The 72,089-nt window shown below is 37.2% G+C and overlaps 1 protein-coding gene across 1 annotated transcript; it reads right to left on the bottom strand.

Annotated features, from left to right (window-relative positions):
- Positions 1-47,126: 47,126 nt before the first annotated feature.
- On the bottom strand, positions 47,127-64,337 carry LOC136048387 (speedy protein A-like). The gene is given in 8 exon segments (XM_065736037.1): positions 47,127-47,211; positions 47,988-48,037; positions 48,040-48,285; positions 48,974-49,145; positions 50,394-50,479; positions 50,729-50,787; positions 50,990-51,178; positions 64,208-64,337. Coding segments are annotated over 8 exon segments (1,017 nt in total).
- Between the last annotated feature and the right edge of the window lie 7,752 nt (positions 64,338-72,089).

The raw sequence follows: 72,089 nt of genomic DNA, 5'->3' as shown, positions 1-72,089 counted from the left end.
TTCAAACTGATGCCTCCAAAGTGGGCTGTTTGTCTCAGTGCACTGTGCTAAAATACAGCATTTCTCTGTGCTGTAGAAGACTAACTTTCAAGAGCATTTTCTAAGCTTACTATATTGATACTGAATATACAAATCTCAGTAATGACTAATGAGTTGTCCCTCACTTAGTATCTAGGAATATCTTCTTTACATGTGGGAGAGACTGAAACCTGGCTGCTTAGCTCCTGTATCACATGTTGATTCTTAATAAGGACTATAGAAAAAATAAAAGCATCCACATCTTTTAGAGTGAGATTTCAGTAGCTTTTAGGAATATGAAAAATGTTGTGAAGCGACATCTTTAGTAATAGGAAGTTTTATACACACACACACATACATGTATATACACACATGAATTGGGTAAGATGAGATCAAAAGTGACAACAGAATCAGAGTGCAACATTCTGGAACAGATGAAAATAAAGAAAAGTGTTCTGGGAAAGAATAAAGAGATTGAAAAACATGCTGTCAGCTGAGTACTTCTATCACTGATTTCTTCATTAAAGCTAGATCTGTTGCCATCTCTGATTAGAGGGGGATTTTCAGCTCCTAGTTCCATAAATTTTCTGCTGATTTCAGTGGCACTGCTGATATATATAACACTGTAGCTCTGCATTAGAAAACATAAGCATGGACTTATGCTTTTGCATTTCTATTATTCAAAACTAATTAAAGTTTCATCTTTAAGAAAGAGGAAAAAATACCCTTCTAGGCATAGACTAACAGAAAAATTAAATGTTGTGTGTCCAAAGAATTCAATAATTATTTACTGTAGATAGAAGAACACTTTGTTCGTTTTTAAATGGAAACATTTACTTACACAGGAAATGGAAATATTTAATTATATACTTAACATAAATGTTTTTGTTTCTTCCTGTATTCCGTTTAATCTGTTTCTGTGTCTTTTTTTGTTATGCTTTACATACATTAACAGCAGCCTTGGAAGAGTTGGAAATCAAAAGCTTTATGTCCAGTAATAAAATTCCCATTTCTAAATTATTGTTGTTAATACCATACCATCAAAAGGCATTACAGAGGTTTCTCTGCTACTTCTCCTTAATATTACTGTAAATAACAGCATGTATATATTAGTTTAGGGTGAAGTTTAAATCTCTTCCTTAGTCAGTGGCAAAAACAGATAACATTTCTTGAGACACTGATTAACATTAAAATTTTCACCTATTTTTACTTTAAAAAATGGGCACTCTTTAAAAAAGTATGATAAAATGAGTGTTATTTTGGCATACAGTGTAGAATATTAACCCACAGAAGAGCAGGTAATATTTAAAATGCAGTATCTGCAGAATGTACATTTACATTATATTTACATATTCATATAGCTTTTAGCAAAAAGCTAAAATTTTTAGCTTATAGCAAAAAGAATTGTTATGTCTCATAAGCCTGTCAGTATGAAAAAATGTGAAGACAGATACAGTAGCAGGATATATTCAGTAGCACTAATTGCAGTTAAGGCTGAAAATATTTCAGTGATAATCCCATTTACCACGCTAATAACTTCCTAAATATATCTCATAAAGATTTTCCATGCATGTTTTCTGCCTCAAGAACTGTGTTATTAATTACTATTATGGAGTTTGAAACGAAAAAAAAAAAAAAAAAAGGACTTGAGGTTAAGAGTGAAGAAAGATGGCCTCCATCCCTCAAAAGAAAATATTAATTACATCTTCAAAACAAATTTAGAGTTCAGAATTGAGGTAAGCATAATTTTATTTGAAGTTAGGAACCAGAAATAGGTCATCTAGATCATCATAATGTTTTCAGATGCACATATATGCTGGCATAGTATAATCCTACATTTTTGAAGCCTGATCAAGAAGTATTCAACCAGCAATCATCTCAGCATTAAGGGATACTGCCCTTTTGAGAAGGGAACCCTAACTCTAACCCTTGCCACCTTCATACAGAAAGCTGTATGTGTCACATAAGGAATTTACTTCTCTCATGTTGTTCCCCTTAAATTCAATGGGACAGTGACAGTGACAATGGGACAGTGAGAGTCATCACGATATATCTATATCCAGGCACTTGATTTATGCCTTCAGAAACTGATTGAGTTTTTCTAAAGTTGCATCATACTGTTTTTAATTTGTTGACTGACCAATCTCTCGTAACAGGTAGTGGGAACATTGAGGACTGAGTGGGTTTCCCTTCTCAGTGACTCTCTTCTTGAATGAGCAAGAACAATGTCATGTTTTGCTGGAAGTCCAGTGGTTTCCTACACCAGAACAAGGTTCATGCATGCTGATCTGATGGGAGTAAATAAAATAGATTGATCAGCTTTCCGGGACTGAAAAGCCTGCAGTAAAGTCACAAAAATACCACAAGCTGATTTTATTTTTAACTGTGCTTCTATTTTTTTGTTTGTTTGTTTTTGATGCTGCCATGCATAAAGTTCTTGACAGCGCATCAGTGCAGTGAGAAGCCTTCCTGTCTAGGTTTTGATCTTCTGAATGTAGTATCTTGTTGGTCCAGCACAAGGGAAATCAACACCAGAAGATGATTACTGCAGGTGAGGGAGCAAATTCCTATCATCAGAAATAGTAAACTGTTCAAACTCAAGGCAAAGAAGTCATTGGATAGGACAGAGGGTACTTGCTGTCCCTGATTTGCAGGATGCATTAAAACAAACAAACAAACAAACAAACAAAAAAACCCAAATAATACATCACAATACCTCTTTATAATTTGGGTTCTCATTTTTTACTTTTTTTGTTGTTTTAGTTCAGCTGTTACATACACCTCTTGAAAAGACAGATGCATGGAAGCTATTTAACAAGGAGAATCTATGCTTATTAATACTTCTATAAGTTTTCTTCAATAATGCCAATGTTCTTCTATATCACACAACTGCTTTAAGTATTTAGAGTAGACCTCACACTTTCAAAAATAATCTGTCTCTCAGAGATTCTGACAGTGCACATAATGTAAAAATACGTCTCACTGAGAACTTAGAATGGGCCCCCACAATGAGGCAGATGATTCTGCCTTGCAGATTTCCCTATAAGAGGAGCCTGTCTCTCTTGGTATATGACACAGGCATGGAAATTTCAGTCCCTCCTACCTGTTATGGGAGTGACAGATGTGGGTTTTAATCTCAAGATGATAAAACTAAGAGAAAAACACAGCTACGTGCATAACCTCATTTACAGATCCCACCTTGTAAAAAGAGATGTGAAGAGGAGTCAAAGCTGTATCAACAGTACTTTAACTGGTAGGCCACATTATCAGAGCTGGCAAAAAGCAAAAGAGAAATAACTATGCTCTTAGACATCTTCTGGGCTTTCCTATTGGTATGGTGAATATCATTCCAGAGACTCAGAAGGCCCAGTCAGAGCACTGAAGCCCAATGCACCTCAATACAAAGGACATAAACACATCTTCTCATGCTATTTGTAGTAACAGCTGGGAAAAAAAAGCAGACATGATTTTTTCACTAGTCCATCTGGCTTGTAGAGAAATATATTCAATTTGACATCCAATTTTGATAACATTCAGAAATTTTAAACAAATGCTGAAAAGTTAAATAAAAGTATCAGGATTTATTTTCAGGCTTTCAGTTTGCTGTATTGTGTGTCATCACACATTATATTTTATTATACACACAAGTCTCTTTAGAACATTGTCTCTGTATTTCTTGTAAGTGGGAGACAGGTGCTTCCAAGTTATTATTTTATTGATATAGCTCTGTAAGTGTATGTAGCAAATGTCAATAAAGTTTTGAGTAGATCTTTTTACTGTTTTTTCCTGTGCATTTTTCTCAAGTCATGCTTACCTAATCATATTTTCTCTGATCATGCACCTTATATAATTGGGACACTTAGAACCTTCTCTCTTTTGTATTTGAAAAATACCACTTTCAAGATGCTTTTCAAAATGATCAGTGCTCATTCTTTTACTGTGCTGCTGTTTATCAGGACCTCACTCGCTGAATTTGAGCAGGTTTCTGCACAGCCTTTACAAGAAACCCAACGAAGACCTTTTTTTATCCTCTAGGATAGAAGAGTTGCTTTTGGCAGAATCAGAATCATTGGTACTTTTCAATATTTTATGATGGAAAATAAACAAGCTCATAAATAGGACAATTTGTTTTCCCATTTCTGCAGTAACAAGGCTTATGATACTGTCAATACATTTTTGTTCATGTGTATGTATATATTATCTCATAATTTGATAATAAAGGTTAAAGTAATAAAGATAATTAAGCTCCTATAAAATTCAAGGAAACAGCCCACAAAACAGAAGTTTGATAAGTTCCCCAACAAAGGTTTCATCTTCTGTTTGCATTTTATTAACCATGTGAGATCTCTATAGGGCAGAGCACATATAAGTAAATCAACTACAGAAAAATTTCAACTAGAGATCACAAAGCTTGAGACACCAAAGCCAACCAACGAGTGACAAACAAGGGGGAAATCAGAATTCATAGTCCTTCACAAAACTACTGTTTTAGCCTATTCCCTCTATGACATTTATGATCTTCACGGTTTTACGATTTTTTTGGTATTCCACATAACATACGACATCATGTAGTGCACTGGGAAAAGAGTTAACGCTTCAGTTCCATGGATTGTTGATAGTTCAAGGTATACCTGTCTCAGAAGAGAAGAGGAACTACGTACCTCACAGGACTTTTAGAGTTTTTCCATTTTCCACTCAGAGGGAAAGATAAAACTGTTGTCAAGTCACAAGATCTCTCTCTTCTTTCCCGTTTGGCTCATCCCAGGAGCATGTGGACTCCCTAGCCATATCACCTTCAGCATTAGAGTAAGGCCTTCAGTTTTCAGACACTCTTTCCGTCATTTTGATTCCTCAGTATGGAAGAGATATAGCTCTGTTGAAGTGCATCCAGAGTAGGGCCATAAAAGTGATCCAAGGGAAGGAAAACCTCTCCTGTGAGGACAGACTGAGAGAGCTGGAATTGTTCAGTTTGGAGAAAAGAAGGCTGCAAGGTGAACTGATAGTAGCTTTTCAATATGTAAAGGGGAGTTACAAAGGAGTCACTCTTTAGCAGTCTGAGGTGATAAGACAAGGGGAAATAGTTTCAAACTTGAACAGGGTGGATTTAGGTTAGATGTAAGGAAAAAGTCTTTTACAGTGAGGGAGGTGAGGCACTGGAACAGTTTATTCAGAGGGGTGGATGCCCCATCCCTGGTGACTTTCAAGGTGAGCCTGGATCAGTCTGTGGGCAAGCCTGATGTGGTGTTCCTGTTTAGTGCAGGGGAGTTGGACTAGATGACCGTTAGGGTCCCATCCAACACTGAGAAAGTTCAGTTCTACAGGATTTTACTTTCCTAGAGAAAAAGCTAGCAGTCTCCATTCAACTGATAACTTAGAGGCTTCCTTCACAGTCAACTCAAAGAAAAACAAAACAAAAGAACAACAAAAACCTAGACTCTGATACTGGGTTCTCCAAAGACAACATCTATTAAGATTAGTGGAATGGCAGCTGCTACAGAAGGATCTCTCTGTAACTGTTGCTATACTCCTTTTCATTATTGATTATCCTCTTTCTAATGCATTCCTTGGGTCAGCATTTTTATTAAAGCCTTTGTGAGAAAATGAGACTAGCTTGAGACAAAGAGTAATTTGGAAACAAAGAAACTCAAAACATGGTTCAAATTTTACATGGTGTCTATGATAACCATCTAAATGTATGGGGCTGTACAAGTGTAACAGAAAATGGCATCACATTTCAATTACAGTGAGAAGCTGGAACTCAAATACTGTTTTTCTCAAAATAATGTTGCATTTTGTTTTGTTTCAACTCAATGCTTTTATTGTTGATCATACTTTGTGCAGCACGTGGAGAAGACAGCTACTATATTCCTCATGTAAGAAGGAGACAGGTCATATACAATTAGAACATAAATTTACATCTACAACTTCAATCTAAGCTGAAAAGGATGAACAGAACTCATCCATAGTTTAAATAAATACATGCCCTGTTTTCATTAGTGGTGTTTTCTAGCTACCACAGGGGAAGACACTAGAGAGTATCCCACGATACCCATAACAGCCAAAAGTAATAACAAAGGTAAACCATTAGAATGGATGCCTCCCAGTCACACGATGTTCTTTTGCTTTATTTCTCTGAAAGCAGATGATCTTCATACAGCAGGTTCTCTATCAGTTGGGGAAAGACGGATCAGGAACGGACCCAGTGGGTTCTTGGGAAAGTAATGCTGCAGCCAGCAGGCTGTTAGTGACTGAGACACCACCCATCTGATGTCCAAAGGAGTATACCAGTGTACTTCTTTCAAAATCAGCCCTGCCTATCCAGTTCTGAAATTAAAAGCTAAGGATGTGCCTTCTCACTCGTTTTCATCTCCTGGGATATACTCCTCAACAGAATTGTGAGAAAAAAAAAAAACACCAAAAAACAAACAAAAAACCAACAACAACACAGAGATTTATTTGATACAGTGGCAGATTAAGCTACTGTGACTCTTGTATAGTATTTGTAGTGTTCGACTAAGTTAAATGCTTGCAATCTAGGAGCAACATAATGAGGATTTTAATCAAACTTTCCAGATAAGGAGTCCCTATTATTTTATCCTCATCTACCTGAGAAATCAGCTACCTCATTGTGATACTTCCATGTATCTCAGTATAAGCAGCATACATTTCCCAAGACGTTCCAATACTATTGTGTTTTGTATTCAGCTCACAGTCTGCAAGTACTTATTCTGGGTTCTTTCTGGTTATTATTACCATTAAACTGCCTCTCTTTCTGCTGTGTTTTGGTGTGAATGGTAGAAAGGTATGGATGGACTACATAGATATTCAAAGAAAGGATGGGAACTCCAGGTGAGACAGAAGTCGAGATGAATGAAATTGTTTTAATCTATATCCTTTATTCTCCTGCTGTTAATCACCAGTAGCACTGAAGAATAATCTATCCAATGTCTCTCAATTGTTGAAGGTGGCTGCTGTGAATTCTCTCAGAAGGCTTACCATGTATTTCAAGGTGTGTTGTTTGCTTTTCCCACAACTCTTTACTTTAGTGCCTTATAACTAAATAATGTCACCAGGTATATGGACATAGCTCCCACTGGCTTCAAACGGAAATAAAGAAGGAAAATTTATTTCATCTATGTAAATGAGTCCTTATCATTCTATGCAATACTGCAGATACTAAGGAGGTTATGCTAGCAAAACTCTTTATAGAAGGCAATTCTGCTTAATGCAAAAAAGAAAAATGACAGAAATAGTGAGGAAGGGAATGGGAGTGCACGTTTACTCCTTTAAAAGGTAGCAGTGATAAAACCAATGCTTAATTCAAGAAGTTAGATACTAACTGCAATAAGCGGAATATTAAAATAAAGTTTGTTAGTAAAATGATGAACTTTAAGAGTGCAGCGAACCATGTGCCTTATGTACACATATTAAACCTAACTCCGTTCAGTTAAACTAATGCAAGTACAATTCACAGACAGAAAAGCATGAAAATGCCCAAGACAGACTAGAATTAACCATTTGGGCGTACTAATACACAGGCTTTATTACATAACCTATTGTTTCTAGACCAATTCTGTATCAAGAGCATAAGCTAAGGACTTTCAGAGGAAAATATCATGGCTGAGGAAAGAGACTTTCTATTAAAAACATTATAATATAAAGACACTTTCTATGAAATCTGTATTTTGAATTGCTTCTGTTTTTTAAGCTTCAAAATAGCATGCTCACATGAATATTCTGTTTTCAGACCATTTGCTGTCTGAACAGGTTGAAAATAGGATGTTTATTATAATCATCATGTTTACCAGAGAATAAAATCCTTCACGTTCTGTTAGTTTATCAAAAGACAAGAGATTACAATTACTGAATATTTACTTTTTTACTTTTTTTTCCCCCACTTAAGGCTTGTTTGTGAATCCTTTTGCTTGAAGCAACTTCTCCCTGCGGACACAGTACAGCACTCATTAGAGCATTCTGTTAGGGTCTTGTATTGCTCTAGATAACCTCATTCTCTCTCACTGCATCTACTGAGGCTCTCTTTCTCCCTTTCTTGTTCGTGTCCAAGCTTCTCAACTGGCACTTTTATTCATACTATCGATTCTCAACACAGAACTGCTGTTTTATCAGAGTGGGGTACCTCACCTGTGAGAGTGTCAGTGCCACATGAACAAAACAGTCTAGAAGTTACCATTTCCATGCTCATAGAATGTGAAGAAATTATTCAATATAATGTTTCATATACTCTTCCATAGGCACTTGCCTGCATTCTCCATCAGAGAAAGGCTAGCAGAGCCAGATGGCTCTTTACTTTTTACCAATTCGGTCTTTCATACATTGTTATGAGCATGTGAACACTGAATGAGGGCACTAATCCCACATACATACATTTCTTGATCTTACTGTACATTAAACCTTGCTTCTGGGAAGAAGCAGGAAGTGATAGTACTCAGATGTCTTAAGCAAAGTTTTCTCTTGTTCTCCCATCTTTCTTTCACAATAATGTTCTATTTCATTTAGAAAAACAATTAGGAATGTTATTCTCTGATGGACAGGAAACCTGCCATTGCCTCTTTAAGATGCTAAAAGACATTTATTCTTAGAGACACCTTTGTGTACAAGTATCCTTAACTGGTAGTTTTAATAGAATAATTTGTGGGTGTTCAGAAGCAGCGATGCATGTGGGTGAGCATTTGTCACAAAGATCACATCAAGTAATACACAAATATCTTCAACAGAAACGAACTGTCTGAAAGCATTCTACTATTAATTGCTTCTTCCTGATATTCATTGCACTTGTCTGAAAAGTTTTTAGATTAGATGCCTGCTAATTGAGCATTCAAGGCAAGTTTTAATGTGGCATCAAAATTACTGGCATGCTGGACAGTAATTTAAGCACCAGTAAACCTGGGAATAGCCAGCCTAAATACATGCCCAATTATACAGTGGTAAGAAGCAGTATGAAGTTTTAAAGTGTTTCCTTGTTATTCTATTGTTATTCCCTTATTTATTTTTTAATCTTCTGTGCATACAACAGGAACTACATAGCTTGGTTCTCCTCCAGTTTTCAAGAATCAGTCCTAGTATTTTTTAAGCCCTTTCCAGAGCTCTTAAAAATTGTTAAAACTATCTTATTCTTCACATTCCTTTGAGAAAAGAATATTTTTGGACGGGAAGGATAAGAAGACCTGTGTATAATTTTCAGTGTTGGATCTTTCCAATCATATGGGTAAGACTATCACACTTCCTAAATGTATGGCATATTTCTGTTCTTATGCCCCAATCTCTCCCATAGACCACATTGTACAATCTTTCTAATACTGAATTGTTGTTAAGGCATCACAACATATACTGTCATCAAAGAAAAAGTGTTACAGAGAAAAACAGCTTAGCTGGCAAAGCAGTCTCTCTGGAGAGAATGGCAGAACACACCTGAAACAGCATTCCCAAAGGAAGCTGCTGTAATACATAAAAATAGGCTATCTATGTCAAATCTAAAAATAAAAAATAAAAAAAAAATTAAAATCAACAGTTATAATTTACCTTCACTGCCAAGCTGCCTCTCATATAAGTAAACCATCTTTTACAATAAACTCTAGATGTCACCAGATAATAGGTTCCAAAGAAGTGATTGTTTTTCAGTGCAGACACTCCCAGATTTTATTGGGTCCTGACATTTTCAAGTATGCTTTAACTACAAATCTCATTATTTGTATCATGTCCCTATTAAAATGTTAACATTCATGGTTTTCCTTCATGTTTTTAGTTCCCTCCATCTAAACAATCGTTGATCCTCATAAACTGAGATGACAGGATCCTAAAACCAGCTCTAATTAGAGTAATGTAGTCCTCTTCCTAATTTGGAAGTCCAAACAGCAGTATATCATCTTATGCAAATTACATCCAGAATGGAAAAAAGTCCCTCAGAATTATCAGACTCTATTATTATTACATTTAAACTACCACAATCAAACAGTATTTTTTTTCAACCAGATAATTGCACAAAAGTTCCAGTATAAAATTTAAAGGGATAAACAAGTCCACAATATTCAGATTTGCAGTGCTTTAGCAGTCATCTATCTAGCCAATACCACATGCCAAACTATTAATGAAATGAAACCAAATTTAATAAAATATAGTTTAATTTGAAATGGCACCACAACCAAGCTGTACAAAGGAATAATCTCTTTTATCCCCGACTTTGATGAATCTGGCCTGTGATCTTCTGAGCTTCTAAAAATAATTAAATTGAGCAGAGGACCCCATGAATCCTCACATAGCCCTGTAAGTGATGTCCTTAATGAACACAGTATGAGATATTTAGACCATCTTGATGGCAACTGCTTCCATGCAGCCCCTAATACCTTCAAACAGCTCTTTAGTCAGGATGCACTTTGGTCAGCTATTGAAGCACTTGTCTAGTAACATCCCCTTCTATGAAACGCTGAATTTGCATATGCTGCCATATCTAAGACTATTGCTATCACTGGAAAGGGTTTAGTTTATAGTATTTTCCTATTTTTTTCTTAGTTTTATTTACTATTACTGCTGCTACGATAGCTTTACAGAAGAGAGCTAAGAGAGAAGAAACAACGCAATAATTGCCGAATGAATATAATAGTTTTAGTACTTCTGCCAGTATTTCTGCTATCAGCAGTAAAATTATGTGTTTCGCCTGAGCATTAATTTTTAACAGAACAAAATGAGTGCATTTAGCAGATTGAAGCATAACACAGGCAAGCTGAGAGGCCCTGGGCAACACACCCACTACTGTGAAGCATTCTCACCTTGCACAGCACACTGTAGGGCGCAGTAGGGTTTGAGCACGGTCTTCAGGGCTGAGCAGCTTTAGCTCCAATCACTGGCAGCACTAACGAGCTCTTGCAGAGCAGAAATCTACTGCCCGGTTGGGCTCTTTCTGCACATGCCCATTGCAATGCAGCTCCCCAAAGCCTCATGTGCTGCTCACCTGAACTACTTGCCCTACAGCAGGGGCTTGCAGCTGGGGTCACATGCCACATTCTAGGCCCATTATTGACTGCCCTGTGAAAGGCTTTGAGGTTCATTTGACACCATGATTCCACTTGTTTCATCATTCCTTTCTTGAGTTCTACTCTCTCCATTCAAAACCTGACTCATACCAAACCTGGGCTGATCTGAATCAAACAGGTATTCCCCAAAGACGAAATGTTACAACCTATGATTACACAGATGGCACTTCTCAAATTTCTGCAGTGAAAATAATGCTTTGACACGAATTTTGGTGTCAAGTGAAATGTAAAACTACAATTTCAGAAGCAGAGAACCATTAAAAGTTAAAAAAAAAAAAAAGAAAAAAATCTGTAGATAAAATTTCCTCTGAAGTAATCACAAAAGTTTTGTCTCAGTAATGCTCACACTTCAGCAGGGTACCATAATGATATGAAGATCCCTATTGTATCAGAGAAAGTTTTGTGCTGACATGGAGTTTCATTCATACAACAGATTTTCTCTTCTTATAAAGCCACCATGGCACATTATGAGTAATCAAATTTGATATAACACATTCAATCAAATATCCTATAAATCTTTTTCTTTGTGAAATCTCCTTTTTCATAACGTCACATTTTTGCTCTTTTTCAATAGAGAAAAGCACATTCAGCCCTGCTTTAAATGACTGCAGAGAGTGAGTTTTCCATTTATCCATAACAGATCTACAGAAAAACCTTTGCAGAATCTATGCAAAAATGACATTGTCATTTACAGTGGGAGACCTGTTCATTAAACTATAAAAGAAGTGCAACAGGGCACGTGTTCTTAGGAATATCATTTCCTGGCAAAGAACACATCTGCCTTTATACTGGTAGAGCTGTTAATGGTCATTGCTGCTCTAATTGTGGAAAGAGTAAGACAGGAAATACAGACAGTGAGGGCAGGCACCCTGAAGCTGCCACTGATGGAAAGACTTGGCAGGAGCAGGGACAATATTGGCTTACCTCAATTGTCAGATTTGGTAATCCCAAAACCTAAAACCTCTACAGACCTTTTCTGTGAAAAGAAATATAAATATATAATTAAAGCACATGCTGTGTTATTTGTTTAAAAGTAATGCTAGAAGTCAATCAATAATAAAATGTGGTATTGTTCATACTTTTTAAGCTTCCAACATTAATTAATTCTACTGATAGCTGCTAACAAGCTATATCAGGTTCATAGGTTCATAAGGTTGGAAAGGACCTACAAGATCATCTAGTCCAACCATCCTCCTATCACTATCCCTACCCAACTACTACTAAATCAAATCCCTAAAGGTGTTGTACAACCTTTGTGTGGTCTTTGTTTTTTTGTGGAACGGAGATATTATATAGAAATATTGTAAAAATATTACAGAAATAAATACAAATATTTCAGGGTGGAATGTAAAGCTTATTAGCATGAATTTCATCTAGAACCATCACCTGCTGCTACTAAATTTCCTGTTAGAATGAAATATAAACAGCATTCTGATGTGTTTCATTTTTGGTAGAGGAATTCAAGAATTTAATGCTAATCTAGGCCTTTTTTTTTCCAAAATAAGATTTTATCTTTCAACAGAACAATTATTTATGTATAGTGTCTGCACTGACTTCAGTGATGTCACTTGCAGGGTTCAGTAGTGAGCATTACTGAAGAATGAATACTACTGAAGAACATCAGTCTTAATCAGCAGTTTATTTGGAAAGTCATAATTAAGTTATTGTTACCAGTATATGCTACAGGGAAAATCAGCAATCAATCACCATACGCTGTTTTCTCCCTTCAGACTTTCCGGATTGAACATGGTAGCCACACTCAGAACAATAAGTTCTGTGCTCTGAAGTGTTCTTGGCATCCATGCTTCTAGGTAGATGGAAAGAGACTAACACCATCTTTATAAATTCTGTTGAAGATTATCAATCTAACAACAACCACATTTTAAGGTGACATTAAAGGGCAGCACAAGGACCCTTTAAGGATGGTTGAGGCACCGTCCCTAGCACTGTTCAAGAAGCGTTTAGATGAGGTGCTAAGGGATTTGATTTAGTAGTTGGGTAGGGATAGTGATAGGAGGATGGTTGGACTAGATGACCTTGTAGGTCCTTTCCAATCGTATGAACCTATGAACCTATGACTCTGCAGCTGAGTGAGGGAAGGCACACTGCGAGACTTGCCATGTTCAGTCCTGCTAGGGCAGCCAATACAGTTCTGCCACCAACTTCGTATTGAATAGTACAGGCCTCAGGTGAGAGTGAAAGGCAACTCCTTCTCCATATCACACACTGAGAGGAAGCAAACAGGTGGTTGGGGAAAGTGATGAAGAAACGGGCACAGAGGAAAAAGAGCATGCCTGACTTCCATAATAATTTTTCTTCTGAAAGAAAAGCAATAGAGAAGTTTGTGAGGCCATAGGCAAACAGCCTCCACTTCTTGTGTGGTCAGTGTCACACTAATTCCGAGATGGTGTTATTTGACCTTCATCTCTACATCCACTTTTATTGCCATTTCTCAGTCTCTAGTACTTGTTTGTTTCTGCTATAAGCTTCTTACAGCACACTTGGGCCATTTCATTCAAGCCACTATTGTGTAAGAAAATGCTCCTATACTCAAATTTAACCCAGTAAAGGAAGATCCACAGTCCATATGACTTATAAATTTTTGTTCAAAAGAAGAATAAGAGGAATGTGCTTTAAATATCCAATATAAAGCCTCATGAATGAAACCACATATCTATTTTCTGGCTGAAGAAAAACATTATTTACAAAACTGAACCTTTCCTCAAGATATATTTACTATGAGCAATCCTGAAAAAAACCTCTTATTGAGAAGGCTATTTCTCACATTCAGGATAATTCTTTGATTGAATAGCATGTACCAGTTGACATCTGTATATCCAGCTGCATATTCTCTTCTTCATGGAAATACCAAAGTTCTTCACTTCCTTAAAGTATGTATATAAAACTCTTCCTCCAGATGTTTGTCTAAAATAAATAGGTGATTCATGTTATTAAACCTCTATGCAAAGTCACTCAGTCAGTATCTTCTTCAGTTGTCCTCTGTTCTACAAAATAGAAATATATAATTTTAAGGTATGTCTTCTGATTTTCCAGCTCACCTGATCAGAAACAGCAAAATATTTTGTATTCAAACAATGTTGTAAATTAAAGAAACAAGAAAAGTCATGACTAAAATGCTGGAAATGACTGTTGAGATCTAGGGAAATACTGAAATCTATAAATGAGAAAATATACAATGAAAACTGAAACTAAATATTTGCAGAGGAATTTTATACTGGTACTACTTAGGCCTATATACGTTTGTTGCTACTTTTATGAAAGCAGCATTTTACATTAAAAATAACTCAATTGTTTTCTTCTGTAATATTCCTCTACTGTAACTGCTCAGCAGTGTGAAGGAGTAAGAAAGTTAACAAATCGCAGCTTTGAAAATGTGAGAATTGCTCAGAATAACTCACAATAGTTATAAAAGTCCTTAGCAGCTGCTCATGGGCACAGAAATTTAAATAAATGTCATTTGTGGAATTTGCATCAAGTTTAATTTTGGTAACATATCTGACACCAATTTTCAGTTGTTACTCTAAAGAACATAAAAGGCCATTCCTATATACGATCGACTTCTAATTAATAAATGTTAAAACACTGATTTTGCTAGATATTATTAATGTAATAAAAGAAATGGAAAGAACCATATATATATTCCACTTGGATTTGCTATATTTTTCTTATGAAACATACCTATGTCATCAACAGAAATTTCACTGTCACCAACAGGAATTCATGGACTGCTGCCATTGAAATCAAAACCAAAGAAAATATATTAGATTTTGTAATTAGGTGGCTATTTTTACACCTATGTAGACATAACTAAAGCCTTTGCAGGCATAGTAGAACGTTTGAGTGTATTCACCACTTCATACTCACTTGAAAGAAAACAAAGTAGTAAAAAATACAATGGAATTCTTCTTTGAAATTGGGACCTACCAGATTCCCAAAGAGCTATAGCTAGTTTAGCTTGTTATCTCCACCCCACCCCCAAAAAATGTAAGTGCAGAATATTTTTGCTGATAGACTGAAACTTCAATGATGTATAATGCAGTGCCTATTTCCATGTGAATCTATGTAGACAATGCAAAACAATCACAAAATACATAGATTGCTAAATTCTTCAATCTGTGTATGTATTTCATATGTATATTTATATGTACTTGTATATGTATAGATTATTTTTATAAAAACACATGATACCTGAGACAAACAGATGACTGTAACTCTTATTTGTGTTCAGTATAAACTTCAGTTATTTAGACAACCCACTGTCTTAACCAAAATATCAAGGAAAATAAACAGAGGAAACAAGAAGACATTTTAGGATGAATAAATATACTGAAAAATTGTATATATATACATATGCCATATAAATAAGTAATAATGAATCAACATATGAGATGTTAAATTTCTGACTCTAGGCTTTTTCTTTCCCATCAATATCCTTTAGGTTTAGATACCCAAGAGGGGTATATGTCAGTATGTATATATACACATATGCTGCCCATCTCTTGTTGCATTATATAAATGAATTACGTGCCTCTTATGTTATGCAAGAGCTTGTTCTCCCAAGAGCTCTATATACATATTTTGTATGCACAATGAATTACCCACACTATTTTTCCATTGTTGAACTGCTGAGGGGAAAATGATAAATGTTAATGAAAAATTCAATAATCTAAATAGACATTACTAAATTCAATGGGACTTCTGTCATGCTCTTCACTCTGGCCAAGTCCTAAGCTTTATTCTTTACCAAGGGCAGATATAAGAATGAGGAAAGATTCATTGTTATTCTCCAGTTCAGTATTTCTGTCTTCAAATTCTCATTTTCTTTCTGTACTGCATGAATACTGGCACCTAGAGTTTAAATAAATTAATCCTTATAACTTGCAAATACATATCTCAGGTCAAATTAGATCGTAATGTTATGAGTTGAAAAGAAAACAGGAAAGTGACCCAACCAAGAAATAGGTTACAATGAGGAAGAGGTGGAATTTTCTCAATTAAAAAAAAAAGTGGTACATCACAGTCGCAGAAACTGTAGGGGTGGGAAGGGAAGGGACCTCTAGACATCATCTAGTCTATCCTCCCTGCCAATGCAGGCTGCCTAGACCTACAGTTTGCACAGGCAGGCATCCAGGCAGATTGACAGGTCTTGAATGTCTTCAGAGGAGACCCCACCACCTCTCTGTGCTGCTGTGCCAGTGCTCCATCACTGCACTGTGCAGAAGTTCCCATGCACATTTGTGCAGAACTTCCCCTATGCAGCAGTTTGTGGCCATTTCCCCTCGTCCTATCACCACACACTGCTGAGAAGAGTGCAGCCTCACCCCTTAGCCTCCCACACCTTAGATATCTATAGACATGGATCTATAAATCCATGGACATGCCACATTATTTCACTTATATCTGTAGTGTGTTTTAATAACTTGAAGGGAAATTATTCCCAGAGAAACTATAGAAAGATATATTAGTTCCTGGAAGGAATTTACAGAGGGATCACGCATCTCTTTAGCCTTGTCCTTTTTAAACTGCATGCATTTAGATATTTCAGGCTTTCCACATATAAAAATACTTTAATCTTGTTAGTAATTTTGTTGCCTATCTTCAAAGCTTTCATAAGCAGTGAAAAAACAGCATGTAAATTTTTGGTTCTACCAGAGTCTAGCAGAGTCCTCACTTGCTTACCTAACAAAATTTACCTAATAAAATTCCGATCCACTTAAGTTCTAACCCAAAACTCCTCAAGTCAGCTGAAGGAGTTCCATTTTCTGCTACCATTTACCCATCAAACTCTGCTGAAGCCCACAGACCATACTAGATTTCTTTTTATTCTAAAAATATCTAATTGCAGCCTCCTCCTCTCTGGAAGCCACATGCTTGATGTTCCTAAAATCCAAGTCTCCTCGTTTATTCACTAGTGCTAATTTATTAGTCTGTTTCCTTTAGAGACCAATCACATTGCTTAAACACTGAGTCTTTATTGTCTGCTTAGAAAGAGTTTTGACATACTAAAAAGAACTCAGATAAAACTGTTTTTTCATGGTGTGAGGGTCTCACAGCACATTACAAAAAAAAAACCAAACATCATTCACTAGAAGAGATGTCATCTACTTAAAAAAGAAATAGACCTGAATTAAGGAAAAGCCTAATTCAATTTGCATGGATGCTCATTTCAGTTAACATTGTTCAGATTTCCATAGAGTATTTTAGTGAGAAATTCTGTAAGATGCTCTCAGAGTAAGGTACTTGCATTACACTTTGTCATCCTTACACTATCTGGCACTTCCTTTTTTCCATTTTGATAAGTAGCCAGGGGGCTACTTGCAATATAAGAAACATTCAGCGTGAGAAACAAGGCAGAATATATGGCCCTTGTGTGTAAGTTATGCTAAATTCTGGCCCACTGCTTCTAATAGTTTTCTTTCTTCCTACATAATATTCTTCACTTTCATCGTCTTCCTTTATATTGAAAACTAAGAAAAAGTAGCTTTTCAACATTTTTCATCCATCTTGAAGTCTTCTCTTATATGATCCCTTTGTTACTATTCAACGCTCTCTTTCTATTCTCTCCAGGTATTTCTAGAATCCTTTCATATTTCTTTTACTTGCCTAGGCAGCATTGTTATATTTGATTTTACTTTCTTTGCTTCCCTTACTTTACACTAGCATTGCTAGCTAGATTCCATCTAGTCCTTTCAATCTATTTGTGTGTTGGTTTGGGGGAGTTTTTTGTTTTAATTTTTGTTGTTGTTTTCTTTTTCCCCCAGGGTGAAATGAATAATGCAAATTACTTTCCCAGCTACCTAACAAAAAGAACTATGTAGCTTTAGGTCTAGTTTTTTTATTGCTTTACTTACCTCCCTGCAGTGAGTGGTATCTTTTGCTCACCTTTTCTCAGTCTTTGCTTGTGCTAACAGCTGAATTTAATTAACTGCAGCATTTCATTAGAACATATATTGACTTCATAGCTTAAATAGCAAAATAGAAAGTTACAGTTTATACCAATCATGTCAATTTTCTACAGAAAATGGCTAATTTATTTTATAGTAAGAAAATTAATTGCATGTTAAGACAAACACATAAAATCTATTCAGATTTGTATACCTTTTAGTATTTCCATTTTCTTTCAAATACCTTACCTTTAGTAAAGAAAAAATATATGAAAAAACACATGAAAGCAAAGGCAGCATTGTAAGTAATGTAAAGTAAATGCTAAATTACCATACAGGCATTGTACAGAACATGTGGCATGAATGCCAGATTTGTAACTAGTACCTTATGGGATTAAAACATCTTGATACGTTCCATAGCTAATATCCCAACATGACTTTCAACTAAAGCACTCAGTGTTTGTGAATATAAAAAAAATATAACCTGGCACCGAATACTGTTGCTCTTCAGAATTTAAATAACTGATGTAGTAGAGGGTGGAATGCCTTACTCAAGATCCAAGAATATTTGACAGAATCTACATAAGAGGAAATCTTTGCCAAAACTTACCTCTGAAGTTCATTTTTAGGTACTCACATTTGGCCCACTTCACTTAGAGTGCATTCACAAACTTTCCTCTGCCCTTTACCCTTGATATCTGACTGTGTCCACATCACCAGTCTCTCAACATAATGAAAAATATTCAGATATAACAGTCTAATAGTGGTGCATTATTCTGGAAATTCTGAACAGATGTAAAATCCCTTATGAAAGAATGTTTCGATTGGAGTTGGAGTAGTACCCGGCAAAACTATTGCCAGACTAGAATATGGAAATCCTTGCTAAGGAGGAAAAGAAAACTGTATCATTCACAACTTTGCAGAATAAATAGTAGTTCTTTAAAATTATTGTTAGGTGAGTGTATCACAAGTGTAAGTAGGTCAGTGCATTGCAATGCAGTTTGTTCAGGAATTTCTGTTTGTTTGGGTTTCTGGTGGTTTTTTTTTGTTTGTTTTGTTTTTAAATGAAGCCAGCTAGTGCAGTCTGTAACATATTAATGCCATTTAAAGTTTTTCACAGCAAGCTTTAGGTTGATATATCATACACAGGAATGTATGCTGCTTTATTCCTTTAACAAATACGTAGTTCAGCAGCATATAGCTGTGGATTTTTTATGACCACATCACATATTGGTTTGAACATTAATATCAGAATAAGATCATTTGCAAGTAATGGGGTTTTCAGTTCTGAACTGCGATCACATTCTTCACTAAGATAATCCTTCATAGGCTTGACACTGTTTGGTGTCTCACTCAGGGATGAATACAAAGTACATCATCTGCACATACAAGCTCAAACATTGCAGAAATCAATATTTGATTATTAACATAGTAGAATTTTAAATTTTTACCTTAAAGAAAAAAAGGAAAAGAGGAGCAGAGTAATAGTGAGGTGCTGTATTTATACAGGAATGATGTCAGAAAAAGATAAAAAAAGCTAGCAGGGAATAAAACAGACAGCTTACAGGCAGATATATCAGCTAAGTCAAAATCCTCTTGGTTCAGTGAAAGCTCCTGGCAACACCATTTAACACAAATTTTTAAAACATTATAGAAAACTGTCTCAGAGTACTTTATAGAGGCAACTGTTCAGTAATGTATTAGACCTTATTTGATTGATTTCTGTTAAGATTAGAAACATACTGGATTGCAAAGGAAAAGTTGAAATACATATTAAAATAATTTATACAGGCTGTATTCTGAGAGCAGTTTTACTCGTAGAAGTAAATCTACTTCTCTGTCTGAAGCTATCAATTAAAATGGGTGTCATTATTCAGGAAAATAAATATATAGTGTGCTATTCATGACAGGAGAATATATCACGTATAAGTGGTCAATAAATCATTTTAGGGAAAAGTGATACTGAAAATGGTGGCACTTAAGTTTTCAGTTTTCATTAAAACTGTAACTGCAGCACAGTGTTCACCAGTGACTCGGTCTCTGCCACACAATTCCTTGTGAGAACTCCTTGTTGCTTGATGTTGGTCTCAGAAGTTTACAGAAAACTCTAGCCCTGTGTTGAGTTCTGAAACCTGCCAGAGACTCTGGAATGGTGCAAAGGTGGCCCAGGGTCTCCAATGTGATGTAAATGCCTCCTGATATATTTTGAAACCTATACTCTGATCATCTATCCACCATGGGCTCTACGTCTGACAAGAAAACTGTGCAAAAATTTACCTGTAGACTCAATGCTGTTATTAACATAGGACAACAGGAGAAAGTCTGCTTTACAGCACATTTTCAACATTTTCTTATTATCCTCATTTACGTTTCTTCTTGCCTTGTCAATATGTCCTTAATCTGCCATCACACTACTGAACTGGTCTCCTGTTTAAATCAATAGGCCAACTACTCTTATGTGATCTCAGTCTCTTTTCCAAAACATTTCATTGAGTTGCTATGATTTGACAAGATTTCCAGCAGGGGTTAAATTTAATGGCAGTGAACACATTGGCAACTCAGATCCTACTAAGCCACCATCTCAGACATGCTATGTCTCATATATGCTGTATTATAGGTAACACCATGAACAAAATAATTATAACTATAAAATGAACTAAATGCCTAGGAGGCCTTGTTATAGAAAATGTTAGAATTAACACTGCAGTGTAATTACATGCCAACTGATCTTTTCACTCCTCCTCCAAACTTTCCCTTTCCCTGAGCAGGAAATAAGCAGCAAGCTTCTTCCTAGAAACAAAGTAAGCATTTAGGGAAACATAGATTTCCCAGTTGGTTTCAGTCTATGAGCCTCTTAGAGAGGAATCTGACCATCTTGTCACCAAGTCTAAATTCAAAATTGTATAGGGGTCAGCCAGAAATACAGAAGACTATCCAGAAGCAGAGATTATAGAAATGGAAGAACAGTGAACACTTCACATAGACATGAATGCCCTCTCCTGAAACTCTTCCTCCCCCTCCTAGGGAGGGGAAATAGTGCTCCAAAGGAAACCAATCTCAGCTGCCTGTGGTGGTAGGAGACTTGGTCGCTAATTGTGAAATCTTTTCTAACCCTTTTATACAGTATGAATGTCTTATCTCTGCTACTCAGCAAAAGTACATTTCTGGACACTGGATCTGGCTCTTCCAAATAGTGCTTCTTGTTGAGAAGCAGGAGCTGGCAGAAGTGTGCATGTGGAATTTAAAAATTGCTATTACTTTAATTTATAAATATTCAAAAGATTTACATACAGGAAAAAAGCCTACCTTCCATGTTTAGCATTCTGCATTTCTTAAGCCTTTCCTAACTATAAACATACATGTAAACATGTCTATATACATATTTTCTCCTGTTGCATAGTATCCACAGATCATTCAAACTTAAGTTCACTTACCTATATCAGTTGTGTAACAGTAGAATTACATACTAGTTATCTTTAAAAATGCAAGCAAAACCTCCTGCAATTCAAAATCATTGCAATTAGTGACATGTCAATTAATCTAGGCAAAATTAACTCAAATTCTCACTATTTCCCAGCAGATTTATGTTATTACCACTTTCTTACTCAACAATAGTCCTCATAGTTACACATTATGAAAGGCCCTACTCTCAAGTATTGATTCACTTTAGTGATCTCATTTTTTTCAGATGACTGGGATATATTTATCAACACAAGGTAAAATGGCACAAACAGCTTGCAAAGTAACAGTGTATTGTCATGAGCCAAAGCCAATTTGGCATGTAGGGGATGATTACATTGATAATGGTGTTTGTGATGATGAGCATGTTGGTGCAAAAGAAAATCTCTTAAGAAGAGGGTGTGGGTATCTTCTGCCAACTGGCTGAGTCTGAAAGGGTCTCAGGTGATTATTACTGAGCAGTCTCAATTTATTTGTTCTGATTTTGGAAAAGAAAGCAAGCAGTGAGGAAGGAATCAAAAAAAAAGTATGGTTGGGAACTTCATTTTTGTTGTATGGATGATGAGTCTGTGTGGTAATTTACAATTAGCAATAAAGTCCAGGTAGTACTTTACAAACTGTGAGTTAGGCAAATTATTTACTGTTGGAAGGACTGAAAACCTTGAAAGAAAAAGGAATCTTAGAATGCCAACCAAAATTCCAATCTTAATTCATTTCAGAGGTGCTTGGGCCCCCTTTTAGTTTCTCTCACTGTAAGCATTCGAACAAGAAATCAGTGCCTGTAGAAACCAGAATTTAACTGCCTGAGATTCATATTCAAATGGGATGAAGTGCATCTTTATATGAAATGGGAAATTAATAGAAACATCATCAGAGACCTGAAACAAGAGCAACTGAGCACACGACAAAAAAATGCCTTTCATCTAAAGAGAAGCATGTGTCGACATCTTCTTGAAAATGGAAGAAACCAAAGTAAGAATAATAGATAAATAATAGATATATATCCAGATATTTCCTATATATATATCTATACTTCTATATATGTATAAAATATATTCCTTCTGAAACAGTGATTGTTATTTTAAATGTGATATATAAACGTTTCATTGCTTATGTCTTGAAGTGTTTTCTCCTTACAAAAAGAAGTTCAAGATGACTGTGGATTCCCCAGATCCCCCTGCAAATACATGCCAATATTATCAGCCAAATGTTCACATACATGAGCAAGACTGAAAAGGTGATTGCAGAGGTCTGTAAAAAAAGAATTTTAAAATAGTTTCACATGCAGTACACATGGTGAATTGGCCCCAAAGGGATGAGATGCTGAATGGGCATTCTATTATCTTCTGATGCTACACTTCTAAAATCAATACATCCTTATCCCATACACGTGTGTGTACACATCAAGCACCAGTGATCAGGCTAGGGAAATCCATTTCATCCTCACTGCTTTCATACAGGAGGTGTCATACAGCCAAAAATAGCAGCAATGTTTCAGCATAACAGATGACATCAGTTCTCCTGTTACTTCCCCTCAGACTTGGTACTAAGAGGTAGGATTGTGCTGGCATTGCATGTTCTTTCAAGTTAAAAGGATTGCAGCTGGGTTTTCCATTATCATGCTGAAAGCAGCAGTAGAGGACTATGATTTAAGAGTTTGGATCTTCAATTTGTGTGTTTATGAACACTTTCATAAACTGCTAATTCCAGTGGAAGTAGGAAATACTTAGCAATCAACAGGGAGTCAGGTCCTTACACTAATGTCAGCGTTTACATTTTAACATAGTATTTATGCCTGTGCAAATACAAATGACACTTCCAAACCTGAAAGTTTTTGACTGCAGATGAATTACTGTAATTACATCTTAGGAAAGCAATGACAAAATACTACTATCTTAGCTGTGAAGAAAAAGGCTGTAGAGCAGAATGGTTTCTTTTCCCATGGCTGAAAATGAATGTATTCCCTGGACTCATTTAAATTCTGAAGCATCATGAGCAGTCATATTCGTGACTAGGTGAAAGAAGACAGTGTACCCAGATACCCAGTCAACTCTTCCCTTAACCAAGTAAGTTACTCATCTGGGAGCTCTTTTATCAGAGGTGATCTGATGAACTCAATCATTATCACTCAAGATAAATTTCCAGATATGCTGCAGTTTGCTACTGTATTGGCCTTTTTTATTTAAACTGTTAAACTAAAACAACTTGTAGACTTTAATACCAGTAAAAAGAAATACTTACAGAGCGGCAGTGCCAAAAGGAAAATCACTCTTCTTTATTTGCTGAATTTTCATACTGAGGAAAGCAGCAACTGAATTTGAAAGTACATTTGTTGGGGAAAATAATTTGCTGAAGACAGAAAACATGGTGGGCTTTTCTCCAAATTCCCTTGCTGATAAATGAACACTAATACTTAAGCCCTTCTAATGAAGACAAGTTTGCCATGGAATAAAGTTGTCAATGATGAGCAGAAAACAGAGCATTTGTAAATAAAATGTAGCACAGAATGATAAAGCACATCCAATTTATGCAAAGATGTGCTTGCAGCAGTATGATAAATAATATCTGCATAATCAATTACTGGAAAAAAAACAAAACAGGCTGAATAAATTGTTTTATGGCAATTTATAGAAAATGAGTCTAGCACAAAAAGGACAATTTGGCTTTAGTCTTTTAACAGGACTGCCTGATGAGCACTAAAACCAAACTTACTAGTGATTCAAAGAGCACAGTATTTATAATTTTCTATTTTTGTTAGCAATAAAATATCCTAAGTAGGACAACAGCAAAATTCACACACACACACTTATTTTTTAAAGATAATAATAAGCAGAATATGCAATGCAATAAAAATATATAAGTATGTACATTTGATATTTACAAGTACCTGAGATTCATTAGTTTAAAACACATGCAGGTTGAGATGAGTGGCAGACAAAGCAGGAAAAACATATCTGATAGGCTCATTGATAAATAATGATAATGGGACACTACAGTTATATTAATTTTGTATGGTCAATGTATATTTAATAGTCCGATCTTACATCCACTTTTCTCAGTGAGAAAATTTGTATTGATCAAGGTGGCACTGATGTGAGGTTTTAGAGAAACCTCAGAATAACGTTAAGACTCAACTAGGGAAGCTGCAAATAACACTACACCTTTTCAGAGCAATTTACTTGATGATCCAAAATATCTCTAAGATGCACAGAGTGTTTCCAGAAAGCATCAATGACTGTTTAGTATATCTAGAATATTAGAATTAGTGAAAACAGCCATTTAGCATCCCTGAAATTAGGTTTGGAATGCAATTTTACTAAACATAAGCAATTCTCCAACACCCTCACCCTTCCACCAAGGAAAAGAAAACAAAAATTAAAAAGAATATATCTGGGAGCTGACAGCACATGTAATGTTTGCCTGTAAGGGTAATTAAATTTTTGTTAGAATCTGCATAATACAACTAGATAACTAACTGAAAAAAAAACATTTAGCATTTTATGACCTTCAGTCAATGCAGAACATTAAAATTCACATAACCTTCAGATTCAGTTTCCTCGTAAAACATTCAGTGATGCCTGTAGCACTACTTATTCTATTAGTAAATAAAATACTTGTTTTATTTTGGTTTGATTCCAGAATTACAAAAACCTCTCTCTTCAGCTACCCATGGAAAAGGTACAGCCAAATTTCAGCAGGCGACTGTTTGTCATTTGTTCTACATAAGTGACACAGACCTAATTTCATCAGCTAAGCAGATTAAAAGAGAAAAATCAATAGCAAGTTGATGCAATGCTTGGTGTAACACTTAACTGTGTTTGAGAAGAGAGAGCATGAAATTTGGCTGTGTAAAATTTGCTGTTGACTTTGGGATTCAGACAAGAGTCTGATTCTACATACCTGATGCTAACCCTTTTTTGAAACTACCAAATTTTGACCTTTTGGCTGAAGAATTTGCATATTTGAAGGCAATCATATCTTGATTAGCCACTATCTGAATAATGGAAATACTTGGTTGTTCAGAGGTCTAACATATCCCCAGAGGTTTCACTTCAGCCCATAAATCTTCACACACTGGTCAGGCTTCACTGCTGACATGCATACAGAGTTACTTCTGAAGTCTTTATGCCCAATTCAGGGCATTAAGACTTCACTGCACAGATTTATATGCTGAAGCATCCTCACATCAAGACTTACCTACTAAAAATATGAAGAGCTGTTGCTGCTCTCTTCCTGACCAAAGAAGCTGTTATGTACAGAGGAAGGTGCAGACCAGACACCAAAGCAGGCACCTAATATAAGTCCCCAGGAAGCCTTCAGAAAAATTAGGAAGTCTCTGTTGAGACACTTATGGCCTCTGTGTTGAGGAAGCTATACCATACGGAAAGCATGCATCTGTGTGAAGGTTAAAGACTTTCTGCAGACTGGAAACGGACACGATGATGATTGAAAGTGTATTTACCCTGTACTGCACAAATAGCAGATCTCTGAAATGTTAGAGCTTCACCCCATTACGGAGAAAAATAAATCACTAAAATATACTAGCAATAGACTGTAAAAATTCATGTTCTGAACATAATAGACTGAAGTGTAATACCAAATAAATTATCTTCTGAAACAAAATAACAATGGTTCAGTGCTTCACAATGCTGATTCAGTACTTAGGATTCTACTCTGTAATATTAAAAGGAAAAATAATTTCAGTATAAATGGAGGTATTACTGGACTCTTCAAAGTACTACACTTCTAGTGAAAACTGATACAGCTTTGAAGCTCGGAAAGCCAAACAGCTTACATAGAACACCTCATTTCCAGTGAAAGTACGTATCTGCATCATAGTAAGGATGAAGTATATAGAGTTGTAACCTACTGTGCAGTGAATCCTCAAATATAAGCACAAAGGCACACTGTATCTGCTCTATAGTGATTTCTTTAGAGCAACCTCAATTTCTAAATGCAACAGGAGCTCATTTTTCTAATTCTCAGAAAAAATTCTGCATCCTATTTTCTCCTCTAGTCAACCACATAGAGTCAGTGAAAGACTTTACTGGCACATGAACCACAGGAAACACATCTATTTTCACTTTTGGTGAGTTACAATTTTGGCAGTCACAAAAACTTTAAACCTTTATTGCGAATTTCCTCGCATAGAAGGGCAAAATGAGTAAAACCAGAAAATACTTCACGAATAGATTCGTATTAGCAGACCAGAAGTGTGAACATCCTTGGAAAAGTAAATTGTTCATTTTGATTTCATGTTGAAGTAAACTGTGGACAACTCTCCCTTTTTAAGCATCAAAACTTCATAAGCAAAGACCCTACGGAGCGTGGGGCAGCCTTTTTTGATGCGAACTCCTCACAGTTTAGATCTATATGGGATCTCCCTAGAGTCAAGAATCTGTGTGGATTAAGCAGAGGTGATAGGCCACTACCTAAACAGTGGCATTCGACATTTTTAGAAAAGTGAATGTAGTTTGAGGCTTCAATAACTGTATACATTCTGACTCCTGAGTAGAATTAGGACTACAGAACTTCTGTCAGAGGATACACACATTACTCACAGAGAAAAAAGTTTGAAGTTCACTCTCCACTTACCTCATATTTATGGGTGCTGTAAAAAGCATCATCAAAAACATGGGGGTCAAGTTAGGCAACAGACTTCCTCTGATAGAGTTGCAAAATCCAGATTTCAGACAGCTTAACGTTAAGTGTTTGGTTCAGGTAAGAACTGGGATCAAATCACCAACTCCACTGAAGTAATCTAAAGAAAATGCAGAAATAAGAATTATATAGAATTCCAGCCCCCTGAACCTATCCTCTGCTTCATTTTTTTCCTTCCAGATTGAACACTGCAGTAGCAAAATGTTAAAAGAAATGTTTCATTTTGACGGCTTAACAGAGGTATGCACTACCCTGTCTTTATTAATGGGAACATTATGTTGTCATCAACCAAATATATTAATCACTATAAAACTGTTGGTAGATGAGATTTTATTTTTCTGGACAAGGTCCACCAAGCTGATAGCAAATTGCACAAAGTTTAAGGGCTTCAGTTTCTAAGACAAGGTAAAACGGCCCCTATCTTATTACATATTAATAATGTTCTTAGAAACTTTAAAATACATTATCCTCATAGTTGTCCTTCTCACATTTCTGGATAGTGTTATTCATACATAAGAAATGGAAGTTCTGAAAAGCAGTATCAGTTTTAAAACAGATGAAACACACAGAAACAAGGAGAAATTGAACACAGTTTGCAAACCTATTTGCATACCTGCATCCTTTGTAATTTACTTATTGAGAAATAAGTGCTTGTAGGGTTCTCATAGGATTGCACTCACTGATTTCCCATAGCTCCCAGAATGGCAATTCGTTTTGCTGTTGTTTGGGGGTTCCTTGCTTACATAGCACCAAATACTTTTCCCCAAGTCCTGTAATGAGCATCACAGATATTACACTCCGGCCTCTACCACAGCTGTCTTTAGGCTCTGAAACTTTTTATCTCTTATAATGTCACACAAAAACTAAAGTTGCTCTCTGAATTCCAATGGACACTTAAAACATTTTTTTTCATTTTTTTCTTTGACTGCTAGGGCTTCGAGGACTTTTTATGTTTGATGTTGAGAAGTATGGACACAAAGAAAAGATCAAAGTATATTTCTGACTAATAAAACTCAGCAAAAGTTACTGCACAAAATGCTGGTAAAATTAGATTTTATCAAAGAATCGTGGACGGTTAAGGATAAAAGGAAAACATTAAAAATCAGAGCAGAAATGTCTTTAAGAAAAGGAAGTACAAAATTTTAGTAGGGCAGCAGGGAAAGATGCAAAAAATCAAGCTACACATTATCTAATTCCACATTTTTGTTTTTACATTGGTTTACAGATAATGTGCAGTTGGATAAAGTATTGTTTGATAATAATGCTGGTGGGAAATAAGCACGCCTTCTGAATGGTAACACAAGATTTATGTTCAATGCTCTAATGCTCCGCAGTATTGATAGGGAAAAAATACAGTCTTGTTTTCAGGAAAAACCGCAGCAAAAACTTGATTAAGACCTTCAGTTATAACATTTAGTTATAAACATTCATTTTAAATGCCTTTAAAAAAAATCTTGAAAAAGAAAGGAACTACTTTAAGGAAGCCCATTTTTCCTTTATAAGGAGTTCTTTTGACTGATTAGACATGAGAAAGGAATTGTACATTCCAGATTAGATAATGCTTTCTTTCAGTCTCCCACCCAGCACTAGTTGTTCCATAGAAAAACCATGCATCTAATACTTAGAAGGGGTGGTAGACCTGTATGTCTTTTGTGATCAGTGTTAAATAATGTTTCTAATATGTTGATTGCTCCTAAAGTGGTGTCTCATTAATTTTCATAGAAAGGCATACTAAATATAATTTCCAGGGCTCTTCTATCTATGAGTGATGGGTTCAAGGTGAAGAAGATTGATACAGAATTTCACTGCAGAGAGACCTACCTGGATTGTAATCGAGTGATTTATTTTTGTTCTTCAGTTAGTTCCATTCTACATAGCTTGCTTGGAAAGTCATGCTTCCTATTTATTTCCATGAAAAATACAATAGATACAGAGAGCACAATAACACTATTTGATAGAGCAAATTCTCAGCTACATAGCACTACTTTTCAACAGTCACCACCATTAGCTAAGCATTTTCACTAGCAATGAACAAGAACCTACATATGCAGATTCATAAACGTCTGCATGGCTGGTGAGAACGTGGCTTATCTTTCACATTGCTGTTGCCACTGCTGAAAGGCACCACCCACTGCCTCAGTTTGTTCACATACGTTCAGAAAATGTTGATGAATATCAGCGAATTACATTTTTTCCCTATGGAGGAAAACAAGAGCATGCCTTTGATTCATCTGCACTTCTACGTCAGATGCCATTTTGTCAGACTGCCCCTCTGCTCCCATCTATTGCACAGCAGCAGAACATAACAGGATATTGACAGGAAGGTTCAACCTCTACTGCCATATCACCCACATCTTCTGATGTTGTGGACCACATAATATAATGGGAGGTATTATTTTTGGAGCAGCCCTCGTAACATATTTTGTTATCAATTTGCCTTTTATTTTTACAAAAGAACAATATTTCCCAGTAATTCTCTAAGTAACAGCATCTCCTGGCAATGAGTTTCATATCATTTGTACTATGTAAGATGTGGTTCCTTATGTTCCTTATGTAACATACACATTTTAAATTGCAGTTTTAAATCTGAATGTTCTTACATCAAAAATGAATGAGCGCTTGATTTTACTATTTCCATGCTATTTTTTTGGCAATCCCAGTCCTCTAACAATAACTAAACTTCTTTATCTGTACGCAGTAATACAGAGTGCTACAGATAATTTTGTCACTCTTTTGTATTTCCTCTGATAAATCCAAACAGGACTCAGTACAAGGTGAAAACTGCTGATGTTATGAAACTATTCTATGCCACTATTGACAGACTATTATTTCTGTGGTTCTTCATGTGAACTGAACTCTACTGGCTTGCCTGTTACTGAGCACTGAACAGGTATTTTCTTACACCTGACCAAAAATACATTAAATTTTGCTTCAGACAAGCACAATTATACCAAGTAGATTACAACTGTGAGGTAAGAGTTTGATTAAACCAGTCCAAAAGGAGCAGAAAAGATCTGACATTGTGTAGTTCCCCACTGTGACTATCATGAGCTACTATTTAAGGAGTCTAGCCCAAGAAGACTATAAAATTTACACAGTAGTGTAGGATGACCCTAATTGAGCTTTCTCTACAGAGCCCTAGAGAAAGGATTCAAGGATTCAAAGACATTGAGGTCCCAGGGTCTTCATCTCGTAAGACGGAATTTGAGGAACCAAGTAGGACTTCAATATCATACACAGCACATTACTTGCTACTCACATTGTCTATGCAACCTGGTGGCATAGGAGAGCCAACAGGAAAAAATGAATATGGATAATTCTTTTTCTCCTGATCCAGGAATAAACAACCTGTGGCAACTCCCCTAAGAAAAGGAGAAATACAATAACGAAGGAGGAATAAGAGATTACCACTATACAGGTAGAGAAAAGCCCTCCTGTTCCTCTTCCTGGGAAGAGGGAGATTGCTTACCATATGCCTTAAGACCTGGCGATTACTGCTTTGAACTGAAGATGGCTCTCCTCTACCATTACAAATTGCAGGCAAGATAAAATGAAGGAAAATTTGAGGCAGACACGGAAATAAAAAGTTATGGGCATATCCTTGCCCACAAAACACACATTGCTACAATCTGTGTATTCTGCATTTGTCAAACAAAAGCTGCTACTTCGCCATGTTAGATGGGATAAATATTTTTTCAAGTTTGAGATAGTTAATTTAGGTGTTAGCAACAGAAGTGATTATTCCGACATGCTTTCATTACGTTTTGAGCATTGAACTACTATCTCTCTGTGAGACTCAGCACAATGAGGATGTTCTCAATTTGATCTTTGTACAAATGATGCTAAGAAATCACTCAGTGTTCACATTTGAACTTGATAGGTTTTATGATTAACATTTAACTAATGAATGAAGAGAGCCATCTCCCTCAAATTCAGAAAGCATCAGCCCATTTTCCTGAAGACATCACTGAAGTAAGGTCACTTTTCACTTTCAGGCACACTGCTGTGCTTTTAAAATCTTTTTTGTGGAGCTTCTTGCAATTTGGATGATCACTACGAAAACAAATTGCTTTCAAGCAATTGAATAACTTCCAATATCAGTTTCTACGTGTAGATAAAAACAGCTTTGTACCCATTTGTGTAGATTCTTCAGGAAGAATCTTATTCAAGGGACATTTGGCAATTTGGATTCCAATCCTCTTTACTTCTGGGTGTGTAGGCACAGCAGAATCAAGGTATTATTAAGCAGTTACTCACAGGAAATATTTTACAACTGGTATTAGATCTGATACACTTACAAGCAGCTAATTCAGAGCGTGTTATACTTTCCATACTTTAACAAGTATTTGCTTAACTTTCTTCTTTTGCTCCTTATATACTCCCCATTTTTCATTTTGTCTGTGCTCTGCTTTGCTCCCCTCTTTCCAGGTTTCTTCACACACACTGTGTTTCATATGCCCTTTCATTTCCTCCATCTTTTCCCTTCTTTTTTTTTTCCCCTATTTCACTCCTTCCATTTTCAACACCATTTCTCTTGCTTTGTTACTTCAATTCTTCCACTCTATCTAATCTACTGAGTGATAAACTGATGGACAGCTTTGAAAGGGCTCTTGTAGGTAATTTTACTACCACAAGACAATTCAGGTGTACATGAGGCATGCCCATTTTCAATCCATTAGATCACTGGACTTCTGAAATTGGCCTTGTGCAGTGACAATATTTTGCTTTGCTTCTTCAGAGATGGATGTTTACCAGATTGGCACAATCCATGTATATCAGAATAATACCCAATGAAACTGCAGTATGTATCCTGCACTGCTCAAATTAGAGTCTGCTGCCAGATTGTTTGAAAGAGTATACAGGAAAGTACATAGCTGTGGAAGTCTCTCTAAATGAATAATAAATATCAGCATCTGTAGGATTTTTGAAATGCTAGATGTTCAGATACAAAGCTTCTGCTGAGGACACAGATGGCCATCATGTAGTTCTTGCAATGGTTCCCACCAAAAGGAGATGGAGTTCCATAATCATACTGAACTGTTAATGCATGAAACAATACTTTCCTTCAGGAGCACAAGCTCTCAATGCATCTCAGAATGATAAATGCTTTCTTCTGTGGATTGCATTTAATCTAAGCTTTGTTAAGCTTAAGAAATCCAGTAATGAATATGGACATCTTCAAGCACGAGTACAGATGCCAGCACCGGCTGATAGTACTCAGCAGGTGAATTTAAACTGACAGTCCAAGTTAAGGTAGAATAATTAAAATGAATTTTGTATCCAGTGAAAAAAGTATAAGAAAGTCCTCTGTTTACCTCAGTACAACACAAACAACTAGGAAAATATACCCTATAAGCACAACAGTATTATTTACAGGACTGAATGTATTGTTTTGCTGTTGAAAAGGTATCAGTACACGCTGCCAGTGAAAAGTAAGGCAAAGAAACAAAATAATCTCTGAATTCAAGCAAATATAACTGTTCATCTAGTGTCTTAGAGCACCAATGTCTTATAAGTTATTTGTCCATTATTTTTTTCTTTCAATAAAAGCAAATACAAAAACAGAAAGCAAATATGAAAAATACTAAAAGTAAATCTGCTTAAATTAGATGATGTCCTTGGAGTCAGAAAAAAATGCTAAAAGAACTGTCTGAAAAACCAAGGTAAAAATAAGCAGTGTTGAGAGGCGGGGGAATTATAAGATGCTAATAATGAGAGAAATCACTGTATGAAACAAGCTTCATAAAAAAGGCACGATGTCACCAATCAGCTTGTCTGGACAGTCATTGCCTGAACACTTGATCCCAGACACAACTTATCTTCTTAGCTGGGATAGGCTCTCCAGAAAAATCAAGGATTATTTCCTTTGTACATTGACACAGCTGAGACGAACATATCAGAATTTCAAAAACTGTACCCAACCAAAGAAGGATATTTAAAAGGCTTAAAAAACAGGGGAAAATGTCAAAGTGCTACATCAGAAATTCCAGGAAGTTTGTGTAGGCAAAGAAGGAACAGGATGTATTATTTTCTAAAAATGTTCCTGATTAACCCTCTTTGATTAACTGTCCTTGTTTGATTTATTTTTTAAGAACAGACCAGAAACACAGCCCAAAGAAATCTGATTCAAACACTACTTAACTTCCCTTTCTAAATGCAGGAAACTTATTCAGACCTATCTCAGTGAACCTTGGAATTCATAACAAGTAGCTCTCTGGGAAGGGAGAAAACATGCATATTCCCACTAGTATTCTATAGAAAGATCAGAAAGGGATAAAGTCCTGCATCATCTACACTACTGCCCTCAGGAGCTGCTTAACAGCTTGGTCATTCTCATGTTTTCATCATGTACGAAGTACTTACCTTGTCCTCCATATTCTGTGAAGATGGAGAGCTGCTTCCTCTGCTGCTTTCCAATGGAGGCGTTAGGAAAATTGGATTCTTGTTTTCCTTTTGGATACATTTCTTTGGGTTTGGTATTTTCAAATGTTTGAGCTGCTATTCAGTTGAATATTGTCTTGACTCTGGAACTGGTGAGGCCACCTAAGCAAAGCTTGCAGATGTGCTTTTATCCCACAGCAGAAAAGGAACGTTCCTTATTCCTAGAAATCAGATTTTGAAAAAGAGTAATTGCTATTAGAAACACCTGGGCATAGGAGGTGGAAATGAGGGAATAAAAAAAGAATAAAGATAGATTAGAACAGTGCAAGCACTTCCTAAACTGAAATAATTCTACAGAACCTTGGAGTAGAAGGTCCATTGATAGGGGACCACCACATGAGTTCAGTACTTTAGTCACCTTACCCTATTTGGTGTAAAACTATGCAAAAATCCTCAGATACAGACTTAAGAGTGGGAAAGTTGATATGAAACAAAGTCTCATAGGTCTTTTTCAGAAAAAAATATGAAGTATGCTGCTCCTCCCACAGGAGAAAGAGACATTCATAGAATAAGAACAGAGGCTGGCTATGAACTTTGGTGTCACAGGAGCTGTTATAGCCAGGATTAATACCCAGTGAGGGTCCTCCTTAAGTAGAGGCGCAAAACTCAGAACCTCTGTCTTGTGAAATGAAGAACTTCTCTTATTGAATAGGGAGTGGAAACAAAAATATTGCATATAGTGCCAGCCAAAAGTAACAAAAAGTGTTTTAGAAAAAAAAGCAACTCTTAAGATTCGTATTTCTACACAAAAAGCAAAAAACCCCTTAATCATCTGATGAATGTATTTCTCGATGCACAAAGCATTAGTATTTTGCACATGTTGCAATATGAGTTCCAAATTGAGACACAGAGGGCCTTAGTGACTTGCCCAAGGTCAAAATATAAAGCAAGTGTAGGGCTCTTTGATTATGATTTGCTTCCTAATGTAGATAAAGCTCACATGCTCAGGGAACTGAAACATTTTTCAGGCATACAAGAGCTCCATCTAACTAATTTACTATTCATATATACTTTAAAGAATCTGATCCCAGTAGATATTTGTTCACATCACAAATCTACTACATATTTTGAAGTAATCTGTTAGAGGGAAGGCCCAGAAGTCCAGAACTAAAACAGGAGACATGTTACAAAGCAGGATCAAATAACATACTGACAGATGCAGTCAAGAGGGGGAGTTGGTGTTTCTATTCTCTGCTAATAGTTTGAATCCAGGCTATCTTGTGTTAATACCCACATCTGGAGTTTTATCAAAGACTTCATAATGGCACTAACATGGTAATATGATTTCTAATCTCTTGTGAAACTTCCACAATTGCTAAGTGTTCTATCTTGTTTTTCTTCTTCATTTTATCTACATCTCCTTCTATTGCTCAGTTTTCTTAAATAACAAGTTCTTTGTATTTACACAGGTATGTCATCACATCTATATACTCACTAAAATATACCAATAAGAACCTCACTTTTTATCAGTAGCAGCTTCCTGCAAATATATGAGCCCAATCTAGAAAAACCCTCAGATACACTTATTTTTGGCTTTACAGTTAAATCCAGTTGAACAGAAATATGTTCAAATATTGTTAAATACTTTGCTGGTGTTGGTCAGCAGCCTCACTGCCAAAACAACATAACTGTGTCCTAAAGAGTTCATACAGCTCTTGAATATTTTCTATTTCAAAAGAACATCAGTCTTTTTTTTCTGAGTTGCTACCAAATGAGTAGAGACCACTTTCTGCTGCATCTTTGCTACCCAACTAAATGAAGAGATTATAAGCATTTCCCATGACTCCTTGATGCCAAATCATCTAATAACTGTGGTGCTCAGGCAGTTTCAGAATATCTTCACCTATACACATACACACATATATATGTACATGTAAGTATATTTAGGTTTTGACAGACAAAGCAGATCCCTAGCTGAGGAAGCTGTTCCATAGCAGTCACAGATACTGTAGATTACTGATGTAAAGACAAAAAACATGTAACCTATTATAGGGTAAATAATCCCCAAGGATGGTACTCAATGAAAATAGTATGAAAGATGGTATATTCTAGTAGGCCTGTATAGTTGGTACACAGATAGCTAGCAAAGAGGGAGGCTAACCCCTTAGGATGATAGAGGCTTGCCATAGACTACACATGGGAGGGATCTCCAAGAAGAGATCCTTCCCTGGTGGTGGTCAGCCCTTAAATGGGGTTTGGGAGAGGTGGAGCCAGGCTCCACCCCTTCCAATCACACAGGTATATCACCTTCACCTGTGCCCCCATGGCTGACTAGGTGCTCACCTCAGGTGACCAATTAGTAGTTCAGGCTTTGATTCAAAGGTTCCCATACACCAATTTGGAAAGATTATTATTTGTAGATCTAGGATATCAGGAGAGTTTCAGCATGTTGAAGAATTTCACAGGGAGAGAACAAAATGTGCTGTAAAACCTTAAATTATGTAAAATTCTGAGAAGTATTATATAAGACATTTTAAATAAGGGCAAAATAAAGGCTAAATATTTCTGAACTGTCTCAGAAAAATTAATCCTTCTTAATTCATGCACATTTACTAGACTCTGATATTAAAATGCTGCCTGCCTTCAGGATGATGTAGTTAATAATTATTCACTTGTTTTAATTCATATTTTATGTACTAGTATTTTTATGCCTCCCCAGTTGTGGTGGCATCTCAGAATTAGAAACAAGCATAAATTAATCTCTCTCTTACCAGCAACTGACTTCAACTAAAAAACTAAAGGATGTTCCATGATTTTCAATTAAAGTTCTGAATAAGCCAATACATCTAATAGAAATCTTACAAAATCTGATCTTTTCAAGAGCGCCTTTTTAGCAACGCTTGTAGATCACATTAACCATAGAGTGATAATAAAAGCTGCAGCTTTTTGTCTCTGTGACTGGGTGCCCCAGCACTAGGTAAAATCCTCACAATTTAGTTAGGGCTTGTGTATTGATGCCAGCATCAGAAAAGTCATGCCCAATTTTTATGAGCTGGTTCTCTGAATAATCCTGAGAAAGAAAACTGCGTTTGGTGTATGTGTTCTCTGCCTTACAGATTTGCAGTGGTTCTATGTGAGAGAGTCAGGTTACAATGGGAGAAATGTTCAAGTCGTTTCTATCAGCCTTATTACAATTGCTAGAGATCACTTTCCTTGATAGGATTCACCCTTGAACACTGCTCTCAAGCTTGGACTCAGAAATGAAACTTTGGATACAGACCAACAGAACAAAAGAGAATATGGGGAGAAAACAAACAAACAAACAAACAAAGGTCTAATTTCTGACCATACTGGCCCGCATATATTATGGCAAAGATTGAGCTCCCAAACTGTTGGCTCCTAAACTGATGGAGACTGAAAAATAAAAATCAATACCATTGTTGCCTTAGAAATTTTCATGCAGTGTTTCATGTCATGTTACCTGTTGTACAGAGACAGAATTGATTGTATTTGTACATGGTTAGTGAATATTAAATTAGAATTTAGAGAAGCATCTCCATTTTAAGTATCCTTTCTTTACAGGAACACATTTAAAATCCTACAATCACAGCTAATACTTAAGAACCTAAATAGAGACTTATTCAGGAGTTATCATATTTGGTCTCTCTTCTAAACTATTAATAGAATTTTTTTAAAAATACCATGTTCCTTGGAATATTAGAGTATTACAAGAAATTAATTTGTATAATACTTTTCAGTTACCTCACACACCTGCACAAATATTTATGCTCTATACATGAAGAACAATAGTATTTTTTTATTTATAAGGGCTGATCCAAAACTCTCCCATTTTATTCCATTGGCCCATGGCATCAGACATGGATGTTGGTGGTACTGCAGTAGAGACTGAACTTCCCTGCCAGTATTCCAGTACAGTTTCTTGGAACTGATGAAAGCAGATGGGTAGTCTGACGAAACAGCGTATGACATGGAAGTGTGTTTGAAGCAGATGTGTGAACCAAATTCCTCCATGTGGCAAAAATTATATCTGCTGATATTATAAGTGCTGAACATTTATGGAAAGTAAACTGGGGGTATGAGCAGTGAGGTATTTGGTGATGCATTTCAGCAATGGTATCAGTGGCATGAAAGACAAGCCACATTCTGGATGGTCATAGCAGTCACGCCACAGAATGGAGAGTATCACAATCAGCTCACTTGCACAAATCATCTAATGGCGGTGATGAGAACTAGTGTTTTGTAGCTAAGAATTTGCTCTAGCAAATAGTGTTATTGTGCTCTTTGTATTTGTTGTAGTTTCCATGGGAATAAACAGGAAGCATTACTTTCAAAGCAACCTGCGTAGAATGGTACTATAACTGAAGAGCCAAAAAAAAAAAGGCTATGCAGGCCTCTCTACAGTGAAATTCTGTATCAATCTTCCTCACACAGAACCCACCATATGTAGTCAGAAGAGTCCTGGAAATTAAATATATTATGCCATATGGAGGAAATAAACCCAAGCAGTTCCACAGCAAAATAATGATAATGCTAGATTTCACAATGTTTCGGTTTCTCATATACTCGTTATGCATTCAGTGTCATATAGATGCAATCCTAAATTATGTGAATCTGTAAATCTGTAAATACTTTTCACTTTAAAAGTTGCAGAAAGCACCTTTGCTACTGGTGATTTGCTTTTGAAGGGTACATATGCATATACATTCATATACTCAGTGCTAAACTAAAAAAGATTGTTTGCAGACTTAAGTGCTGAGACACCAATAAAGGCAAAAAAATACTTCCCATTGAAAATTTTGAACATATATACAGTGCATTATTCCATTTTCACTTTTTTGTTTTTATTCTATAGAACCTCTTGAAACTTTGCTCCCTGTTATCTTAGTTCATCCTAATGAACTTAGTTCCCTCAGTCCCAGGTCTAGTTTATCTAATCTAAGATACTATGTCCAATTAATTCTCATTTATTTTGTGTAAGGATTTATTAGTTGAAGCATACTGACACAATTAGTGTAATACCTGGCCAACTCAGAATTCAGGCATAAAATACTCATATTTCCTTTCAGAGTATTATATAGATACTCTATTGATTTTCCAGATTCTTGCCACAATGTCTTCTACAGTGGTTTCTAATCTCTAGTTCTACCACCCATCTATTTTCCAAGCAGATCTAGTTCATATTTATTCCCTTGGCACACGTGTCAGACATCTTTCCCCTCCTTTCCCCTTTCAGCCAGGAACAGGCAATATTTTCACTAAAAGAAATGAGATATACGATGGTTAAAAAGTACTTCAGGGAACAGCCATGATAAAAAACTGAAAAAAATCTGCATTTAGCAGCATGCATCTGGATGAATGGGGGCAAATTTTCAACAGAAGGCAAAGGGCACAGCCATGAAGTAGCAGCCCTTCTTTGCCAAAAGTCTCTTAGTTAATAATCAGAATTGATAATTACTTTTAATTGAAACTGGTAAATATTTTTTCTATGCTAATGAATGAACACTTTCAGAATTTTTCCAATTCAGGTCAAGTGATTACATCTGAGCAAAATCAGAAGCAACTGAAAATAAAGATTCTGAAGGTTAAGTGTCCAACAAATATGTGCTTCTAAATCTCTTTCCAAAATGGTTGATATTGAAAACCTTACACAGACAAAAGCAAATCAAACATGTTCTTATGTTCTCCAGCTATTAATTTATATGCAAAATGAACAACAAATTTCCAGTACAGAGGGCAAATGTGCTAAGCTTGAGCACGCTGTGTACATATCTGCACAGTTGTATTTCATCAAGACATCAAACACTTGGCCCGAAGAGAAAAAAAGACATCAGCTGTCACAACACTCCATGGAAGAACAGCAACATTACTGAAACTTCAGTGATCCATAGTTTATTTTATCCTCTTGTACTCAGAAAGGTGGACATTATGAAAGAGGTCTCAAATCAAGGTCATACAGAAGCAATAAAGCAAGCGTTCAGATCCTGCTCTGTAGCTGTATTTCAGATATTATCTGTTATTTTAGAGGAACAAAAGAGGACAACAGTAAAGTGTCTGCTCCTTCATGTCACAGATAACACTTCAAGAAATGGTGTCGGGCCAGCTGTGATGATAGATTTTGTAATACAGAAATTGTTTCACTGTGAGATAGATATAATTCATCAACCTCTGCTTCACACAAACATGCTCAGGAATGATAATGCAAGGAACAAACCAAACCATTTTCTGAATTTTTTAGAGATATTAAATCTCTAAAAGGTTACATGTCTTCTTGAAAGCTGCCAAGTGTCACGCTCCAATATAAAGGAGGGAGACGAGGTTCTTTGATTATGTGTATACCCGGCGTGAGATTAAGAAGCAACGGTTCAAATGTTGGTCCGACCAGTTTATTACCAATATTGACCAGGGAGATGGGGAAGGTGGACACTGTTAGGGTGATGGGGAAGGGAAGGCGAGCGACAGGAAAGATAGGAAGGAAGCAAGGGCTTGTACAAAGCAGGGATAGTGACCTTCCAGGATCCTAGGGGCAGTCCGGTTGCAAGCGGCTCCGACAGTCCGAGGCAGAAGCGGGGAGAACAGCAGCAGCAACGGGCAGCCCTGAGCAGCAAGCAGCTGTCCTGGACAAGCGGCACCAGGTCAGCACGGGAGAAGCAGCGAGGAAAACGTCCAGGAACAGCATCAGTCAGCACGGGAGAAGCAGCCAACAGTGATGAGCTCGTGAGGGTTCAGATGGTAGAACACCTCGAAGGAGCGGCGAGGCCCGGGAGAAAGCAGCATGTCTCAGGCAGCAGGCCCAGGAGGGAGTGCAGCAGCAGGGATCAGCTCGTGAGGTTTCCGATGGAAGAACACCACCACAGCAACACCAACAAAACCACAACAATCTCATGGTGGTCAATCCCTCTTTTATCCTTCATTTCTCTTGCCTATGTGGCAAATCCCGTGCTAGCCTGCCAGGCAAGCTTCTCCAGAGATGGCTGTCTCCTCAGGGAGATGAGTACCACACAAAAGAGTGTTCAGCAGCCATTGAGCTGCAGCTTATCTCTCTTTCATTGCCCCAGGACATGCCCATCTGCTCGTCCCTGAGACAAAGGATTTCACAACCCTTGCCCAGGACTAGCTTGGACATGTTCGGACATGTTCATCAGCAAACTTTGAGGCAATGATATAAAATATTAGTCTCTTACAGCTGCCAAAATGTTTTTCACCTCTGTTTCCTCACAATTGATCTTTGTATACCTGTCATCCTGCTTCATTACCAATCAGACTGGTAATCTAAGGCTGGAATCTTGGCTAGTATAAATTGTAGATATGGATTATCTACATTATCTAAACTAGGATTAACCTAATTTGCCAGATATCTTTATACCATCTGGATAAGCCATACAAAAATACACTGTCCACCTTCATTATTTTGTGTGGGTAATATTCTTTCAGGGTATTCACCCTACACTGGAAATAACCAACATAAGAGGACCTGAAGTCATCTGTTAGACTATCACACTCCAATCACCATTCATGAACAGTATTATTTCAGTAATAGCATTCTGGATGTTAATTGTTTACATTAATTTATTAAACAGTTGTTTAGAAGTTCTTTTTCTTTTTGTAGGGAAGAAATGTATTAGCACATCCTAACTCTGACATCTAACTTCAATGGCAATATCAAAAGTGGAATAATCAAGTTTTAAAATCTAAAAAAGAACTGTTTGTGCTCTGATATTCTAAGGATTCACAAATTCAACAAAAGATGTTTATGACTCTAGATAATCTCTTGCAAATAGGCTTCAGGGAACCCAGGGAACCCAAAGTACATTAGAGAATCTCTTGAGCAATTGTGATCAGTGTAGTCTTTTAAGAACATCTGGATTAAAAAATGGGTGCCATTTAAAACAATGCTAGTTTTCACGTGTAAATAATGAACTTGCATCTGTAGGGGGAGTATTGATTGTTTTTACAGAGGTCATTACAATGAATGTTTTTGCTCTGTTTTAGCAGATATTCACAGGTACATTTTAAAAATGTTTCTCTTATGTGTGATATATGAAATGAAATACAGTTTTGTGAACAGATTTCACCATAATTTCTATAATAAAACTTGTATTGATCTGAACCAAGAAATAATTGTATCCTACTCTTGATTTCTGCACAAAACTATTTACTTCAATAGTAACAATGCCAAAATAAGGTTATTTATGACACAATACAGATCTCTGGTGAGCTTGTGTATTAAGTTAAGTTTCAAAGCTTTTTATTTGTTCAGAGATGCATTATCTAGCAAACCTTGTCACTAGGCAACTGAAACATATTTGAACTAACAAGTTAGAACAGACTTTCCAGATAAACTTGATGCAACCTCAGTCTACAACTTGAAGTTCTGGAGCTTCCTCCAAACCAAAGAGGAGAAAGTTTACCTTACTCTCGTATATCAGCTAAAACTACCTCTCATAACAATTAGCTTCAGCTGCAGTGTTTAATTAAATAATACAAAACAGTCAGTACTGGGTTTTTTTTGTTTGTTTGTTTAAACTGTGTTGTTTTTTTCTTTAAGCTGAAAAACAGTTTCACACCATTGAGTGAACCTAAACTAGGGGGAAGGAGAAAAAAAAAGTTGCAATTCTGTTTTTCTACAGCTACAAAAAATATATACATTTTTTTCCTTTAAATAGCTTTGCCCTGTACTTCAGAAATGAGAGCAAGAAGAAATAATAATGCCCTTATTACTTATGTAATGCAGTCATTACCAAAATTATAAGTCAGCCAGCAAGAAATGGGATTTTTTTTTTTTATTTTTTTACTACTGGGGATAGGTTTGATTTAACAGAAAATCAACTTTGAAAACTGAAGGTGCTGGACAGTAATAGCATATTTATCTCTTTGTTACAGTGGTGATGTTTATACTGTGGGAGGTTTTTTTGTTCCCCATTACTGCTATTATATGAGTATTTGTCTGCACACGTTAGTGCTTCAGCTCAGAAAAAGTGTTCTAAAGTATTATATCCTGCCTGTCCCAGTTTAGCTTTTATTGTTTGATCTGAAAAATACATTTAGATTCATATAGAGCCTGTGAACTAGATCTCTCTTAAAGGATGACAGAGTTCACCAAATGCTCTCCTGTTTATTGTGGAGACATCATGGGTACAAACCCTTTGCCCCTTTATACAGCCCTGAACCAAGCATTCATTGGGCTGCTTTGGTGCACAACATACGTGTAAAGTGAAACAAAGAGGGCGGTGGTGTAGCATACTCAGCACCAACTGCTTTGATCTACCACTCTCCTGTTCTGCTGAACTGCTAATGTCAGCATAACCTTTATTAATAAAAAGGTTGAAAGCAAAATGATGAAAGTGATTAGTGCTGCTGGAGTGAAAAGCTTGTGAGGCCTTTTATTAAGACTGAGTATCATGACCCCACTGAGTACTAGCAGAAGGCAGAGAGTACTTATAACCAAGGCAAAGACCACAAAGCAGGGAAGAAAACATCTTGAGTAAAAAGCACAGACTGAAAGAAAAGGCCATTTCATAAAGCGATGAACGAAATGAATCTGCTTGGCACTGAATTTTACTAGTATGTATTATGAATTCTGGGAGGAATACTACCTGGTAAACATCTAATCAGTTCAGTCTAGACACTAATAAATATTTAGCAAGCTTTTGGTTGCCATATTTCCCTACAGTCTGACCATTACAGAAAGAGTTATTTAAGAATATTCAGCCCTGACTGAATTGACACACTGGTAAGACTAGATGTATCTTCAATTAGACTTTTTAAATCTGACCACAGTTCTTCAGCCCTTTAATAACAAGATCTAGGAAAAATTAAAATATTTCAGTGGTTTAAGATTATAAAGCTCCTTCACCATAAAGATGACAAGGTAAAAAAAACTATTAGAAAGCTGTCAAATGAATGTCTTCTAAAGCTTTGATACACTTACTTAGAAGAACTAATTACAAAGAAAACCCTGCTGCTGAGTGTAATGATTAGCAATATGCAAATCACTGAGAAATTCAGTCAGACAAAGGTCTACACAGTCCAGAAGTTAGCCAGATGACTTGTAAATGTAAGTAAGTACTTACATGATGGTTTAATAAGGTACATGACTCTGTTTCCCTGGATTTAATCCAGATAGCAGTCATTACAAAAAGGGAAAGAAGAAAACACTAATATTCACTGCAAGATTATGAATGCTGCATCTTTGCTTTAGCCAGCCTGAGGCTCCACAGTGCAGAAGAGCCACTTACTAGGATGCACTGCTACCTGGGGCTTACAGAAGCGTTCCAGGCTGTTTCATGATTGATCTGTACTTGCAGTAAATAAATGAAAGTTGCAAAGAAACTCTGTCCATCGAATAACAGGACAACAGTAGGACAAATACCTGAACAAATAGTACCCTGAAGGGTGACGACACAAAACAAATAGTGCCCTAACAGTATAAACAAGAAAGATAATATATTTTTAGATGGATTATCCAGATGGTATAAAGACACCAAATAAATTAGGAAGGGCTCACCTAGAACTCCACACAGGAAGGATCTCCAACAAGAGACATCTCTCTAGTGGTGGTCAGCCTTAAATGGGGACTGGGAGAGGTGGAGCCAGACTCCACCCCTTCTGGTCACACAGGTGATCTGCCTTCACCTGTGCTCCTGTGGCTGACCCTGTGCTCAGCTCAGGTGATCAGTGGTTTCAGTCAGTGCAGGATTTCACCGAGAAGCACTAGTTTGAATTATCTAGCTGGAAACAAGAGATAATTCGCATTGAGCTAATTTTAAAAGAGGAAACACAAAATTTTTCTTCCTGTGAGGCAATTGATTCTGCTCTGCTCTCTGGATAAAAAGCCTCCCCCCTGAAGCTTGCCCCTCTCCTGGCCCTCCCCCACTCCATCCTTCTACATTCAAGCTGCTTGTCCCCATCTCAGTTCTGGGACAAAAGGACACAGCTCACCTCACTTCCACCCCAAACCTGCAGGAAGAGCTCCACTGGCTGCAAGAGCGGGAGCCTCGACGCCGAGGTGCCAGGGAAGTCAGCCCTCTAGTTGGAGGGCTTGCATCCCTGGGCCCCCAGGACTCAACTCCTTCATCCCACCAAAAATTAGACTGCTCACATGTCCAGGCCAGACCTACCTGCAAAATGCTTTGCTGCAGCCTGCAACAAGAGCAGAATCACAGAGCCGTAGGGATTGGAAAAGCCCCTCCGGAGACCATCCATTCCTTCTCCCTTGCTAAAGTAGCTTCCCTACAAGCATGTCATGAGGGAAAGCATCCAGACTCAACTTGAATATTCCTGGAAAAGCAGACTCCACAGTCTCCCCAGCCAGCCTATTCTATCACTCTTCTTTCTCTTCATGTAGAAATTCTTCAAGTCTGTGAACACTGCCCCGTTCTACTTAATATATTGACTAACATTAGTGAAATTCCACCCCACCTACCGTACTCTAGGCCAAACAGCCTCAGAAGGGAAATGCTTCAGTCCTCTCATCATCTTTGCTGCCATCCTCATGACTCTCCCTACAAGCTTCCCATCCCTCTTAACCTTCAGAGACTAGAACTGGACACAGTAGTCCAGTAGAGTTTAGGGATTTGGGGGCACTGATTTTGCCTAAATGATCTTTGACCGCCTTCTCCACAATCAGGAGGAAGTCATCTTTCCCCAAAGACTCTCTCCTCTGGGATCCAGGATTCCCAAGGAGTGGTCTTAGAGGTGACGACTGAAGCGAAGAAGGCACTCAGTGCCTCTGCCTCTTCACATCCCCCATTACTGGGGCCCCCACCTCATCAAGTAGCAGGCCCACACACTCCCTAATCTCCTTTTTGATGTTGACAAACCTGTAAGCTTCTGTTATCCTTGACCTCTCACACCAGAGGTGGTTCCAAGTGGGCCTTCGCCTTCCTCGTCCCATCTCTTCCTTGTCCCCTTCTAGTTTATACGGTCTCCTTGCTTGCCCACGCAGGTCTCCTGCCCTTTCTTGCTTAATTTCTTACTTTTGGGGATGCACTACTCCTGGGTGCAGAGAAAGTAATGCTCAAGCATAGACACAAGACCCCTTCCAGTGTTCTAAGCCAAGGGATACCTTCAAGTAGGTCCTTTAAGAGGACAAAGTTGGCTCTCTCCAACTCCAGTGTTTCAGTCTTTCTTACTATTTTGCATCTTCCACACAGGACACTGAACTCCGCTGTTCCATAACTGCCATGCTCAAAGCCACCCTTCCTTGATAGAGAGAACAAGTTCCAGCAGCACCTTGGCCCTTCCATCACCTACTCCAGAAATCTTATCTTTGACAGATTGCAGGAACCCCCTGGAATGAGCATGCCTGGCAGTGTTACTTTCCTAACAACTGGCAGGGTGGTTCAAGTCTACCATGAGAACTAATGCCCACAGCTGTGGAGCTACTTTCAGCTGTGTGCAGAAGGTCTTATCAACTTCCTCATCCTGGTCTGTAACAAACATCCACAATGATGTTACCCACATTTACTTTCCTGCTGCTTGAGTCTCACTATCAAGTGCTCCACTAGCTCTTAATTTGTCCCCAAGCAGAGCTCAATCTATTGCAGTTTTCTCTCTGGAAGAACAACCCTACCACCTTGCCCATCTGCCTTGCCTAAAAAGAAACATGGCAGCAGAATCACAGGTTCATAGGGCCACAGGCACACAGGTCATTCTCTGCTGCTGGGAGTTACTTTGCTGGAAGATGTGACATATGTGTTTAGCAAGTCCAAAAACATATACGTGACACAGAGTTGCAAAATTCCAGGTAGAGCAAAGAGGTCCCAAAGTACTGCCAGGTGGCAACGAGGCACTCTTAAGAAAAAAGAAAATGAATGTGTGTTGGAGAAAGGCTAGCTAAGCAAGCTCATGAATCAATGGAGGCCTTATGAGACTCAATTAGGGCCTTATGAGTTGTAGCAAAGTGTTGAATGCTGTCTTGTTCAGGACGGACAGCATGTAGCAATATACGTAGCAATATACAGGTGCGAACTAGGAACAGTTGGTGAGAGTAAGGCACAAAGGCAGCTAGCTAACTTGCTTAGGGTGTAACTTTCTCAGGGCAATATTAACCAATCATGTATGTGATGCTAACGCCTGTATCCAATCACTTTGCAACACGTCCTTTAGCTGATGTTAGGAAAAGGTGTATCTGTAAGACACGAAGTAGAATAAAGTGGAACTGTGCTTATCAATCATATTGGATGGCTTGTCCTGTGTCCCCTCGCCGACATCCCTCCACAAATGTGCACTGCTAACTGCAGTCTGATGGGTGCGTGGGCTCCAACTTGTTGGGAAGAATTACAGAAAGATGTACTTCTCACAGAACCGTTTCCCGACAACGTGGAAACGCACTGCTCAGTGCCTTACAGTGCTGGACCGTCTCGCTGGCAGGATGCTCACTCAGGTGAGATGGTTGGAAACTGCTTCACTGGAAATGTTGTATTTTCAAAATTTTATTTTCAAAAACAACAACTCCTATACTACCACTTAACCTATTGCTATACCAAATATACAAACAAATTACTAACCTAACCAATTACTAAACAAACCTATTACTATACCAAATATATAAACCAATTACTAACCAAACCTACTACTATACCTATTACTATGTTGCTATACGAAAACCATTTCATTTATAATAAATTAAAAGTTAAATATCCAAAGAGTAACATTTTTCATATCTATCGTCTTCATTCAAGGTGTTCTCCCTCCTTCTGTTGGACAGGCTCTGACAGAAATCAGGAAAGGGAAAAAAAATGGTAAGAAAATAAGGTATTGGTGTCTGAGTTCTGAAATGCAAATGAAGCAGCTTCTGACTTCACTACATACCAACTGATTGCTATTGGTTTCTTTAAGAACAGTGTTTGCACAGCTCTCATGGAAACTGGAAGTCACCAAACTTGTTCTTTTGATAAAGCTGTGCTCATTTTTAAAAACAAAAACAAAACAAAAGCAAAAAAAAACAAAAAAAAGCAAACAAAAACAGTTGTTGCTAAGTAAAGCTTTGGTTCGCCTCCAGCAGTGATGCCGGAATGGTATTTATTAGCTTTGCTATGATGCACCCAAACGGTCAAAATAGTCACAGCTCTCCATTAACTGCAACCTGAGGGTTAATTAACTGGAGTTCTAACCTTTATTATGTAAGTATACTAAGAGCACGGCAGTGTGTTCTTGCAGAGCTGAGGCCTTAAGGCAGGAACTTTGTGTCTCAAGGGTTCCACTCTCAACAGTAACAAACCAGTAGACACAACTGCTCTGAGTAACAGAGGCTTCTCCTGCAAAGGCTCTGGAGACAGCTTAGAGTAGTTCACTGTGTTAAGATCCCATTACAGGAAACGGTTTTCACAATAAACCCATATTCTTCTCCATACGCACCTCAAAGACAGAGCTGCACTTAAAGGAAACAGATCATCTCATCACACCAAGGATAAAGGGCTTACTGGAGTTGAATGGGCAAATACAGCCTCAGTTGTCTAAACTGATTCAAAAATATTTGTGGTATTAAAGCATACCTTGGGCAGAAGAAGGCGAAGAGTCAACCAGGCGTTTGTGGGAGGAGGTGCGTCCGTCAAATCCTGGAATGAACACAACTTGGTCACTTCTAAAGTACTGTTAGATGAGGAGGAAGATGACGATAATCCCAGTCGTACAAATCTTCCTTTCTTACCACAAAGGCTGCAGGGCAGGGGGGAGTGGCCAGGCCCTAGAGGCGGCTGGGATTGGTCCACATTGTATGTACTTATGACTCCTCCGCGGTGTTCAGTACGCTCTCGTTTCCATAAATAATGCCCCGGAGCAAGAGCCATCACCTGTCAGAAAAGCCATTCCATCAGAAGCCATGGAAATAATTGGCAAACATACAACTAAGAACAAGGGATCCAATTCGTCTATGAAAACTAAGACTAGAGAAGAGCTATCTTATCTGCCTCAGTCTCACTAGAAGTTTTGCTCCCCCAGGCAAGGATAAGTGGATCGGTTATCATCAGATGTTTAAATGGGATCTGTAAAGCATCACCAATACCAGCTGACGCTTTGTTTGCTGGCCTGCACATGCCGTCCTTTACTATTAAACACAAAGTAGATGGATCTTCTGGCTCACAAAGTCACAAAGCTCACAACAACCAAGTTGGCAGGGTGTGCTGTGAAGCACGCTCCACTCTTGCCTTGCTCCTTGCGCTTTTCCCTTAAGGATCTCATCCCGTTTCACAATGATGTTAAACAGCCAATAATATGCTTTAAGTACAGTTATTTGCATAAAGCAGAAAGATTACTGTCCTTAAATCTCCAATGACAGAAAATTCTAGCTTACCTTAAAACCATTACTTCAGAGATTGTATTTTAAAGACAAAAGAAAAAATCTGATTGAGGATAAGCTCAACCTTTTCTTTCCCATGTCTTTTCTACTCACTTTGGAGAAGAACTTGATACGTGTGAAGCTATACTGTTAATAGGTATTCATTGTAGTTTCAGCATCTGCACTATTAAAACTGTCCCTACCTTTTCACAGCAGCGCCTTCTTACAAGAGCCTGGTAGCCAAGTCGCCTCCACAGTTGATCTCTTAACATTAGGAAATCAGGGAACAGCTCTCTCCAATTCTGTCCCAGAGCCCAAGGGAAAATCTCATATTTGGGTTCCTCCTCGTCATCTTCTACTGTGTGGGCCAGATACCTTGAAATATATATATATATACATTTTTGTGTGTGTGTTTGCATCTGTGTTTTTGCATCTGTGATCATTATATTAACGTGAGTTCTAATACTCAAAGACATAGTAGTTATTTTCCCTCGTGTGGCAAGGAGGAAAGTTACTGACAAAACAGTCTTCTTTCCAGGTTACCATATGTACTTAATCAGAAAGTGTCATGTGTAGATATAGATAAATATAAACTTATGGTAAGCTATTAAAGGAACTCTTTACCCTAGAGCCTCCTAAATAAATAGGCATGTAAGAACTAACACATCCTGACAGGTTTCACCTACTTTTATCTAGTCCCCCTTACAAATTATACCTAAAAAAATGACTACCATTAGTCTCCTCCCTTGCAAGAACACAAGTTTTCTCTCTGGTCCCAGCTCAGGGAGACCCTTTGTCCCTTTCTAGTCCTCTCTGTCTGTTCGGGGCCTGTTTTGACTCCTTTCATTGGAGGCAGACAGCTTCCTCCTCCATCATCTGTGGATGCTTATGGCAGAAGGAACAACCACCTTTCCCCCTGCACTAGCATGCAAACCAGAGCAGCGTTATAGGAAAAGACCGCCCGTGCTCCGTGACACTATGAACCAAAGTACTGAATCTGTCGCTGTGGAAGATACCCTTGGCCAGATACAGAAGTCTATAGGCTCAATAAAGGCAGGCTCACCACTGCACTGCTGTCTCAATGGATAGGATTTTCTGGAAGCGTCCAGGAGAGACATTCTCAGAAATTACTTAGCTATGTTTTTACTGCTGACTTAAATCGCCTTGTGGGAAACTTCTCTAGTAGGTTGTGCAGCATTATGAATCGTTTCAGAATAAATGACTTGAAAGCTTGCAAAGATATTAAATGGGCGCTTGCAAGAGAAACGGAAGACCTTCCCACGTCTTACCTATTTTGCTGCATTTATTTTACTGCATATTTATTTTCATGCAGAAGTTCAGACATTTGCAGTTTTGTAGGCAGTCCGTGCTATAAATTACAATTCCAGTGCAAACATCCCTGCACTTCTACTCAAGTTGGAAACTGGGAAAACTATGTTGAATTTGCACTAATTATATGTAAACTGAAGATCACATTTCTTCGCTTCCTATAGAACCCAAACATCTACAGGCTGGTTATGACATCTGACTGTCTATGGGAATCCTCAGTAGCGTTAAAAAAAAAAAGGGTCAACCTAATGCAAAAAATATGCTAATAAAACCAGATAACTTCAGAATACTTACAGAGCAACAAAGAAATTGAGCCTGGTATGCTCACTGGTGGAGAAGTTGGCCCTCTTGAAATAAACGAATGTCATTGCCAGAAGGTACTGTTGTAAAACGCAAAATGTTACATTCGTTATTATGCATTAATATATTATTTCAACAAAACATTGCATAAAACTTCTCGAATGTTTATCCCACACCAACATGTGTCTCATCAACAGGGAAAGCATAAATTGAAGTTTCTCAAAGCTCAAATATTAGAAGAAAAATACAACTGGTATTCTTATTATAGTACCAAGGGATTAACAGCAGATTTCCACCTCAGATAGATTACACTGACTACAAACACTTACCTTGTCTGCAATTTTACAGCAGCGGTCCATCAACAGGAACTCCTGAAGCAGATCATCATCTGCAACAAAGATGCTCGTCAGCAGTTCAGTTCAGCCTTTTTGTATTTTAACTTAAGCATTAAATACACACTGGAATTCAACAACATCAAAACACGTTTGACCTAAGACATCGCTGTTAGTATCTACATCAACAGCACTCTCCAACTCATCACTTTAAGAGCTTTCTACCATTCAGTCAATTGGTATCTAGCATCGACCTACCGAACAGTTTAAGGAATGCTGTCACTTCCTGATGCGGAGCAGCAAAGTACGGTTTCTCAGGGTGTTCATGTGTGCCATCAGGAGCCCTTTTAATAAAACCTCCTCCCTGGCAATGTTGTCCCTTGTGGGATCCCTTCCTGAATCTGTTCTGCTTTCTGCAGTGAAGGGATCTGGGAGGACTGGGTTTGCCTTCAGCAGATCAGCCAGCACTGATGCTTTCACACACTCTTGGGCTTTCTGCTGGGAGAGGAAAACAAGACAAAAGTTTGTGCTCTACAGTATGCCCATGACTTTAACAGGAGAAACAGCAGCTGTTTTTTCCTATTACAACTTCACATTTGGCAAATTTTCTGCTCAAAGCGCCTATTACCTGAACTTATATGAGCAGAAATAGGAACCTTTGAATTTAGTCTGTGATTAAAAGAGTAAATCCCCCTTCTTACGGCCAGGGAGTCGAGATTCTATCAGAAGAGGTACATCACAAAGAAGTAATAACAGAGGCAATTTCTCACACTCAGGTGAGTTGGAGAGCTGATTCTTGGAGAAGGAGTCCATGCTGCAGACTGCGGATGCTGTGCAGAACCTTAGCACAGCCTCCTCCTTGGCTGCCCTCAGCCACCCAAGCATTAATCCTTGTCAATGCCAAAAGCTCCCTCTCTGCTTCCAGTTGCTCTGCCCTTTCATTCCCTCAGGTCTCATCTCTAAAGAAACATGACTGAGCTAGAAGTTTCTTTCACTGTTGTTGAGATACAACTACAGTGATTTCCCTGGTGGAACTCCAGAAATGGTGTGTATGACAAAAAGGGTTCTGAAAAAAAGTCTAACTGTTCTCATCATCTTACATGGGATGGTTCTAATCTTATCCATTTCATTTGGTAAATCTGTCACAATTGTACTATTTCAGGGAGGCAAGAGGCATTCATTGGACAGAAGTCTACTCCTCCAGCTAACAATCTACATTAGAAGCATGGTATGTGCTATTAAGAGCCTGAAAAAGTGATTTATTTCCCATCAACTCAGGAAGCTTGGAATAATAAGCCTCCACACGTGCACACTGATTGGGTACCTACATGCAATTAGTGATGCTAAACCCATTTTCTTCCACTTCCATATGGCTTTCCGAGTAACCCATAAGACAATTGAATTTAGGGAGAGTTGCTTCATACATTTCAGCTGTAGGCTCTAATTCTATGTTTTATGAATGATTAAGATCAAACCTCCAGATAGAAGCCTGTTTTCTTGCCTGCCTCAGCTTTTCTCACTATCTCTGTAGCTATTCATAAACATATATTTGTTGTTAGTAGTATAGTACTGGCTCTTTGACACCATGACAAAACTGATCAGTGCCGTGGAATGCAAGAGTGCTGAACTCCCAAGGAAATCTCATCCATGTTATGTTCTGCATTACATTCATGCATGCAACTACTACAGTTGTCACATAAATCTTTTCCCAAAACATTAAAACAGATTATATTAGGTGCTACCTTCCCATTAAATATACAGCAAATATATAGTTCTCTATATGCAGAGTTTCTCACTGGTGACAGATTCGAGTCAGTATCAATCACAAGAAAACACTCCTCTAACTACTACAAGTGCTAACACTCCAAACTCAAGAAAGTCACCAGCAACCTTTCAAATGTCTTCTGTGCTTTCCGATCAGGCCCTGAACTACCCAAAAAACACCTACAGCACTGAAAATTGCAGTCATTTTCAGTGAGAGCCATATGTTGCTTTTATGTAAGGTATTTATAAGAAAATTTTGAACTGTACTTTACAGTAACTCAGTGAATAACTCATGTCATGCTCAGTACTTTTGGGCAATAATTTAAGATTTAAGGCATTCAACAAAAGTGTCACTGCTTAACTAAAACCAATAAAAATCTTTCCACATTAAAATATTTGCTTGTTGCCACTCATACTTTGTTCTAGGTGTACTATAGGATTTTTGTAGCTAATCTTACTTAAAGCAAACAGTAAGTGATTTTTCCCTGGATGAAAGTTTCAAAAAAATCATATTGCTTTAATCTTCATGCTGTTAAGAATTTTAATGTGATTTTATTCTTCAAATGTGTGGTTCCATCTGCATTATTTAATTTCATTACTGATAATGGGCAAATTGGTACTCACTATACTTTTGTGTCACTTGTGCTTCTTTGTTGGAATTGTGGAGCTATAATCTGGTTATTATCAGATAGAGTATTAGAGTGCTTCAGCCTCTAAGACTGGCTCTCAGGTAATTCTCTACTGTAGTTCTTTGGTCTATAAAATCTGTGTGAACTGTTAATACACTGTTAATAAAACAGTGAAAAGTGAACTTCCTCCTCCTTGTCCCCTCCAGGCAATTGATTTGATGAGTAACATTGCCTGGTGAATTAACCTTGCAGAGGCCTCAGTTTTATAATGTACTGGGCAACCACATACTCAGAAAAGCAAAAGAGACAGAATGTCCTGAAAGAAAGAAAAACCCAGAATCCATGTGTATTGTCTCAGCGAGAAACATTAAGTGGAATTTTGTCATGACCCAAGTTCAAACCAATAGTTGGTGTCTCAAATATTGCATTCTCAATTTGTGAATACCAAGAAGGTGTGGAAGCATATTCTAGATTACTTATGACCACATAGACCCTAATTTATAAACTAGAATGGTCCATCCTTTTGCCTATTAACTGGCTTCAGTTTAACAATTCCAGTGAAATGCTTCATTTAATTCTTCTAAATCCAAGTCAGATATCTCCCTGTTTAAATATCCTGTCATTGATTTCCTGTTCTCTATTACTTTTATTCTGGCATTCAAGGAAGTTTATTTAATTTGTAGGTTAGGCTTTTACATAACTGTGATGGCAAACTCAAATTTTCACAGTTTGTGTATGTTGCATTTTAATTTCAGCTCATAAAAGATGAAGGGATTATCAGTACCAAATGTTTTGGCTGAACCTAGATTACTGTATTCCATTTTCCACTTTAAATGGTGGTACACAAGTTTTCATTAATTTATTTTTTGCTTCTTAGTATCCTCACAGGCTTCCCCTTTGATATCTTTAAGAAGCCTTTGATCTGTTTTGCACCATACAATATTTGATCTTTTTTGAATTGATATAATCACTTTTGGTGAGTTCTTTTGATGTCTTCATTGTATTTATTACTTAGCTATATCTCTCTTTTTTACTTTCAAAGCGTTCTCTTTGTTCAGAGGCAGATATTACTTTCATAATGCTATTCTCCTGGCATGCCCATCTATAAGAAGTTTGCATATGTCATTTTTTATTTTGAGAGGCATGTCATTCATAATGCTTACCTTAATTCTATGACTTCCTTTACTGCTAAATGCAACAAAAATGTATCCTCCTGTATTTGGTTGCTTCTGGAAACTGCTCCTGCCTCAATAAAGGCTAAACAAAGGAAAGCATCTTCTCAGAACAATGGAACAATAGCCACTTGAAATGTTAATAAAACGTCTCTCAGATTTGTTTATTGTGCTGATATATTGCTTGTTGACTTCTTTTATGCTCTGTCAATGTTTTCTGCTCCAAAATATTACTCAGAGCAATGTAATTCATGCCTGTTTTAGGAATCTAAGGCAAAATATCACACAGATTACTGATGGCAGCAAGTTGGCTATCCAACTTGTCTTCATCAAGACAATTGCATTGTGCATACTCAGACCAAAAACTCTGTGGCATTATAGCTTATTCTCAGAGTTTTTTACTATGAGGGTTTATATTAATAATTTCAAGAACACTATCATTTCCTGACTCATTTAGTCTTTGTTCTGTAGCCTATAATATTTCTGATAATTACTAAAATATGTCTGTAGGGACTGATGTTTGTTTGGTTTTGTTGTTTGCAGTTTTTGTCGTCTATCAGATTCATGAAAAAAAAGACAACACATAAATCATACACTGATCTCAGAACTTGTCTTCACCTTAAAGATCATTACATATCAGATTATACTCATTTAAATGTATCAACAAATATATCTGCTAATGGAGTGGTTCATAACACTGTTGCCCCTGTTAGACATATAGATATCGTTCTTCTCTGGCATTATGATTTACCCAGAGGAAGAAATTCCCCAGCTGATTTATTCATGTAGTATTAAAGTCTGTTTTTATGAGCAGCTCAAAAGGGATTTAGGACAACACAGGATCTATACTGATTCACAGTTTGCAATTCACATTTTCATTCTCAATGAAGGTAGTGTAACAGAAAATCATAGCAATTTTTAGGACTAAATTATTAAGCATCTCCCAGCAGTTGACCCGAGCTCCTGGAGTCAAGAGACTGCACAAGAATTTCACCTTTCATATTAAGGAAATTTAATTTTTTTATCCCTCATGTTTGTCAAAGACAAGTATAAAATAAAACTGCCAAAGTCATAAATACAAATTAAAATAAAACCAAAAGTCAATTAATAGTTTTAAGATGTGAATATTTTCAATCCACTTGTACTTTTAGAAGACACTGACATAATGATTTATGGAAATAAGATCTACCAGGACACAGAAAGGTGCTTTTTTGTCTCAACTTTTAAAGTGGTGCTGCTAGTCAAGGTCCACATTCCCTTAGCTTCTCATGCAGTTCATAATATAGGAGGAGATCACCGTGACACCTCTCATCCACAACTCCCCAGTGGTACCCAGCACAACACAGACCACTTCTTCCAGAATTTGCAGGGTGCTACACACTCAGTTTTTTTCCCAGGAACTGAAATAGACATATGGACATTTCTTGCATTTTTGCAAAGACAAATGAACGAACAAAACCAACATTGAATAGCTCCCCACAACCCTCAAACAGAATTTGAGTGCTACTTTGGGTAAGCATCATCGTGGAGAGCAGGTTAAAAAACCCCAATCACCTTGTGAGGTTCATGCAAATGCATGGGCATTAGCTCTATGTGCCTTATTTCTGTGTAAAACAGGATCCTCACATTACATGTATGTCAGTCAAACAAACCTATTTTGTAAACTTTGTTGATAATTTAAAGATGAGGTCTGTGAAAAAAGGGATGTACTTGAAGTTGTGTAGAGCTCTAGAAACCATGGATAAAATACAAGGTTTCAAAGATTAATTCTTTGATTGTATCTTAAATCTTATTGAGAAAGGTTAGCTACTGTATTAGTGCTGATTTTTAGAAAAAATATCATCTTGAAGAAACCGAATAAAGAGGAGTAATGTCAGAAAAAGAATTACCAACAAAGAAATTCTAATTTCACTGAAGTAAGCCTCACAGACACTGTAATGTAACTTCTTGCTAATGAATGCATTATCAGAACTTTGCCACAGAAGAACCCTCTGAATTCTAAACTGTCACAGATGTTTGTTCAAACTCTGCAAGACAAAAACATGATTTATATTACATCCTTCATTTACACAGTTGGATGAAATAATTATAGACTCTTGAGTTTATTTTCTAGCAACTCGGAAACAATTTTTAAAATAATTAAAATTATTTCCACAGCATAAAATCTTGCCAAATATAAAACAAATGCAATGTTCTCTGGTGATCCATCAGGAGGAGGTTTTGATTCACCACACAGGTGCAGTGGGGATTTTACTAGGACCAAGTAGATAAGATCCCAGGTTTGAAGGAGTGAGAATTTGCACAGCAACTTTTTGAAGCATGAATTGTTCTTTGCTTCCCTTTCTGCTCAAATAACAAAGAGTTCTCCGTGGAATCCGAACTAAGCAAGTTCTTAGTAGTTCTCTTCTGTTTCTATTAAGCAAAGAGCAACCCACACTTAGCATGACATGGCATGCACTAATTTCAGCGTTGGGTTACCTTCAGTAGTCCCAAAGGTATGCAGTCTACATACCAAAAGCCCCTTGTATAAACTATAGACATTTATTATGAGAGCATAGAAACATATTTTGTTGTACTTTTTCATTCCATATTATGCAGATAGGAAATAATTCATTGACCTTCAAGTTCATTAGCAGCTTCAAACTGTTCTGCTGTTTTGTCCTCATCCTTCAGCTACAGGAAGAGGGCAGCTGGAGCCTACATTATATGACTCAGCAAGTCTCACTTGGCCCTTGGGCTGCACATTACATGCCCCCACTCAACTGTTTGATGTGCTGAACAATCTTCGATTTCCAACTGGGGATGTAAACTGATAATGAGATTGCTTTAATGCTCTAAATCTCAGTGGCATTATCACAAAGGCCATTTTATGGCTTTTGCTAGTGCCTGAAAGGGAAAGGCAAATAAGCAGCAGAGGTGAAAACAGAATTGTTGTGTAAGTTACAAGACAAGCACAAGCTGCTGATTCAAGAAGTGTTCTCTGGTTTCAGAAAAACAGCATTTTTACTTTCTTCTGCTACATGTCGCATTAAGAATTTATTTAAAATACTGTTCTGGTAGACAGGTACAAAGGATGTTGCATTATATTTCCACCAGCACCTTGGTAACAGTACATAAATACTGTAAATGCCTTGCAAATGTTAAAACAGCATAGTAGGGCATACTATTCTTTTGCATACAAACACCATGCCAAGAGAACTGCTTTACATCAGCAACAAAAACAGTGATATCTTAAATTTATTATTAAACAATCTACTAGCACTTCTACTTCCAGGTATTATGACAGTTTGCAATTACTTCTCTAATTCTCACTTAACATTTGTGCCATAGCGTAGCTTTTAGTTGTCTGGCATCATGTAATTGTACTTTAAAATTTGCTAAATAAGTATTATGTCTTGAGAAACCACAAGCAGCAGGGGCCAGTTTTTAATAAGAATCTCTGTTAATATCACTTCAGCAACATGATTTCCACTGTTTTACTCACAGGGGGTCTTTAACTTGCCTTCAGGGACACACAGTTAAAGCCAAGAGTAATGTCACAATTATCAACTACAAAGGAAGAAAAGAAGTTGTTTAAGCATTGTTTGAAAATTGCACTCTTATTTTAGAGCATTTAAATATTTTTTTAAATAAATATTATGCTTCTCACTTTGGTAGCAATAGGTAATGAAATATATATTTACATCAGGCATAAACACAGACACAGAACTTTTGACCAAAATAACTAGAAAACTAGATGGTCATGAGTCTGTTTGAAGTCCCTGAACTTCTACGACAAGTCTCCTGACAGGCAGGCCATACTGTACTTCTCCTCAGTGTGCTTCCCTGTGACCTATCCAACAACACACTCATGGTATATGGGGGCATCTTCTATGAGATATCTGCAGCCCTATGCAGTAACATTCCAATGCATGCTACCTCACTGATCACTGAAGGAGAAATAGAGTCACCAAGCAAAGCCAGAAAACGTCTTGTGAGAAATTTATTCCAGCATTGGTTTGCTTTCTTTGAGAAGGCTGTTTACGGGACAGAGCACATTTAAGAGTGTGAAGAGCCATAGGAATTTTAGGCTGCTAAGTTTATATATAAATCAAGACCCTAATCACTAGCCAAGCTGAAAAATCCTCTACATATTTTTTGTTTGGTTGGCTGTTTTTGTTTCTAATCTCATAGCATCTAAGGCAGCTGTGGTCCAGGTTTGGGAGATGGGAAGCGTTTTTTGTCCATTTTGTACTGATTGAGAAAGAGAATGACAGTGACCTGACATTTGCCTGAATTCCTTACACTCCAAATCAAATTCAAAAATACCATTCATACTTTCATTCTACTAAAGGCAAACCATTGAGCAGAAAGTATCTCACTATCTGATTCCCTTATGATATGTTTTAATTAATGTAATGGTAGAGAACACGACAGTATCAGACTAAATAAACAAGCTGCGAATTTTAATGGGACTGTGTCTTGGAAGTGTAATGAACTTCAGATCTACTGATGACTTTCATTATTCTAAAAATAATGATAGCATATTCAAAAATATTCTTCTGTGTGAAAGTTTGTATTGCTTGCTTTGTAAAATTTACCCTACAGGTCCATCTAAGTTATTACTTATATATTTATATGGTACTTATCTTTGTTGAACAGAGTAATATACAACCTAAGGCTGCAAACTATCAGATTGGATCTCAGCTGTACAGGAAATTATAGGATCTCCTTCCACTTAGTGTAACATTTGTTCAGGTAAAGTTTAATTAAAGTGAACAAATTAAAGTTGACAGCTGGCTCTTTCAAAGTTTTCAAGCAGAGAAGCAGACAGTGCCACTGGAACAATCTGCAACCATCTAGTACTACCATTTCTCAGTAGTCCTTTATTAGTCATTAATAATTCTGTGCATTTAAATTTGATTTGCACAATACAACAAATAAGTTAAGAAGAGAGACCTGATAAGCTATGCAATGCAATAAGTCTCTGAAAAAGGGGAAACACCAAAGTACACCCTGTTTGACAATGATAAGCAACTGTCACATTGGTTAAAATGCCTATCTCTTCATCATCTATGCTGTATGAGTTTTACCTTCAACTACTGAACATAAGCTGTGATCCCCTTTCTGTATCCAGATTAGACAAGTTGAGGATAAAGCTACATGAGCGCTTTCAACACACTTACCAAATCATTATTACAGAAATTGAAAAAAGAATTGGTATTCAAAAATTCCTTTGCCCTTTTTGTCTTTGTATTTATGTCTTCGATTGATTGCCATTACTAGTCAGAACCAACTCAAACTGAAATATTCAGTGAGCAGTTGTAAAAGGGCGAAGAAGCCATCTACTCACTCAACTCAATCTGATGTAGCCCATGCCAGCTTCAGTATTTGAGCAAGATTTGCATCTGGTCAAATTATCTGCTTTTACGGGACCGCTTCATAACCTATGGTATTATTTGCTATATGCAAATAAAGTCTGATTAAGTTTAAAATAATCTGTATTAAAATGCCTCCAGTGAGGAAGATCCTCCAATTTCTACACATTCAAATGCATCTCTGAAAGTGATGCCTCACATTTTATTCTGTTGGCTTACAATGTCAGAGGTGGAAGTTGGTGGTATGGTAGTAGAGTCTGAACCTTTCCTACAACATTCCATTATATTTTGTTGCTGTGTGACAAATAGCAGTCTGGCAAAATTGCATCTGACATGGAGGTGCACACGAAGCAAAAGTGTGTCACTGAATTCCTCCGTGTGGAAAAAATTTTACCCAATGGGCAATCATTGATGATTGCTGAATGTTTGTGGAGGCCAAACAGTTGACGTGAGAACAGTGAAAATTGGACTTCACAGACAGTTATGCTGTTAGAGAAACTGTGAACAGAAGGTTATGTCCTCTGGTCTAGATTTTTATGGCATGCAGGCTCTTGTTCATCTCAGTGAAAATAATTAGTCAATGGTGGTGACTGTGTTGGAAAATAGTGTTTTATAGATTAGAAATTGCTCTATCAAATAGTGTTATTGTGCTCTTTGTATTTGCTGTAGTTTCCATGCAAACAAGTAGGAGGCATTACTTTCTAAGCTACCTACACACTTCGATTATTTAATTCTCTTTACATTCTGAAGGTCATTTTTTGTCTAAACTAATTCCTTTGGTGCAATTTAAGGCCATCACTGTACATAACCTATCTCTTAGATCTTGAAAGAATCTTTAGTATACTTGAAAATTGTCACCGGCTGTCTTTCACACTCAGTCCTTAGAGCCTCTTCTCTTAGATAGTACCCTTAATACCTCTGATCTTTCCCTCCTCTCTCTCATCAGCAAGCTTTGAGGCAATGACATAAAAAACAGTAATCTCTTACAACTCCCTCCTTGCCTTCCCTCTGGAACTGGTTGGCTCTGCATTGAACCTGATTTTGGAAACTGCAAATACCAAAGTAGCCCCCAAAATGTAGAAGGAATGACTTACAAGAATGGATGCTGAGATACTTTGCTTGTGAAAGTTGAGGAAGTTTGGGCTCTGATCCATGGTAGAGTCTCTTGGCACCCTCAAAATTCTATCACTGAATTAAATCATTAGTCACTGAAGAGTAGCAAATCGTCTACATTTCCCAAGAAGAATAGAGCATGCAAAACATCCCTGATATGTGTTCCCATAAGTTTAAGCACTGAACAACATTTAAACTAAAAGCTGCGTCTAAAACTGACATTTTGACATCAGAGGGAAAACATAAATCATTGTGATTGCCAAAACAAGTGAAAAATAATGGATAAAACTTGAACATCAAACAGCACGGAACATTTCAGCAGAGTAAACTGGTGCTCAGTAAATGTTCAAAACATGTGGATAGCTGGGGATGATTTTTCTTTTACTGAAAGAGAAAAAAAGGTATGGAAATGATAAATGAAGAAAATGTGGTAAGAATATTCACAATCAGAGACAGAATGGACGAAAAGAGTCAGTCAGCCCTATCAATAATACAGGAAAAAAAGGACATTTTCGTATCCTTTCTAAGATAAGGAGACAATAATTGACAAGATAAGTAATACATAATGATTTCCAAATATTTTTTTAATATATATACTCACAGAGCTATCTTTAGAGTGGCTTTACAGTTTCACAGGCAAAACCACAGAAGCCATCCTTTCAGATACATGACAGAAGCACAGAGCTCCAATGTGGAGGTCTGTGTGCAGTGCCATCATTCTAGAAGCCAAGAAATGCTCAGTACATGAAGAAAAAGCCCAGAGATACCCAGGAAAAAAAAAAAAAGTAAGCCAGATTATTTAACTTCAATCATTATTTAACTTCGATCACCTTTGAGCTATGCAAAAAAAGGCCAAATGGGGACAGACTTGAGAAGCAAGACCTTATGTATCAACTTCCCATATACTTCGACAACAGAAAATTAATAAAGCTATCTCTCTGTTTTGCACAAATAATACCTGTTACCAACATAGTTCTATTAGAATTAGGAGTTGTTCATGAGCAAAGTCTTTTAATCTAAATACATTTGCTATGTGTTAGCTTTCCTTGAAACAGTTTAGACTACTAATTTTCAGGCTTTTTTTTTTTTTTTTTTTTTGGTGTGTTATTTGGTTCATGAGTTCACAGAGTTGGATAGTGGGTGGTTGCTAGAGTTCATGCTGCTCTGGTTCGAATTTTCATATTTGCTGACAACCTTCCTAAAAATAATAACAAGCTCTCCACAGCCCCCCCATTGCATGCCCTGGAGGACTTCTTAGATGCATGATTGATCCATCTGAAATAATTAAAACATCTGAGTACTGTGAACATTTGTACAATTAATCGAATATGCTAGAAGTCTTGTGACTGTTGATTAGTAGCCCACTATGGAGCCTAACTATTCAAAATTTGACACCTGTCCTCAGGAACAGCCTTGCATTTATGAATCTGATCTAAAATGTTTAGTTTTAAACCAGCTGTGGACACTAGCTTAGAAACTATTTTTACTACTGAATCCAAGTACAATGCAGATGCTATGGGCATAATGCTTGCATAGAATAAATCAACAGATGTTATACAAAGCTGTATGCCTCTTGACAACTGGTGAGATTTGGACAAAGACAGTGGAGAGTTAATAGATCTTTCTGAAGCTATTAAAAATAATCAGGCAGGGTCTCTGTCTTTTTACTTTTAATATTAATGACAGAAAACGTAGAAGGAATGTTCCAGCTATTTCAAATTATGACTAAGTAGGAAAAGGAGATTCCTACCTATGAATAGACATAGGAGTTAATATAGAAGACTTACTTGGTTTGATGTCTGGATCAGAATTCTGTGAATACTTTGTAAACAAAGTAAAATATGAAACTATTTGCTAACAGGAGAGTATTAATGTATTCTATAAGCATAGAAGAGATTTGAGAGTTGAAACATTGGCAAATGTTGATAACTAGAGATGACAGCAAGGGTTATGAAAATAAAAGCTGTGCAAAAATCTAGGAAGCTAGATGAATGAACCCCTTCCTATATTCTAGAAATATCATTTTTCAAATGTGTGTGCTCTTTTAGAAATGTATAATGCACTAGACACTGAAAAGCATACTTATCCAATGAGAAATACTGTTCAAATATTGTCAGTGCTTGTTACTAGCACAGTTAATTGGGCAACTCAGGATGAATTGAATTGCCTGGTTTTAAATATTTTCAGGATCATCCCAAAAAGAGGCAGTCTGACAGGTTTGGAGCTCAATAAAAGTTGCCTAATCAAAGATTAAAAAATTATAATAAATCATTCAAACAAAGTAAAATATAACTAGATGAAATTACTCAAGATAAGTTATGTGGCACATATAAAAATAAAATATTAATTTGACCCTTGCAGCATGTTCAAGTGTCTGGTACAGGTGCATATAAAAATTGCAGTCATTTAGGATTCAAGAATAAATGAATTTAAAGGCAATGGACTTTAAGCTGGGATTGTTATTTGGACTGTACAAGTTGTCTAGCACTTTCCCTACTAAATCCCTATGTCTGCCATTCAGCACCAGAATGAGTTTATTTAGTTTTTTATTTCAGTAGTGTCTCCAGTTCCAATGTTTGGTGAAAGATTGGAGGCTCAGCTATCTTTCATCCTTCACTTTCCACAGTTCAAATTAGGAACTTGCTGTAAATATTAACATCCTTTGAATATTAACAGATTTCTTCAAGTACCTTTACAATGTGATATAATTCAGTTATTAATCAGTTATTCCCTAAAACTTGTGTACATTAGAAAAGGCATCACAAAAGTAATGACTGATAACACCTTCATTCCTATAGTCACTGACAACTACATATTTGTCTCCATTTTTTCACAAGCTATCTAGATAGGTTTCTTGGAAGACAGAAATATATTTGCCAGTAGTCTACCTGAGAAAAATTTAAGAAAATGGAGCCATCCTGCTATTTTCCACATGGTATTAGGTGCAACATTTAACATTTATCATTTAACAACATAGACTTCAAAGAGATTCACAAGAATAACATTTCTCCGCTTCTTTGGTTTAAGAGGCTATTTACTTTTTACCTTTCTATGGACTTCATGTGTAGTTATTTCCTTGCCATGTATAACCATGTATAACAGGTTAGTTTTGTAGTTTCTGTACTGTTCACTACAACAGTAGAAAGAAAAAAAAAAACCAACAGGAGAACATAATTTTAATTCCACAAAAATAAGCCATTTAATAGGTAGGATGCTTCTTAATCCTTTCTAAGAATAACTAGATTTCAAGTTTATGGCACTCTCAGTGTCTGTAAAAGCTATAACTTTGTCATTCAGCAAAACCGAAAGTTTGTTCGCTATTTCTGAAGAAGTGTGGCTGTAGTAAAAGATTTCCTCGAAACTACCCCCAAACATATTTCCATTTTCAAAGGATTGCTTTGCAGATGTTGAACAGTGGTTAATTCCAGTGCCTTTACTTACCTCTGATGCCATCATTAGATGGAGTGCTAATCAGTATGCTTCTGGCTGTCCAGAGATTGATCACATTGGTCTTGAGGGATAGACTGTATGTCTCAACACCTTTAGGAGATGGAAGAACAGTTAAAGCCATTGTGGAGATTATTTCAGGATGAGACTTGTCTACTTCAGATCTTATTTCTCTATATCCCCGGGAAGCCCAAAAAAAGAAAAACTCTTTTTTCTCTACTGCTGAAGAGAAAAAACAATTGAGTTTGCTCAACTCAGCAGCTATTTCCAGCTCAGACACAAGAGAGAGAAACGCATTGGCAGTTCCTCATCAGTTGACAGCAGAATTTCCACCTTCCACATCTAAATCTCGGTGATATTGGGACTGGCACAGTTCCCCAGCTGAAGGATATTAGCTTATAAACAACAAGTAAAAGCTTCTGTTTTGCCAGTGCTTTCCTACTGCTGCTGTCAACAACCATAAGGATTGTAAGCTTCTTTTGTCCAGATATTTTACTGATGGATAACATAACTACAAACTTATATACTTTCATCATTCAATAGGATCAATACCACTTTAATGTTACTTGAACACTGACTTAGAGTTGTTTAATCTTCAGAGTTTCTGTTGGGGAAAAAAATCTCAAAGTAGCTGTAGATTCTGAGTCCCTCACATATTACAGCTATGAATTTTGTAGCAGCAAATCTAGAGCTGGATTTTTTCTTGACCAAAAGTTGCATGATCTCCATATAGTATCAGGTAAATCCTATAAATTACAAGGAAGCTGCTACATAATGATTTCATTTACATTTCTCTCAATTACTTTTTCTGTGACCTTGGATGATTAATTTATTCTCTGTTTTACTTCATTTCTCTATCACGAAATGAGTTCTTAACAAAATTTTGTTTATTGGTTATTTGGATCTTTGTGAAAAGAGAGCTGGAAACTGGTTTGTGTTCATCAGATAACTTAAACAGGCCTACATTTTATACATTTAAATGTGTAATTATTCCATGTGCTCTTCAGAAATATCTAAGGGGGAAAAAGGTATTCTGACATTCAGTCCTTTCAGAAGTTTGTTCAGTGGTGTCCCTGAAAAATTAAATAGAATAAAAAAAATCAATCAGAAATATTTATAGAAAATACATACTTCTTGTAGGAAGCCTTCAATCAGCATTCATCCATTTTTCAGGTATTCACCCTTCTCATTAAAATGCTTCCATAAATCTGACTCTCTATATCTTCATCCTCAATAATTGGAAAAAAAAAATCAGTTGACCTTAAAATGTTTGATAAGGTAACTTTTTTTTCGTTTGTTTCAATGTTAGAGCTGTAAGAGACTATTATTTTATATCATTGCCTCAAAGTTTGTCCGAACATGTTCAAGCAAGTCCTGGACAAGGGTTGTGAAATCCTTTGTCTAAGGGACAAGCAGATGGGCATGTCCTGGGGCAATGAAAGAGAGATAAGCTGCAGCTCAGTGGCCGCTGAACACTCTTGTGTGGTACTCATCTCTGTGGGGAGATCTCAGGAGACACTTGCCTGGCACGGTAGCACAGGATCTGCCACATAAGCAGGAGAAATGGAGGATAAAAGAGGGATTGACCACTATGAGATTAGTTGGTGTTCTTCCATCGGAAACCTCACGAGCTGATCCCTGCTGCTGCACTCCCTCCTGGGCCTGCTGCCTGAGACATGCTGCTTTCTCCCGGGCCTCGCCGCTCCTTCGAGGTGTTCTACCATCTGAACCCTCACGAGCTCATCACTGCTCGCCGCTTCTCCCGCGCTGACCCGGTGCCGCTTGTCCAGGACAGCTGCTTGCTGCTCAGGGCTGCCCGTCGCTGCTGCTGTTCTCCCCGCTTCTGCCGCCCCTGCTCTTCTGCCTCGGACCGTCGGAGCCGCTTGCAACCGGACCGCCCCTGGGATCCTGGAAGGTGACTATCCTCTGTGTCTGGGCTCTGTGTCACGCTCCAATATAAAGGAGAGAGACGAGGTTCTTTGATGATGTGTATACCCGGCGTGAGATTAAGACACAACGGGTCAAATGTTAGCCCAACCAGTTTATTACAAATACTAGTTGCTTAGGGATATGGGGAAGGGAAGGTGGGTGATAGAAAAGAGATAAAAAGCAAGGAATCTTGATAGAAAGCAAGAGATCTCTCCGCCGTGGATCTGGCGATGTTTGTAGTCCGTTGATCTCAGGAACACTCTGGTCACCGCGGGGGGATGGGAGAAAGCCGGGAAGCTTCGCAGCGAGCAGGCCTCAGGGCTCGTCCCTCAGGGAATTCTCCATTTGCTCTTCGGGAGTTCTCCGTCAAATATTTTTTTTGTTTGGGAGTTCTTCTCCAAAGTCGTTAGTTTAGTGAAGGCCTTTTATCCCCCATTTCTCAGTTTTTTTTCTTTTCTCTCCGCTAGTGTGACATACCTGGCCCAGCAGATAAACCAGCAGGGAGTGGTACCTTTGTTGCCACGCACAAGCATTATCGTCTTTTGCAGTGATCAGCTTCTCCAAGCCGAACCCCGAAAAAGACAGGCTTGTCCCTGCTTCTGCTTATCTTTACAACAATAAGCAGAGGCTCTGTGGCACGGTGACACCCACCTAGATAACCTGCAGTTCTCACTCAGAGTCTTGTCACCAGAAAAGGCCTTACGAAGCAAGCTTTTAGACAAAAAAAAAAAAACCCACAGTTTCTGTCTTTCACACTCTGCTAAATAACATTTTGAAAACAGGGACAAGAAATGAAAAAGCATTTATTTTCAGAAAACTTGCAATCTGCTAAATAGTCCTAAAAATTCCCAGATAGGTGTGAGTAAAGGTAAGTTAAACTGCTTAGTTTCAAATTTTATCCTTTCTCCTTGTTCTTTTACTCAACAGCATTTGAAAATACTCATAGAATATGTATGTTAACATAATGTGCAAATGAGTGTCCTGTTGATTTCCTGAAAGGTTACTAACAGTGTGAATTAGATTATTGGGAATCAAGAGCAATCAGGTAGTAGCTAATCTAGCTTACAACATTTAAATGGAAGATGTGTAAAATCTCAAAGGTCTGTTGAGATTGGTTTATGCCTCTTCTGCCTACTGTGACTGTAAAATGAAGCAGTACTAGGCATGTGAAGAAGAGTCATTGTAAAATTAAGTTATCTTATTGCTCTGATATTTGTATCTTTCAGATACACCAGTGCAAATGCTTCAAGAGATGCAATTAAGTGAAATCTAGCCATGATAAAATATGAGGAAGTCTCCAACCTGTGATTACAGTTTTACAAGCAAGCAGAACTATCCCCATATTCCTTTCTGCAGCAGACAGCATCTGTGTCCCCACAGATGTGATTGAAATAGAACTGCACAATTCCCCGTATATCTCATAGACTGCAAGCATACTGACATTGATGCAGTTATGCACTATGCTGTCCAGAAAGATTATAAAACATAAATTTCAGAAAGCATACCTGTAGCAAGTTCAGTGTAGTGTGAAAACTAGAGTTTAGTAGATAACAGTAACTCAGAACCATTAAAATCAACAGGACACTCAGCACCTTATAGGATTACAGCCGTAGGCCGAACAGCTGAGGTTGCTCATATTGTCATGGTCCTGCAGCTACATTACACTACCAATTTATCTACAATAATTTGTTCATTATACCATAGTATCTTTGCTTTTTCCTAACAGCAAAATTAATGTCAAACTGTCTTTAAAAAGCCTCCAGTCTCTTACACACAATCAGAACAAAATGACCACACTTAATACAAGATGTGCCATTTAGATTTCATTTGCTAAAATAGAGTTTACTTGAATATCTACAATAACTGGTATACAAATGCTCTTGCAGTCATTATATTTATGTTTCCAGATTCAGTGTATCTTCTGTGCTTAGATTCCCTAGAATGAATGTGTAGTAGAGTTAATTCTGCCATTTCTCAGTACATTTGCTACTCATGAATTCTTCCTTCCCTAGTATTCTCTCAGTGTCAGATGACAACACAAGGAAAAATAATATAATGTAATTAATATGGAACTTCATGACTATAAGCTCAAAATTGTAAAAAGCAGTGGCTTGATTAACTAGCAATACAAATTGATATTTGCATGAGAAAAAATAGTTATACTTCTTTAAAAATATATATAAATAAATAAGCAGGATCTGTTTTAAAATAGAAACAAGTTTCAAATGCTATTTCAAACGAATATGTATGGATTTTCACTATGCAAACAGTGAAAAAACGTTTGTGTTAGCATGACAACCTCAAACACTAGAAAAACAGATTTCCTTTTCCCTTCTGCCACTCTGCAGCCACGTGCTGGCACTAATGCCTAGCCCCTCCTAGACTGCTGTTCAGTCCTACAGTGTGGATAGATCCAGATTTTACTGTAGTGAATCAGCAAGAACCCACACCCCATTGATATTTCTGGCTTGTCAAAAAGACTTTGCCTGGTCTGCAGAAGTGTGGATATTTTTGCCATAGCTCTCAGTAATTGTGAAGATGAGTTTTTCTTTGCATCCCTCAGTTCTGAGAGGAGTTCTGCATTGCCTGCGTTCATATTTTTGAATGAATTGTTCTTAACAAGAGAAATACAACTTCACAGCAAGTTCTGTGTTCACACTTGTTCTAGAAAAAATGCTTGAGAGTCTTTTCATATAGTAAAGCATGATGTTTCTTTGAACAAAGTCAGACTTTTCTGAATTTTTCCTTTCAGAAGCACTTAAAATAAATATAACAAAGAAGTAAGGAAAATCTTATTTTAGAATTATTAGAGGATAGAAGATACTGTGTTTTTGGAATAGAGTTGATACTGAAAGCTCACTCTGCTGTGAAGAAAAAACATGTAAATATTTGTTTCACAGATACATCTGAGACCTGTTCAGACATAGCCACAACAGACTTGCAGCTTTTGGATCTGGTTTCTGCATCTCTTGTCTCCTGAAGCCTCCCTAGTACTGGTCACATGGGGAAAGAAGCGGATGTCAGGTAAGAGTTTAATTTTCATCTGCTGTCATTCAGTATAGTGTCCAACAGAGAAAATATGTCACCAGCTTAGGCTTGAGGAGTACTTGGCTGCCTCATTTCTAGCTAGGTATAATTTGGACAATTATGTGGGGTTAGTAACTCCTTCCAGACACAGGCTCAAATGGTATTTTGGGATGGTGATTTACATTGAGATTAATCACAGTCATGGCCATGGCAAACTGTAATACAGTGATTTCATTGTTCTGCACATATTAGATCAAAGAAAAGTGAGTTTGTGTTCTTGACATTGAGTGAAAGTAACCATACTGCTGCTATTAGATACTGTCTGCCTGAGTTAATTGATTAGATGGTTATTTAACATACTTAGCTATCAGGCCTTATATCATTATAATTATTCAATTCATTCATAAATAAAAGTGGATATTTTGGCTTAGAAGCCTGAACAGCTGTCAAATCTGTGTGGTGTCTAGATCCAAAGTTCTGGTTTAGCACACTATACATATGTGGGCAGCTGCATCATTTAGATGCAGATCCAGCACTGGATTGGAAGACCCCAGGCTGGTTTGAACACTTCCTTCCAAAGTCTGACAGATTTCAGTGTGATGATTTTCAGCTACGTCCATTTGCAACAAAAGCAAATGTAAATGAGAAGCTACTCAGAAATAGAACTGCATATCAATTTTCTGTATCAATTTATAATGCAGTGGAAACAGATGGTACATTAAGGCACTGTCAGAGAAAGCTATTTGGGTTTTGATGACAATTCCTTTATATTTTGGGGATTGTTTGTTTGTTTTTGACAGTATATTTAATTTTTTTCCATACCTGAGGTATTTCAACAACTGTGTAAAACAAGATAACACCAGAAGTGAGAACATATAAACTAATCTTGGTGACATGTGCAGCTTTCTCAGTTCTGATGCAGTTTTCTGACCAAGGCCCTAGATTGTAAAGTATATCTTTTTTATTTTATTTTATTTTTTGTTGGTTCTCGACCCCATTCAATTAGCTTCTACTTGGAGAAAAAGTCTTTATTGGAGATTATGTGATTCCCTTTACAAAATCATAAAACAATAAAAGGTTCCATCTATTTTTAAAAACCATGCTTTGTATTAAATACAAGTTGTGAGATCATTTATTTATAAACTATACTCCACACAGTCTTTTTATTCCACATTTTCTACAGATTTAACCAGAAAAAAAAGAAAGGCCATGGTGGTTTTCTAAGTTCAGGACATATAACCCCCAGAAAAGATTAATTCAGATGAAACTTACTGCCGTTGCTAATGTGAAAGACAAAACTGTTTTTCCTTTTTGTCTCAAAGCTTGCTTTGTGAGGCCTTTCTGGTGATAAATCTCTAACTGACAACTGCACACTATCTAGGTGGGTGTCACTGTGCTACAGTACCTCTGGTTATGATTGTAAAAATAAGCAGAAGTGAGACAGAGTTTTTTCGGGGGGTGGTCGGGGCTTGAAAGATCACTGTTAAAGGTGATGTTTGTGCATGGCAACAAAGGCACCAGGGCCAGGTAAGACACAGGTATGATGACTTTGACAAAGAATTCCCTGAGGAGAAAGCCCTTTTGGAAGAATCCTCTCCCCGCCACCCTGGGATGTCCTTGCTGTGAAGCTTCCTGTCTTTCTCCCATACCCGGTGGTGATCAGTCAAGTTTCTGAGATCAGTGGACCTACTACAAACCTTGCTGGACCCACAGTGGTGACTCTCTCTTGCTTTCTACAAAGTCTCCTTGTTAGTTTTTTGTTTGTTTGCTTGTTTGTTTGTTTGTTTCCTATCTATTTTCTATCACCCATCTTCCCTTTCCCATATCCCTAAGCAGCTAGGACTTGTAAAAAACTGGTTGGGCTAACATTTGACCCGTTGTGTCTTAATCTCACCATCAGGTATACATATATTAAACATAATCTCGTCTCCGTTGTGTCTTAATCTCACCATCAGGTATACATATATTAAACATAATCTCGTCTCCTTCCTATAAATTGGAGTGAGACAACTACTTGCAATGGAATTGCCTGGTCACAACCTGAACCAGTAAATGCTGCACTCCCTCCTCCCCCCTTCTCTCTTCCTTCCAGCACACCAGAGTTCAAACAAGAGGGAGCTACATTCATGAACCCAAATGGTTGCTGGGAAGGGTGATTTAATTCCCCTTTCTTTGGTATCTTGTTCTATAATGCCTGTATCTCAAATAAAGGCTCTGTCATCTCCTTTGTTTGATTTACACTACTATTGTATCTTTCCTGATTAATTTGATTAATTCAGCTGTAACAAAAAAAGAGAACAATATTTTTTTGAATGCAGCAGCTGAGAATGCTCTCATGGTTGCTCAGATGTAGCCTAGTATTGCATAGTTCTGGAGGAATACTCAGTCAGAAATTCTCTAGTAAAAAGTTTTCTTCAGGAATTGTTCATTCATTAAGTGATTCAGTCCACCAAACATCTCATGCCCAAGATAAAATTCCTGGTCATGATGAACAAAAGCATGAAAGTCCAGCTACCTATCGTACACACACAGAGAATTTGATTTAATTTCGTGGATTAAGTCTTAGTTTTCTATGTTCCACTAGTCTGAAACCTGCTGTTCTCTTGTATTTCAAGTCTTATTCTACCTCCTACTTAGTAATTACTTCCTTGAAGAAATACTTGAATTCCTGCCTCAGTAAAATGATAAAATTATCAAGCTATGAAGTGTTTTGTCTGTTTGATCTTCTTTTTCTACTCCCAAACCTGCTGTGTAATTTTTAAATTCCAGAGATTTCTCAGAACAATAAAATCTTTTTTTTAAGTATTAAAGAAAAACTAAGACACAACTGTTGATGCCAACTCCAGTAATATAAGATTCTGAGCATCCTCTCTGCTAAACATTTATTTATATCTCATAGTAAACATTGCTTTTAGTCATA

This window comes from Cyrtonyx montezumae, unplaced genomic scaffold (assembly GCF_038088225.1).
Source record: "Cyrtonyx montezumae isolate F1298 unplaced genomic scaffold, pur_monq_1.0 scaffold_2, whole genome shotgun sequence".
Lineage (NCBI taxonomy): Eukaryota > Metazoa > Chordata > Aves > Galliformes > Odontophoridae > Cyrtonyx > Cyrtonyx montezumae.
The sequence above is the reverse complement of the archived record's forward strand: the minus strand, read 5'-3'. Positions and strand labels throughout refer to the sequence as shown.